The 72,089-nt window shown below is 37.5% G+C and overlaps 2 protein-coding genes across 2 annotated transcripts in view; one reads left to right on the top strand and one right to left on the bottom strand.

The window, feature by feature from the left end:
- Positions 1 to 32,491: 32,491 nt before the first annotated feature.
- Positions 32,492 to 56,110, bottom strand: MMUT (methylmalonyl-CoA mutase). Its single transcript, XM_065884612.1, has 12 exons — positions 55,693 to 56,110; positions 54,100 to 54,467; positions 50,500 to 50,657; positions 49,590 to 49,761; positions 48,094 to 48,342; positions 45,582 to 45,693; positions 44,064 to 44,179; positions 42,103 to 42,218; positions 40,384 to 40,515; positions 39,088 to 39,235; positions 36,533 to 36,700; positions 32,492 to 32,748 (listed from the first exon to the last, which is right to left on the bottom strand). The coding sequence occupies exons 1-12, from the start codon at positions 56,075 to 56,077 to the stop codon at positions 32,620 to 32,622; spliced, it is 2,253 nt and encodes a 750-aa protein (XP_065740684.1). The 5' UTR covers positions 56,078 to 56,110; the 3' UTR covers positions 32,492 to 32,619.
- Positions 56,111 to 63,974: 7,864 nt separating this feature from the next.
- Positions 63,975 to 72,089, top strand: part of CENPQ (centromere protein Q) — a 10,066-nt gene continuing 1,951 nt past the window's right edge. Inside the window, exons 1-5 of the mRNA XM_065886340.1 lie at positions 63,975 to 64,076; positions 64,836 to 64,890; positions 66,172 to 66,292; positions 66,878 to 66,946; positions 67,497 to 67,626. Coding sequence (XP_065742412.1) covers positions 63,975 to 64,076; positions 64,836 to 64,890; positions 66,172 to 66,292; positions 66,878 to 66,946; positions 67,497 to 67,626 — 477 coding nt within the window. The remainder of the gene's footprint in view (positions 64,077 to 64,835; positions 64,891 to 66,171; positions 66,293 to 66,877; positions 66,947 to 67,496; positions 67,627 to 72,089) is intronic.

Below are 72,089 nucleotides of genomic sequence, written 5' to 3' on the forward strand. Positions count from 1 at the left end.
ATTTTTGTAGATGGGGAAAACAATTTACTCATTATCAGTGAGTGAGTAACTTTCTGATTATTCATTATCAGTAAGTGAGTTTAATTTTCTTTTCTCTTATGTTCTGGCTTTGAATACAGGAAAATTATTCAGTCTGCTAGGTTAGGCACATGTTTCCTAAAGGACTCCAAACATAAACAATGTGTATTTCTGTTTACATAAGTTGAGGGGAGCCAGGCAACCATTCACAGGATGAGCAAGAAGCAGAAAAGGCATGTTAACAGAAGTCAACATCTACTCATGAGAAAAGACTCTCAGCAAGCTAGGAGTGCAATGCTGTAAGACTGAATGCCTTCTTCCTAAGTTGGGGAGCAAGACAAGGATGTCTGTCTTCAACCCGCCTAGTCATCATCATACTAAAAGTCCTGACCAGTGCATAAAGGTAAGAAAAACAAATAAAAGACATGCATGTTGGAGAGGAAGGTAAATCTGTCTCCTTTGCCTGACTTGATTGTCTACGTAGAAAATCCAAAGGAAAATTTTTAAAAAGTCTTCTGAAACTAATGAGTGTATTCATCAAAATCCCAGGATGTAAGATCAATATACAAACAAAACAAAATAAAACCAAAAAAAAGTTGTTTTTCTATCATCTAACAATGAACAACCAGAAATCAAAAACACACAAAAATTAAATAGGTAATGAGCTAACAATATATTCAAGGGTTCTCTATGCTGAAAAGTACAAATCATTAAAGAAGATCTAAATAAATAAAGATATTTATAACGTTCACAGATTGGAAATCTCAATATTGTTGTCAAGTATTCCCAAATTAATCTATATAGAGTCAATGCAATCTCAATCAATATCCTAGCAGAATTCCTTGTAGATATCTACAAATTGATTCTAAAATATCAAACTATCAATGGCATTTTTCACAGAACTAGAACAAAAATTTCAGTTTGTATGGAAACACAAAAGACCGAATAGCCAAAGCAACCTTGAGAAAGAAAAACAGAGCTGGAGGAATCAAGCTCCCTGACTTCAGACTATACTACAAAGCTAAGGTAATCAATACAGTATGGTACTGACACAAAAACAGAAATATAGATCAACGGAACAGGATAGAAAGCCCAGAGATAAACCCAAACACATATGGTCACCTTATCTTTGATAAAGGAGGCAAGAATATACAATGGAGAAAAAGCCTCTTCAAAAAGTGGTGCTGGGAAAACTGGACAGCTACATGTAAAAGAATGAAATTAGAACACTCCCTAACACCATACACAAAAATTAACTCAAAATGGATTAAAGACCTAAATGTAAGGCCAGACACTATAAAACTCTTAGAGGAAAATACAGGCAGAACACTCTATGACATAAATCACAGCAAGATCCTTTTTGACCCACCTCCTAGAGAAATGGAAATAGAAACAAAAATAAACAAATGGGACCTAATGAAACTTAAAAGTTTTGCACAGCAAAGGAAACCATAAACAAGATGAAAAGACAACCCTCAGAATGGGAGAAAATCTTTGCAAACAAAGCAGCTGACAAAAGATTAATCTCCAAAACATACAAGTAGCTCATGCAGCTCAATATCAAAAAAAACAAACAACCCAATCCAAAAATGGGCAGAAGACCTAAATAGACATTTCTCCAAAGAAGATATACAGATTGCCAACAAACACATGAAAGAATGTTCAACATCACTAATCATTAGAGAAATGCAAATCAAAACTACAATGAGGTATCACCTCACACTGGTCAGAATGGCCATCATCAAAAAACCTACAAACAAGAAATGCTGGAGAGGGTGTGGAGAAAAGGGAACCCTCTTGCACTGTTGGTGGGAATGTAAATTGATACGCCCACTACGTAGAACACTATGGAGGTTCCTTAAAAAACTAAAAATAGAACTACCATATGACCCAGCAATCCCACTACTGGGCATATACCCTGAGAAAACCGTAATCTGAAAAGAGTCATGTACCACAATGTTCACTGCAGCCCTACTTACAATAGCCAGGACATGGAAGCAACCTAAGTGTCCAACGACAGATGAATGGATAAAGAAGATGTGGCACATATATACAATGGAATATTACTCAGCCATAAAAAGAAACGAAATTGAGTTATTTGTAGTGCGGTGGATGGACCTAGAGTCTGTCATACAGAGTGAAATAATTCAGAAAGAGAAAAACAAATACCGTATGCTAACACATATATATGGAATCTAAAAAAAAAAAAGGTTCTGATGAACCTAGGGGCAGGACAGGAATAAAGAGGCAGATGTAGAGAATGGACTTGAGGACACAGGGAGGGGGAAGGGTAAGCTCGGACGAAGTGAGAGAGTAGCACTGACATATATACACTACTAAATGTAAAATAGACAGCTAGTGGGAAGCAGCTGCATAGCACAGGGAGATCAGCTCGGTGCTTTTTGACCATCTAGAGGGGTGGGATAGGGAGGGTGGGAGGGAGATGCAAGATGGAAGGGATATGGGGATATATGTATACATATAGCTGATTCACTTTGTTATACAGCAGAAACTAACACAACATTGTAAAGCAATTATACTCCAATAAAGATGTTTAAAAAATAAATAAATAAATACCGCTTTACTTAACAAGAACAATTCTAATGCCTTTCTTTAAGAAAAACTCTCAACACTGTAATCTTCTACTGCTAAAATTTCCCTCAGGACCCATCCAAATCTTTACCTCTTAATAATGATAAACCAATTAAAAAATTGTATTATTTTAGTTGCAACATTTTGCCCCTAGATTTTTTCCTTTGTTAATTAAGAAATCAAAACACTCTTATCTTTGAATCTGAAAACGCCATGAGCTTCTGTTTGACTTTTTTTTACAATCCATCTGTGACAGGCTGAACTGGTGATGGCAGTAAACAGATACTGAACTTCTTTTCAAGTGTCTCCTTACCAGAGGACTCTTTTAGCAATCTGGGAAGTTTGTCGTTTGAAGCTTTCCTGCTTTGGAAGAGCATACCAGTGAAATTCAGCACGGAATTAAGTCATTTAAAACTAAGCAAGTCATTCTATTGCCAATGAAGCCAGAGATATCATTTTTGTGCCTGAACCACAGGAAAATTAAAACTGTCCTTACCAACCTGAGGATTATCAGGTGCAAGAAAAAATACGTTTCATCCATTTTTAATAATAGACATATAACCATATAGGGTAAAGATGATTTTTCTGGTCCAAGGAAAAATTTCATTTACGTGGCATTGATCGAAAGGTGAGTTTTCAAAGTTAGTTAATCAGGAATCAGGCTTAATACAATAATTTTCTTAGTAGTGAAATATTATTACACATTTGGCGGTACTATTTAGAGGATAATTTGGCAACCTCTTAACTAAAAATGGCTCCTCTCATAAAAATGAGTACCCAGAGAGAGTTTATGCATACTCGAATGCCATTTCATATGCAAAGAATTACTCTAGAGAAATATATCACTAACTTTTTAGTGTCAGAGTAGATAACAGTGTAAGTCAACAAAATCTAGCAATGGCAGGCAGAGTTTAGGGAAGGAAGGTAAAATACAGTCGAAATCCATTTTGTTAGAACCACTGCTTGCCTACCTAGTATCCATTCTCCCCTTCCTTCTTACTCACAGCTTTTGTACCTACAGGCTATCTGCCAACCAAAATCAACCTTTTTTAGCTTCCCTTGCAGCAATGATGGCTATGTGACACATTTCTGGACGAGATACAAGCCATATTCTACCAGGGGTTCTACAAATGCTCTGTATTACTGAGATAAGCAATTCTCCTACTCTTTCTTTTTCCTTCCTTTCTTATGCTTGGAATGTGGTCTGGAGCTAAAGCGGCCATCATGAAACCAAACGTATGAGAACCACATGCCCAAGGTGATGGGACAGAAAGCTATAGGAAGATTGAAATATGGGTGGTCTCAAAGGGCTGCTACCTCAGACCTGGACCACGAGCCTCAATAATTCTTATACAAAAAATAAATTTTTCTTGGCTTAAGCCACTGTAGTCAGGTTTCTGTTACATCATGCCAAATGCAATCCCTAATTGATAACAATCTTGAGTGCAACTACCAACAAATATAATAATCTCCTTGAATGAGGACAACTATTTATATGAGCATTTATGATAAATTCATGGGTCTTAAGTCATATTGGTGGAAGAAAACTTTACACATAAAATCATGAGCTTCTGACATGGTATTCTCCTATGATTTTTATGCAGAATGTTACAGAATCCATTAGGCAATAAATAAAGTAGGATAAGTTAATGTAAAATGAAAATATCACCCAGCAGGTGCCTAAAATACATTTGCTACAGAACTAAGTGAAAGAAGAGACATCCTGATGAAGCATCATGGTTTACATTCCTTCCATCCTTTTTCATAAAATCCTTCTTCAGTTAATTACCTTGCTCTTTCTCAATGTATATGTGACAACCATCTGGATCTCAGAAGCTCTGAGAGTCTGTCCTAACGTTAATAATACGTATGCTTCTCGGAAGTCCTAGGACTGCTGATCATAGGCGATGACGACTATAGAGAAAGTAGCTCACCTTCCCAAATAGACGGATTTGTTATGAGCTCTATTTCTCAGCCAGATTGGAATCGACAAGTCTTGCTGTATTCGCAACAACCTCTTTTAAGTCTGTTTTAAAACTTCCTTAATTTTGCCAACTGTGCAAAGTTGGTGCTTACAAACTGTTACAATTCATAAACAAAAACCTAACCATTTCTGGGTAGGCACATCTTTTCTGAACCATGAAGTCAGCCTTACCCAAATTCTGAGATGCATATATTCATATAATCAATCAAATTATCAAATATCCTGTTATTTGTTAACTTGACATGAAATAGTCAATATTAAAAAATAATGAATTTAGGAACTATTAGAGTCATTTTATCTGTGGGATCTTTGCGTTGATAATTCTAAAGAAAGAAACAGTACAGTTTAAACAGAGGTCTCAGCCAATTCTACAGGAAGCTCTGTATTTGGGGCCCTTCAAAGCTTTCCTAAGTTGAGGTAAAGGGTGAGGCTTTACCACTACATCTACTAGTAATTGGACGTGGACTGCTCCTGAAGAGGGGAACTACTCTTGAATGAGTCCATTGCCATCAACTAGGGTAATTCTGGCAGAAAGAAACAGCCAACACTTGCCGTAGTTGGGGGAATATCTTGACTTGAAGGTGAGTCTGGACAGTGCACCTCTAAGACCCTCTCATCAATTGAAGACGTCTGAGAAACATTTATATGAGATATACATCTCATCACACTCTGTGCTCATACTACAAACCCCTCACCCAAACACCTTTGTTATCAATTTTCCAACCTATTCTTTCCATGTCCTTGACCATTTGACCAACCTATTAGTCTCTGCCCTTGAATCACTGTAGTTCTGTACCTCAAGTCCCCTTCCAACTTGAAGTAAATGACCAAAGGCACAACCCGAAGTGTTACCCATTTAAAGGACTTCTTTTACTATGTTCAGGACCAACGCTGCTAACTGGCTAGGCAGATAACATATAAAAACTAGTCCTTACTCTTCCACAGCTATAGGTGGAGGGGAAAGCAACAGCACAGTAGGAAATAGTACAATGTGAGTCTGAAGCACCTGTTTTTACTTCTTTACCTTCTGGATTTGCTCAGATCAAATCACATTACATCATTTCCATTTTATACTGAATACTGCTGTGCACATTGAGCTGTATGGGGCTGTCAAACAGATAATTTTCAGTTCAATTTGGACATAATCACTTTACTATGTATCAAGCCAAGAGGTGCCCTTTAACTGGTTTCAGAGGATGGGAAAGAAAGAGAGGTTGAGAGTTATACAAAACTTGTAGTAGGAAGTAGTAATGATGATTGATATTGTAAAAATTAATAAACAGAAACCTCAATTAAAATAGTCAGGACAGCTACATGTAAAAACAATGAGATTAGAATATTTCTTCGCACCATATACAAAAATAAACTCAAAGTAGTGTAAGACCAGAAACCATAAAACTCCTAGAAGAAAACAGACACAAATTGTAGCAATATATTTTTGCATCTGTCTCATGAGGCAATGGAAACAAGAGTAAAAACAAACAAATGGGGGCCTAATTAAAGTTAAAAGGTTTTTCACAGCAAAGGTAACCATTGACAAAATGAAAAGACAACCGACTGAACAGGAGAAAATATTTGCGAATGCTATGACAAATAAGGGGCTAATATAAAAAATATATAAACAGCTCATACAACTCAATATCAAAAAAACAAAAAACCCAATTAAAAAATGGGCAGAAGACCTGGGATGCTCAACATCCTTAATCATCAGAGAAATGTAAATCAAAACCACCATGAGATATCACCTCACACCTGTCAGAATGGCTATTTTCAAAAAGACAACAAATAACAAATGTTGGCAAGGATGTGAAGAAAAGGTAACCCTTGTAGACCATTGGTGGGAATGTAAGTTGGTGCAGCCACTATGGAAAACAGTATGGAGGTTCCTTGGAAAACTAAAAACAGAACTACCATATGATCCAGTAATTCCACTCCTGGGTATATACTCGAAGAAAACAAAAACACTAATTTGAAAATATATATGCACCCCAATAGTCATGCCAGCATTATTTAAAACTACTAAGATATGGAAGCAACCTAAGTGTCCATCAACAAACGAATGGATAAAGAAGATATGGTGTACTTATACAATGGAATACTACTCAGTCATAAAAAAGAATGAAATTTTGCCATTTGCAATAACATGGATGAACCTGGAGGGTATTACGCTTAGTACAATAAGTCAGAAAAAGACAAGTACTATATGATATCACTGATATGTGGAATCTAAAAAGTAAAACAAACTAGTGAAGGAAGGACAGTTTGGAGCAACAGCTTGTCAGTTACTTCATCAGCTCTGGAGAATAATTGGGAAGATAAAAGATGAGAAAATAAACCATTCAAATTTAATGTCTGAAATATCCCTGTTAGTCAAAGCCAGGAAGGGGGACCATCATCCCTTGTCAGTAAATCCCACCTTCCCTTCCTTTACTCTCTTTCCTTTCTTCCTTTCTTCCTTTCTTCCTTTCTTCCTTCCTTCCTTCTCTTTCCTTCCTTTCTTCCTTCTCTTTCCTTCCTTCCTTCCTTTCCTACCTTCCCCTACCTTCTCTTCCCTTTTCTCTCTCTCTCCCTCCCTCTCTCAACTGTGGTAAGAACACTTAACATGAGATCTGCCCACTTAGGATATACAGTATTGTTAACGCTAATTACTATGTTTTACAGCGGATCTCTAGAATTTATTCATCTTGCATGTTCAGCAGAAGTTAAGCTGAATAACAAGAATGAAAGGAAGAACCCTAATCCTTTGCCCCGACTGACTTGCTCTGCTCTGTGCTGCGAGAGAAGCATTGTCTGAGGCATCTGGGAAAGCAGCATTGGAAACATACAACTCTACCAAAGACCTAGACATCTAGTTGCACAGACCTAGACACCCTTTTCTCCAGCCCACTCTGAGAATCAGAGTGAATTTCTTGAAAGCAGACACAGGTGGTGGGAAGTTGAAGTGTCCAAAATATTTGTATATAAATGATGTTTGTAACTAAATAATGTGCCCAGAAGCTATAAAAATAATTTTCTTTTCAAGAATCTATTACTTTCTGGACATGTTTATGTTATTAATTTTCTCTGTAAAAACCTTTTTTGCATAGACTATGAAAAAGAAACTTCAGCCCTGTTTCTGTCTGAATTAGTTTGGAATATAAGCTAGTGGAGTCAGTTAAGATTTTACAAAACTGTAGAGGTTACATGTTCTTTTCTCTGTGTTCTGAGTGCTGCAGTGGGGTGGGAGGAAAAGCAACCTGGTCCTATATTTAATCTTTTCTGGCAAAAGGGTCCGGCCACACAGCAGAGCTTAAACGTGACATTTAGAGTTCTGGGAACCAAACTTGACAGTGCACTGCCACCGCAATCTGTCACAACCAAGCCCTGGCAGGAATTACCTTCGTAGAGAGAACACTGAATTCCCTCTGTGAGACCTTGAAAAAGGAAACAGAAACAGCGAACTAGAGGACGAAAGTATCCAAAATACAGCATTTTGGCCCAAAATAAAGGGTGTTTAAAATGTGGCTCTGGAAAGTAAGTCCACTGTTGAGGGGAAAAGTAAGTTCACAAAATGCAGTATTTGATGTGTACCCTTTTATTTATAAACGTATAATATCTAGATATAGGTAAATATAGAACACAGAAGAAAAGTTTGAAAATGAATAAAAGATCTCAGCAGTGCTCAGAGTGGAGTATGGTTCTTTTTTCCTCTTTTTGATTATCTTTAATTTCTAAGATTTATGATATATAAATATAGATATAACTTTTGAAAATTTAGTTATTTAGAAATTTTAGTTACTTAGAAATTAAGTTATTTGTCAAAGTTATGGATAGGCTGATGAACCAGGACATGTACATATAGGCTTGCACCATGTATAGCTCTAGTAACACACGGCATTATACCAATCAATGCTTATCATCTCTTCTCTTCGGTAAACTCTGAGCAACTTGAGGTCAGGGATAGGATCTGATACTCTGGATACCCCAACTCCAAATAAATAAAAGAGAGGAGTGTATGTCTTTAGTAACATGTACGTAGTTAACAAACTTAATTCTTAAAACAACTCTGTAATCATCATCATCATCCCCAATTTTACAGATGAGAAACTGAAGCTTGGAGATATTAAGTAACACAGCTCAGGTCCTTCAGTTAAGAAGTGAGTGAGATTTGGGTGCACACCTGTCTGATCCCAAACTAATGTCGGTGGTAAAATTTCAAATCTGTTAAATGGAAGACAGGAAGGGAGAGGGGCAAGCCATGTGGACCTGGACGAAGTTTAAAGTTATTAATGTAAAGCAAATGAATAGAATATAAAATAAAATTTACAATAAGCAATTGTTTAAAATATGTATAGAAAATATGCATCTCGTGAGGAAGAATGTGCTCCCTGGCTGATATATCCAGATGGGAACTGAATTACTAGCACTCGAGAAAGTTGTAGTAGAGATTGCTGTCCTGAGGGCAGATGCTTTTAGGTAACATCCGGGCTTGTTCATCTTGGTTCTCCTGTATTTTATTAGGGTCAGTCTCTCATTTTTTGTTTTGTTTTGGTTTGTTTTTGGCTGTGCCACGTGGCATGTGGGATCTTAGTTCCCCAACCAGGGATCCAATCTGTGCCCCCCTGCAGTGGAAGTGCTGAGTCTTAACCACTGGACTGCCAGGGAAGTCCCTCTCATTTTTAATGAAGGTCCCAGGTGATTTTTAAGGACAGAAACTTGTTCCTTTCCTCTGACATCCTCTTTCATTTGGCAGCAATGCATCCCGGTGGTACTTGAAAGAAACAGCAATCAGAGGAGATTCATGATGATTCTAATGAATCACAAGAGACAGGCCCTTTGCTTCAACGCATTAACAAAAATCATGGATGTAAATGCAGTCCCACAGGTTTTGCGGAGTTTTTTAATAATTAAAAGTTATTCCATTAGTGCTATCTCTGGAGCATTATGCTTGACTTTATGATAGCTCTAATCAAAGAAGATATACCCATAGGTAAATGCTGGGACATACTCAGAAAGTAGGACAGGTTCAGTTTATCCAAAAGTGTAGAGGAAGTAATTGATTTCCTCTTTGGGACTTAGAATAAATTAGATAAAACCAGTTACCATATAACTCAAGAATGTAGATATTAATTAAAGATCCCTAACAAATATTGCAATTTAGAGCTACCTATTGTCTAAGTAGTTGGGAGTCCCAAGTTTGCCCTGACTTCGAAGTAAGTCCTAAGGTACGAAGGTTGGGATGAAAAATGGGAGAACTCAGGTTGTTCGTTCCCTGAATATTTTTCAGGCACATGGGTAAAGAAAAGTGTTCCATTCAAAGAATGGAACTTGATATTTTTGCCTACACCATGAACCACATGGATACTAATATTCTAAGTACTACCTACAGTATTTAACAAACAGAAATGGCACCACGTTATGACAGTTAGTTTTGGCATTCCAAAGGAAAACAAGTATCTTGGATTCTCATGATATGTATCCATAGAAAATAGTACATCTTTCACCTATCTTATTTTTTACTTAATCTCTCATTCCCTATTTGTAGCCTCAAAGCCTTTAATCTTTACGAGCAGCGCAAAATAAATGTATCTGACAGAAATTAACAGTTTCAAGTTCAAAAAGTTCTGCCAAAATGAGACAGAGGTGATTTCTCCTAAGAAGTCTTTTTTGGGAGACAAATAAAGGATGAACTAAACTGATATTCCAAGCATTCTGCTGAGATCAGGGTATAGAAAGATGAATAAATAGCTTCTTCTCACAAGGAACCTATTGTCTATGAGGAATACAGACCATCACAGAAAAATATAAAATTTTGAGGTAGGTATGCTGATGGAGTTGTGGACATGCATTGAATGTTCACTAGGATGTGACCGCTAACTCAGGCCATTGGGTACAGGAAGGGCTTCCTGAGTAGCTACTGGAGCTGAGATCAAGGTGTGTAGGTGGTTAACCAGGCAGAAGGGTGGAGTGGAGAGAAGAGTAGGGAAGGTCATGCCAGGTAGAAGGGGTAATATGAACGAAAACACAGCGGGGAACTATGAATAGCTCTAAAATGACAGATTGTAAATTATGAAGCAGAGAAAGAAGAGATATGGGGGGATGCAGTTAGGCAGTGGACAGATCATAGATGAGGATATTTGCACACATGAAAGAGTTTATCCTTGTGGAGTTACTGAAAGATGTAAAGCAACCAAGTGGTATTACCAAACCCGAATTTCTTTTATTTATTTTTATTGAAATATAGTTAATGTATAATATTATGTTAGTTTCAGGTGTAATAATTATGATTTGACATTTGCTCTCATCCTCTAGTTTTTTAAGAAATAATGATTACATCCCTAGCACTGTTCCATCCCTCCAGACACCTCACACTTTCATTCAGTTACAAGATAAGGATAGCACAAGGACACTACAATGGATACACAGAATACAGATGGAGCTAACTCATATATGTTGAAATGATGAAATGCACCATTTCTATATTTAAGCATTCTTTCCAAAGATGTCCCAACCTCTCACTGCTCAGCCTGGAGTCTAGTGCTGTGAATACTGTTACCTCCTTCTTATGAAGACAACCTGATTAAGTCTTACTTCACAATGGCACTTGGTTCATCCTTAGGGATACACTGGGGAGGCTGAAGATTATTGGATTTTGGACTGTTCACTTGTAAGAAGTCTCATAATAAGAAACGTTCCCATATATTTTTTCCTACCCCAAAATCATAACTTCAAGGGTATGTGTAGACTCATTTGAGATCTTTTTTTATTCTGTGCTCCAGGCACTGTTCTAAGTTACTGCATTCAACCCTCACAACATCTCTGTGATATGTATTTTTTTAACATCTTTATTGGAGTATAATTGCTTTACAATGGTGTGTTAGTTTCTGCTTTACCACAAAGTGAATCAGCTATACATATACATATATGCCCATATCACCTCCCTCTTGTGTCTCCCACCCACCCTCCCTATCCCACCCCTCTAAGTGGACACAAAGCACCAAGCTGATCTCCCTGTGCTATGCGGCTGCTTCCCACTAGCTATCTATTTTACGTTTGGTAGTGTATATATGTCCATGTCACTCTCTCACTTTGTCCCAACTTACCCTTCCCCCTCCCCGTATCCTCAAGTCCATTCTCTAGTGGGTCTGTGTTTTTATTCCCATCTTGCCCCTAGGTTCTTCATGACCTCTTTTTTTTTTTTTAGATTCCATATATATGTGTTAGCATACGGTATTTGTTTTTCTCTTTCTGATTTACTTCACTCTGTATGACAGATTCTAGGTCCACCCACCTCACTACAAGTAACTCAATTTCGTTTCTTTTTATGGCTGAGTAATATTCCATTGTATATACGTGCCACATCTTCTTTATCCATTCATCTGTTAATGGACACTTAGGTTGCTTCCATGTCCTGGCTATTGTAAATAGAGCTGCAATGAACATTTTGGTACATGACTCTTTATGAATTATGGTTTTCTCAGGGTATATGTCCAGTAGTGGGATTGCTGGGTTGTATGGTAGTTCTATTTTTAGTTTTTTAAGGAACCTCCATACTGTTCTCCATAGTGGCTGTAACAATTTACATTCCCACCAACAGTGCAAGAGGGTTCCCTTTTCTCCACACCCTCTCCAGCATTTATTGTTTGTAGATTTTTTGATGATGGCCATTCTGACTGGTGTGAGATGATATCTCATTGTAGTTTTGATTTGCATTTCTCTAATGATTAATGATGTTGAGCATTCTTTCATGTGTTTGTTGGCAATCTGTATATCTTCTTTGGAGAAATGTCTATTTAGGTCTTCTGCCCATTTTTGGATTGGGTTGTTTGTTTTTTTGATATTGAGCTACATGAGCTGCTTGTAAATTTTGGAGATTAATCCTTTGTCAGTTGCTTCATTTGCAAATATTTTCTCCCATTCTGAGGTCTGTCTTTTGGTCTTGTTTATGGTTTCATTTGCTGTGCAAAAGCTTTTAAGTTTCATTAGGTCCCATTTATTTTTGTTTTTATTTCCATTTCTCTAGGAGGTGGGTCAGAAAGGATCTTGCTGTTGTGATATATTATTTATTACACTTTGCATAAAAATAAACCAAGGAGGTTTAAAAATTTATCCAAGTATCTAGAGTTAGTGACAAAGGAGGACCCAGGGAGCCCAGATGACCAGCTAATTAAAGGCAGAACACAACATAAAACTCAAGTTCCTGAGTTGGCAACAACAGTGGGCTCAAATAAATATCCAATCCCTTGATAGACTTACAAATTTAACATCTCCAAAGAGCATTCCTGACATTGATTGAAAATGACATTTCAACACTGAGGATGCACTGTCTTTCTTCTCTGGAGACTGAATGCTCTGAAGCATGAAAATGATGAAACACCGAGTGTATCTGGGGAACCTGCCATGATTATGCCCCAGACTGCACTGTCCCAGGCTCTCTCAGGGAAAAATGCCAATGCCTACCCTGCTAACAAACATATATTCTTTCCCTTTTTAGGGTTTTTATTCCCAAAATATCTGCAGCCACCTCAGCGATGCTTATATATGTAACCTGGAGAACACTTCTGCTCCAGTAGCTTTGTAACATATGGTAACTCGTGGGTGTATTTTTTTCTTATGGAATCCGAGCAGCAGTCCCTCTGCACCAATACCTGGTATTGGAGCTTCTTGAGCTCTTACTGAATTGGTTTCATCAATCTTCTTTTCTTCCCCCATGGGTGAGGGGACATGACGTGCAAAGCACATACAGGTGTTAGAGTGTTCTAGCCTTGTCTCAGCAGTTTCCACAGCAGAATGTGTTGCACATGCCAGGCATTCATTTCAGTTATGGTGACCTTCATGGTGATTTTTTTTTCTCCTTTTCCCCATAATTCATCCTTCTGTTATGGACAAATTTGGGGCCTGTATCATTTAGGAATCTTTCAGGTACGAATGAATGAATGTGACAGCCTTTAAACAAACAAACAAAAAGGGCGGTTCACTTGCCCAAGTCTGATATCTGACTTCAGGCACCAGCTTGATCTAGAATTCAAAAGACATCTCGAGAATCCACCACTTTGTTCTCTTTGTTCAGATTTGGCTCCATTCTAGGGGGTCTACTTTATACAGCCCCCCAAAAAACTCCAGGCTCCCACTTCTGTTTACCTCTCTGTCTCTAGGTGACCAACAACATCTGATGCCCCCTAAGCCATCTGGCTATACCTCTTTTCTCCAGAAAGAAAAATGAGAACAAGGGAGTGAAGGAAATGGGAAGGGAGAAAGAAAGAGAGCTGAGATTTGTTGAGCAGCTACTATGCACTGAGACACTTGGTAGGTACTTGACCCTCTTTAATTAATTAAGCCCTCATGAAAGTCTCTTAGGAACATCATCTCCATTTTTAAGCTCATGCTTTTACTGCACTGTCATTAAGGGCTGGGTTCCTCCTGTCGATCACTTTCCACGACATTCTATTATATCTTGCTCACCCCATCAGTACTTGCCCTATCCTGTGTTTCATCTTACTTTCATCTCTCCTACACTCCACCAGCCAACTTTCCAGTTTCAAGTTTCCAAGGTGCCACGGGAGTTCTGTTTGTCTCTTTTTGTTTTCTCCTCCACTCTGAGCTTTAGGAAGTCCTGCTGCCTCCGCTCTTCTCCTGATCCTTGGCCAGCTAACTCCTCCTCAATTTCGGATCTTCACTTACATGTCACTTTGACAAGGAGGCCTTTCCCAACATCCCAAATTAAATAAGACCACCTTAGTACCTACCCCTATTTGTTGCAGTCTGTTTTATTTGGCTAGAGTTGACACACGAAGTGTAACTATGTGTGCAGTGATGGGCTTATGTCTCTAAATTCTGTCCCCTAGCTGAACTTTAAGCTCCATGAAGAAAAAGACTGTCCTTATTTTTTTCACATGTGCCTAGCATAGTGCCTGGCACAGAGTATGGCTCAAGACACATCGACTGGATAAAACTTTAAGATTAGTAAATAGATAAAAGAATTAAGGAAATTTTCTCCTTTCTGAAATCCACCTTTACTTTGTTCAAGGTATATGTCACTGTGTGTGTTATATTATTTATTCACATGCGTTATTTTTTTAACCAGGCTGTAAGCTCTAAAGAGGAAAAATTCTATAATTTCTCTATGTATCCCCCCCACCCGCCTTCTCTCTCTCTCTCACACACACACACACACACACACGCGTGCACACACACCCCAAGAAAATCCTATGCAGTAGATACCAAATAATAGTGTCTTAAATAAATGAGGGGCGGGGGGGAAAGTAAGTGTCTAAAAATAAGTGGACAAAAGCCAACTATGGTTTCACATGTTTCCTTTCCCAGGAATATTTCAACTGAAAAGAGCATCACTGAAGAGTTATGCCTGATAAGCTAATGGGGTTTCATGGAGTTCAGAGACCATTTTTCTCTTTTTTCAAATCCCATTCCATAAATAGGCTTCTCCTATTGGCCTGAACATGAACTTGGCTCTGTTTGTAAAAAAAAAAAAAAAAACTGTAAATAACCTTAGGAGGCTTCCCCCCACCCACAGTCTCCCACTTCCTTGTTCTTCACTTCAGAAATGTGATGGTGCCCATAAATGCAGCATTTATGCTCAGAGGGTGTCTTGATCAGCATCACCCAGCTCTCACTAGCAGCTTCCTGGTTCAGCTCAGGATCCCCCTGTTCCATCTTAATAATGCAATCCTCATTTAATGCCCCTCCAGCAAGATTCAGAAGCATTTCCTCTCTCAAATAAACACGTATCCAACCATTTTAAATTTCCAAGAAAAAAAAGGCAGGGTTTGATTTAAAACGTGAGAGGACGATTATCCTGCATTCCTCTGGAATCACAGAACGAGCTCATTCATTCTGAACAGCACACTGGGAGACAGCCTGGATGTTAAGTAGTATCATCCTGTCACCAAAAGACCAATGTGTCCAATTATCAGCAGCACCTTGCCCTCAGTAGAGTATAACCTGAAAGGTAACAGAGGAGAGCTCCTCAGCCCTGGGGCCAGGGTTTCGCGACCTAAACTCAAAAGCGAATTCTGATCAGCACGATATGAGATGTCCAGCTCTCTCCCTAGTGTTCTGGGAAGGCTTCACTGGGCTAAATCATGGAGCTTAAGGTAATCCATCCACAAGCATGCACTGAATACCTCGATTGCTGATTTCTCCCTGTGCTAGAAGAGCTCAGATTTGTACCTCCCTCTGACTCACCTTCCAAATCCCACCCTGGGGCTGGGGAGGGTCTCCACACTCGCTTTCCCAGTCCACATGGGTATGTGTGTTGAGAGTGGAAGGGTGCTTCTAAAGAGGAAGAATTAATACAGAAGTCTAGAACTCAGTGAGGATAAAAGGGGACCTCCAACTTTTCTGAGATGGACTGTTACTATCCTCAACCAGCAGCAGGCAATGGCTTTGAAAAGTAGAAAGAGAAACTCTGTAGCACTTGAAATACATTCATATTCATGCCACCAAAAGTCGCCCTCAGCACTAACACTGGTGTCCTGTACTTTAGGTAGTAAACCTCTCCTCTGCCTACATTGTTACCCCAGAGGCACCAAAGAGGCTGCACATCAAAGTGAAAATGCAAAACAGGGTGATTCAGTTCACCTTATGAGATCAAAAAAACTTGCCCCTTTCACGGTATAATTCTGTATATGCTTATAAATATGAATATGAATACACAACACAAAATAATGACTTCCAAAATGTGGCTGTTTGTATGGAACGTTAAAATGAATATTTGTCATTTTGGGATGTCTAGTATGCAAACATTTTTTTCTGTTTGAGGGAGTAGAGGTGGGGTTCCATCTCTTACTACCTAAAAAGAAAAGGAAAAAAAGCGTCTTTCCCAGCACTCTGGCAGTTGGGGCATGGCTGTCAGACATAACATTAGCCAGCAGACGTCCCAACTGCATTTTTGAACCTTGAGAAAATAATACAAAAAATTTCAGAGAAAATTAAGACCTCAATAAAACACTAGCAAACAGAATCTATAATATATAAGAATTGTACGACATGACCATTCAGTCTAACGTCTGAAAATCAACCAATGTAATACACCATATCAGTAGAATAAAGGACAAAAGCCACATGATCATCCCAACAGGTGCAAAATAAAAGCACTGCACAAAATCCAATACCACTTCATGACAAAAAAACAAAAACGAAAATACTCAACAAACTAGGAATAGAAGGAAACTTTCTCAAGCTGATAAATGGCACCATGGAAAACTGACCTAATATCATACTTAATAGTGAAAGACTTAATGCTTTTCCCCTAAGGATCGGGAACAAGATGAGGATATGCACTCTTGCCACTTCTATTCAACATCGTACTGAGGTTCTAGCCATGGTGATTAGGCAAGAAAATGAAATAAAAGGCAACTAGATTGGAAAGAAACAAGTAAAACGATTCCATTTTCAGATAACATGATATTGCATATAGAAAATCCTAAAGAATCCACTAAAAAGCTAACTGAATAAAATGCATTCAGCAAATTTGCAAGGTACAAGATCAACATACAAAAACCAACTGGGTTTCTATACGTTACCAGTGAGCTATCTGAAAATGAAATTTTGAAAAATTCATTTAAAATAGCATCCTAAAGATCAAATTCGTAATAAATTTAACAGAAGAGGGATAGAACATACACTATAAAAACTACAGAAATGTTGAAAGCAATTAAAGAAGGAATGTGTTAAAACCTAACATTTATGATACCACACATCCTGTTTTACTCTAGATAAAATCCTTACAAAGTTTTTCCGGTGGAAACCGGTGAACTCTTTTGACAGCTTTGGGAATTTTTTTGTATGATAATTTTTAAAATTGAAATGTGTACTCTTCAAATGAATTAAGGCTTGAGGTTTTCCAGGAGTCACCTTTTAAAAGTCTTTGTACACATTTTAACACTTTGATATTTTCTAATTTGGTTTTGTATATTTTTATGTGTACACAGTGTCAGACTTTTATTCTTGTAAATAAAACATGTTTTCATTTGTCTAAAAAAATGTTTAAAAAGAATCTGTTTACTCAGAGCAGCTGTGGTGAAATTAAGAGTTAAGCACTAGCAGAGCATCTAAGGATGAAGACGCTTCTGACAACAGGGACTGACTTCCTGGAGGCCAGTCCAGTGATAATGTAGAAAGGGATGCTCCTATTTCCAGGATGAAATTTGGGTTGTGACATGACTTCAAATTTTGGTCAGCTTTCCTAGTCTATTTCTTTGGCCCTCCCTTAAATTCAGAGATCTGTGTATTACCCTTTCAATAAATTCCGTTTAGCCAGAATTGGTTTCTATTTTGTTGTAACCAAGAACCCTGACTGGTATGGGTATTACTGCTGCTTAGTTTTCCTCCTCTCCTAAAGATTTTGCTTAGAAAGGAAAAGCCCTTATAATTCCTAAAATATATACATATTTTTAGCCCTAAGTGCCATTGTTTTCCCAATGTTTGACTCATTTTCACAAAAACATTCTAACTTAATAACCTCATAAAGCATATATGATTAATCCTATTTTTATAGGTGATAAAGCTAAAGTTAAAAGAGGTTACATGATTGTCTAACAGAGGGTAGACCTCAGATGGAAATCTAGATCTGCTGAGTCTAAATCCCGAGTAATTTCTACTATAATAAGCTGCTTCCTTAATTTTCTGTCCTCAAAGCACAAAAAGCATGTTAGCTGGCCTCTCCCTAAGGAGGATGGCATTGAGCTTAAGTAGACCCCCACACTAAACAACATTAAAAACTCAGCAATAAAGAAAGTTACATGAATTACTTATATGCAGTCAATGGAATAGGAAACAGTCATTAACAGTTATGCTTTCAAAAGTATTTAATGACATGACGATATTAGTTGCAAATTTTAGGATAAACACTCAGAAACAAATCCAATTTGCAGACATACGTGTGTTTATCTGTCTTATATATGTGTGTACATGTATTAGACAGACATAAGTATTATAAAAAGTGCTAAGCATTAATAACAGAAAGATAAGGAAAGAAAAGAGTATATTGTGTATTTGAGGAGAAATAGCAGGAGATAAGCAATTATAAAGACAATAAATAGCTCTAGTCTTGGGCCTTGAAAAGACTGGGCCCGTGCAATCCTACCATGCTATACTCACCAAAAACCTATTGCGTGCTCAAGTCCCTGAGAAAGCCACACCTTTCCTTTCTGTGTCAGAGGTTCCCATCACTTTTGGATTGCTTGTGGCTCTCACAGCTTCCCCAAACAGCCAAGTCCTCCCATAGCTTCCTGAATGCTGACCTCTCCTGGCCATTTCTGATATTGCACTTCTTCCAACTGAGACACATTTAACATTGAGGCAGCTCAACCTGTTCTCTTCACCCGTTGCAGATGAGCTAAAATGACCACAGGTGCCTAAGAGGCTAACGCTGCTGGAGACCCATTGACAATAATCCTCCTTTGTGTCAGTCTTGCCATTATCCAAATCCAAGTTCACCCTGGGTGGGCATTCTTAAGAGCTCTCTCACCACCTAGCCCTGGGCACTGGAGACTTCTCTGTTGCGGACACTTTTAGACTCAGGGAGTTTTTCCAGACAGGGTTTCCATCACTGATTTGAATTTTCTCACTCTCATCTGTGTTCCCTGGTTTTATGCCTTTCTGCTCACATCTGTGTCCTCTTTCTGCCTCATTGAACAGTACGACTGGCTTTGATCATTAAGAGTCTTCACAGCAGCCGATAAAACTGCTGAATTTGGCAGCAATATCAGTTATGAGAGAAGGAAGACTGGGCCCTTGGATGACTGAAACTCCATCTGTCACTCTGGGGAACTCTCAATGTTAGGAGCTGTGTCCTCACATCTAAAAGGAGGCTCCACAGGTCTCCAGCTGTGGTGGGAAACAGAGCCTCATTGTGGTCAGTCGTTAGGGTCACCATGCCACCACCAAGCAAACTAATGGGTCATAAAACTGTTGTAGCCACTAATGACCAGTGGGCTCTCAACACAAGCAGCCCAACACAATCACCTGATGAGGGCATTTCTGTCTTTCAAGCAATATTTTCTCTTCATGCCGAGAGTTAATGGCTGGCTAGGATCAAATTAGAAAGCAAAGCTTTAACAATGAAGACTATCCAACTGGTAAAATGCGTCCAATACCATCTATATTATGGTCATAGCCTGACAAACAATGTTAGATGGATTATTTTAGATGATACAGATTTTCAATGATAGCCTTGGGATTTTCTAAGGGCCGTTCCCTTAGAAAGCATGCACACGATTTTGAGTTTCTGAGCATATCTGTGACCAGTCTTTCTGAATTTAAACTGTTACAGGGCCCACTAAATCACACAAATTTCACCCCAGGGATGAGAAAGAGGAGTAGAAAGAAGTGGAGAAGAAACAGCACTCACCACAATGAAGCAAGTGTGGGGCTGTTTAAGTAAGAGGCTGTGAAGCTCTGCATTTCCAGTCTGCAGAGTCAGCTGGAAACACCGTCCTCAATCATGGTCTCCATTTCCCAGTGAATCTTTGTATCGTGCCTACAGCATGTCTGTTTTCAATTTAAGTCAAGTTTATTTCAGGCCTTGGGCCTGTGGAGTCCTGCTAAGGACAAGGTCGTATAATCTGAACAATCTGTCTTTGTTTTCCTAGGGTGCAATTTCTTTGCCTTTGCAAGGAGTCTGGGACCATGAGTACCCATTTTACACAAACATGTGATGAAGAGAAATATAATCAAACAGGGAGTATTTAGGAACCTAAACTTACACGGATATAGAGGACAAACTAGTGGTTACCGGGGGGAGCTGGAAGGGCAGGATAGGGATAGAGGATTCAGAGGTACAAACTACTGTGTATAAAATAAGCCACCAAGGATATATTATACAGCACAGGGAATACAGCCAATATTTTATAATAGCTATAAATGGAGTATAACCTTTAAAAACTGTGAATCACTATGTTGTACACCTGAAATTTATATAACATTGTATACCAATTACACCTCAATAAAAAAATTGTTTTGAAAAAAGAACACAAACTTGGTCTTGACGTTGGGAAGGATATATTAGAAATATATATTAGCTAGAATGCGTTCAGTGCAAGCAACTGAATACACAGCTAAAACTGGTTTAATTGGTGAGAACAGTTATTTTCCCCCATAACAAAAATTCTGGAGGCCAGGCAGTTCCAGGGTCTGTGCAGTGCTGACTTAAAAAAATGTACGCACAATGTGAGAGTTGCGAGTTAAGTTTTATCTGGGACTAAATGAGGACTGCAGCCCGAGACACAGCATTTCAGATAACTCTGAGAAACTGCTCCTTTGAGGAGGGGAGGGGAAGAGCCAGGTTACATAGGAGGTTTTTCAACAAAGGGCAGGTAATTGGGAAGTCAAAAGATTACTGTTAAATAAAGAAAACCAGACATTTCAAGTTAAGGAATTTAGAGCTTTTCTATGTATGGAAAGATGCAAGAGTCTGGGCTCACTGAAATCACTCCTGTGATATGCACCTCAGCTATCTGGGGCCAGGAGCCTGTGTTTTCACATCCTGAGTTTCCTCGGGGCTCACCAGCCCATGTTGGAGGGCTGCAATCATTGGTGACTGTGACATCCTTTGTTTATTCATATGGCAGGAAATATTCCATTTATAAATATTCCATTTATATATTTATATATTCCATTCAGTAGTCACTCCATAGAATCAGAGGCCCATGTTCCATACAGCTTTCCACTCTGCCACTCTTAAATTACTGACTCTGCCTTTTGGCTCTTCTCCTTGGAGTGGCATGATCGCCATCAGAGTTCTAGACAACCACAGAGAGGCAGAAGACAGGATATTTTATTTTCATGCATTTTTCAAATAAGAGAGTTAAATATTTCCCAGAAACCACAGAGCTGATTTTCATTTAGGTCTTATTGGCTAGAATTGGGTCCCCTGCCCAAGTCTTAGCTGCTGGAGAATGCAGCCAAGAGAGTATTATTTAGGCATCTTCAGCCTCTACGGCAGAAGGAGGATTCTGCCAGCAAGGAAACACAAAGGGGCTTGTAGGATGCTTCAGCAGTCAACACAACCCGCCACGGTACAAGGTACACTTTACTCTCAAAGAGCTTACAATTAATAATAACATCATTTTGTATGGTGATTGACAGTTCACAAAGTCCTTTTGAATAAATTATCTCACTTAATTTTCACATTGCCCTGAAAAATAGATTAAATTACCCTTTCCATATTTTTAAGGAGGAAATTGAATCTCTGTATGGAAAAAGACTAGTAATATAGTACAAATTAAGCTTCCTCAACCTTGTAAGTCTACTAGTAAACAAACTTAGAAATCACAGGGATCAACTGGAATTGGAACTAGGTAGGCAGATCGCCACCACAAATCAGCCAATAGTCTAGGAGAAGAGGAAATGAGCAGACAAGAAAAAATGAATACCCAGTGAATAGGTAAATCTAAGACAGGGGTCATGAATGCAAGCCCTACTGAGAAGTTTAATTCTACAGTATTTATTGGGCACTTACTGTTTGTGCAAAGTTTAGACTGTGGAGAAAATCAATGTGAATTAGACTTAGTCTGTGCTCTAACAGCAGAGTCTAATGTAGCCCCAATTAGTAAATGCTCTGACAGAAACATGGAACTCAGTATCTCATGAATAGTTGAGGGAAGAAAAAAGAATGTAGGCAGATTTTAGAGAGTAGGACACCACAGTCTTTTATTCAGCTCTCTTCTCCCTCCACATGTGATGTTCATTGTTAATGAGAGTTTATTTTCTTCCTACGCAACTATTTTTGGTTCCCAGATCATTTGACATGAACACCAACCAGCCAGGATGGATGTTGGCCAGGGTGCCATATTCTTTTTCTTTTTCTTTTTTTTTTTTTTTTGCGGTATGCAGGCCTCTCACTGTTGTGCCCTCTCCCACTGCAGGACACAGGCTCCGGACGCACAGGCTCAGCGGCCATGGCTCACGGGCCCAGCCGCTCCGTGGCATGTGGGATCCTCCCGGACTGGGGCACGAACTCGTGTCCCCTGCAGTGGCGCAGTGATTGAGAGTCCGCCTGCCGATGCAGGGGACACGGGTTAGTGCCCCGGTCCGGGAAGATCCCGGGCCCGTGAGCCATGGCTGCTGAGCCTGCACGTCTGGAGCCTGTGCTCCGCAATGGAAGAGGCCACAACAGTGAGGGCCCGCGTACCGCAAAAAAAAAAAAAAAAAAAAAAAAAAAACCTAGGTTCCATCCAAAATTTCGCCTAAAACACAGTTATTTAGCCCTACCTTTTCTACATCTTTCTAGGTTTTTTTTTTTCTTAAATCTGTACCAGTAGGGAACTTTGAATGAATTTGCTCTATGCAGATCCTTATGAAAACGATGCAATTAGAAACAGGGAGAGGTGCTGGAAAGCAGCAGGAAGCTCAGAAAGTAGACAAAAATTTTCTGTACGCTAATGTAAAGTGGAGTTAAACATTTTCCCTACCCTCAGTATTCTTTAAAAAACTAAGTTGACCTGGCCTTACAAAGGAACTTCTAGTCTTGAGCTGATGGGATGTGCTCAGTTGAATAGTCTCAAATAATAATTAATTTTTTCCACTTTAAAATTTTTCAGAGATTACTCCATTCAATGGAACTCTCATAAGAGAGGTAGAAAGCAGAAATTATTAAAAGTACAAAAAACAAGCAAAAAGTATTCACTGGCATTGTCTGTTGGGAGAGGTCATTAAGAGGACATGACCACCAGCTGACCCAAGAGCTGAACCCAGGCAATCGGAGGTGCCTCACCCCCTTCCCTTTCCTTGGAATGTACGTCCCACCCACTTTTCCCATAGCCGAAGACATTTCAAGGACAATTCTTGAGAGAGCACTGTTTTGTTGAGAACATCTGGACTGAATACGTGACTGAAACCAGTCGAGGCCTCTACATAAACTTTTAGGATTCTGATGGATGGGTGTGGAGATCTACTCAGCTCACACTCATCCAAGACAAGCCTCAGGTGTAAGCTCCCTTGCCTATTAAAACTTGCCAATCACACCAATCTGGAGTGATCTACCTATTTCCTCTTTCTCTCTTTGCCCTCCACGTATGGAGGCCAATTTCAGATTTCACCCACCGAGCTCCCAAGGTTGCAAACCAACACTGTCTGACCTTCAAGTAAATAGAACAAATTCAGATTTGTGGTCATGTGAACTCTGTCTGCACATGGCCTTTCAAAAAATATTTCAGGGACCAGTCCTCCAAGAGTCATTTAGTATCTCATGCAACAGTGATAGCTTATTGCATATAAAGGTGAGAATTGTTGCTGCGATGTGTACAGTTGATGGAGAATAATAGCAGCCTTCTCAGCAGCTAATAAAAGGCCATCTGGAGACACCCTTCAACACTGATGTTACATTTCATTTTTTTAATGTACTAGAGATTGCATGGAAAATTAAGTTTTGTGAAAGCCAGCAAAGTGGCATGCTGTTGCCTTTCCTTAGGACTTTGTCACTTGTATTCATAATATTGTTTCTAAGCTGACAAGGTGACGCAAATCAAATCCATTTTTAGAACTTACTTTGGCTTTGCTGTTGTAGATTTCTATAAATCACAAATCCACACCTTGGAAACAGACTAAATAAATAACATATCCTATGTACTAGCGTCCTCTGATATCTTTAGTAGTCAAAGTAAAGTAGAAAATCTGATTTTTTTTTTCCCTTCCAGTCTTAAAAGAGTGAAAGATTGTGTCATTGTCTTCTTGGATAACCCACACATTTTTCTCCCTCCCTGAGGGAAGTAAAACTAACATTCTTCAGTGTTTACTCTGTCTGAGACATATATTCATATACAAAACATTCAAGGAGGGTGACAGAAAACTGAGGCCCAGCAGGACAAGCAGATGAAGTTGCCCACAATCCAACATCTGGAAAAAGGCTGAACTAGAACTTGAGTCAATCTAATGCCCAAGTCCATGCTCTTTCCACAACTGGACATGATTCACTGAGGCTGAGCTGATACACAACCAAAAAAACCTAGAGAGGAGAGATATATATGTATATGCAATGGAATATTACTCAGCCATAAAAAGGAATGAAATAATGCCATTTGCAGCAAGATGGATGAACCCAGAGATCATACTAAGTGAAGTCAGACAAATATCTAATGATATCACTTATATGTGGAATCTAAAAAAAATCATACAAATGAACTTATTTACAAAACAGAAATAGACTCAAAGACGTAGAAAACAAACTTATGGTTACCAAAGGGAATGGGGGGGTGGATAAATTAGGAGTTTGGGATTAACATACACACAGTACTCCATACCGATATAAAGCAAATAAACAAGGACCTACTATATAATGCAGATATTCAGTATCTTGTAATAACCTATAACAGAAAAAAATCTTAAAAAGAATATATATATACACACTGTACACCAGCTGTACACATTGTACACTGTATATCAACTATACTTCAAAATAAATAAATTTAAAAAACACATGCCTAGAGAAGCCACTTGATCAACAGAATGAAAAGAAGAAAAAGGAAATGTATTTTCATATTGCAATCAGAATCTTAGAACTAGAGGCCCCCAGACAGTGACCTCAACACACTGGCACCGCTCCCTCCCCAGCCCTAGTCCCCAGGGTGGGGTTGAGGGTTTCCTTCCCAGGCTCTGCTGGAGTCCACTGACTGCATCTGAGACAGGAAGACAAGAGCACAGCCATTTTGGAAAGGGACCAGGGAACGCCTTGGGCAAAACAGGCCTTGGAAGCAAAAGAACAAAGGCCCTGCGGGCCTGAGTCCCAGAAGGGGTAAAAAAATAGGCTTAAAAGATTAACTTTATCTCTGTTACACTGACGAGTATACCTAGCTGCCATAACACAAAAAGCTCAACTATACATTTGCACCTTATCCGTTCCTGTGCTTTCTTGCAGGAAATTCTCCTGCATTTCTTTCCTCTCAGAGAAGCACTCCCCATTCCTGACAGCCAACCTGGAGCCCCCTACTGCTGATTAAAGAAATTATCAGTGATTATGAGACACACCTTGTCTTTTGTTATAAAAGCAACTTGCCCTGGGGAGCTGGCCCTTCCCCCCCCTGCTTTCTCCGTTGTGCACATTCTATCTCTTCTAATAAAAAGCTTTGCTTGTCTAAGAGTCTTGAGGAAGCAATATTCATTTCTACGGTATTGCTGTCCAAGAATCTGGAAAGGGCCGTGCACCAGCTCATGAAGGTATGCTCCAGGTTAGAGGGAAAAGCTAAAGGGATTCGCTACCAGATCCCCGGCGCCCGGCCAGGCTGTGGAGGGGTCTCCGTGTGCCCTGGGGGCGCCCTGACGAGGGGGACGGTCACTGGTTAGGAGGATGTGTCCAGGGGGAGCGCCGAGGGTTCCAAAAGGTAGCAGGAGTCGAGGATGGAGAAGAGGGGAGGCCTCGCGGGTGGAATCTTGAACAAACATGGCCTCGGAGCCAAAAGGGTGGAAGGCGCAGGGATGGAGGGTGCTTTGGAGCTACTGGCCTGGACCGAAACGCGGCTCACTCACCTCAGTCGGTCTTCTGAGCTGCGAGGACCCCGGAGACGGCGCTAGGCAAGCGGGTCCGACCTTTTTAGGACCCCCGGTCCGCAGGTGGAGTTCCCGGAAGCAGCGGGACGCCTCGGCAATGTTGGGTCTGTTTCCGCCTGGAGGGCGTGGCACATCGATTCTCGCGTTTTTTCCGGGACCAATTGGTGAGCCCTATTGTGTGCCCTGCACCCACCTCGGGGCCCAGCGGGGACCCAGACAGCCCCGACCTACCCTCCCAGGGCACACAGGCCAAGGGGACTTAGATTCTCGTCTCTTATTACTTTCCGTTTCCCCGGGACCCTGGAAAGGCTGCGGGCATACCCAAGCTGCCCAATAAATGTGTATTGAATAAAAAGAAAAAATCTTAGAAATAGAAAGCATTATACCCACCAATACCCACAATAGTTTGCTTCCACATCACCCACATATCTTCAGTACCAGTAAGTGGACCCTCAGCAAAAATATGAAGTAAAAAATGTTTTCGTGTGCATGCATACGCACACACACGCATGCATGCACACAAATACACACATACACACCTGTTAAAAATACTCAAATTGGGCTTCCCTGGTGGCGCAGTGGTTGAAAGCCCGCCTGCCGATGCAGGGGACACGTGTTCGTGCCCCGGTCTGGGAAGATCCCACATGCCGCGGAGCGGCTGGGCCCGTGAGCCATGGCCGCTGAGCCTGCGCGTCTGGAGCCTGTGCTCCGCAACGGGAGGAGCCACAACAGTGAGAGGCCCGTGTACCGCAAAAAAAAAAAAAACACAACCAAAAGAAACTTTGTTGCCAATTTCCCATTGTTCAGGAAAACCCATTGTAAGAATGTGCCTCAATTTTCCCTTCTTCTCTGCCCCTGCCCCCATTCTATTACTCACACAAATACCCTTTTTATTCTCTTAGCTCCTTTATACTCTCTCCCAGATCAAAATGTATGTGCGTAAGAAGATCTAATATGAATTGTCAACACTTCTCCCAGAGTTAGAGTTTACTCTCAGTCCTAACTAGAATTAAAGATGTGGTCTGCTGTTAAAGGAATTTCCAGCACAACTAAGCATGTGAGAAAGTATATTTGGGGGTGGCATCTTTGAAATCATCCTAGTTGATTATTTCTTCTCTTGGTCAAATTTATTGTCCAACTGAGCAATGACTTTGATGAGAGTCAGAAATTTTGTGTTCTCACAGCATCATGTGGAGACTTCCTTCACATCATGTAGTCACAATCTTCCTGTGAGTGCATCTCCTGCAAACTGGCTACCATCTCCTTGAGAGGAACCATGTCGTATGTACACATTATTTTTATTTCCAAGGGCTAGAAGTGAGGCTAGCATAAAGTGTAACAATTACTATAGAAAATGTTGATTGGTCTTTCTCTGCAGGCTGCACAGTTCAAAGTGGGTTCCATGCACTATCTCATTTAATCCTTAAGACAAACATTTGACATGGGCTCTGCCGTTATGCCCCCTTCAAGGCGGAAAACAGCAGCACAAAGTATGCAGGGCTGTGACAGTGCAAGACTACAAAGTAAATGGCTCTCCCTGGAGGTGGGCAGTGCACAACCGTGCAGAATTAGCAACAGCCCTCTCAGTCAATGCTTTTAGAATCTAATTTAAATTTTCAATTGAATAGTAGGCTTTTATCAGATATATCTGCAATTCTGAAGAATAATTTTAGAGGTCTTGATACCTTAAACCAAAGAACATGTTAGAGGTAAAGACAGCCATCTGCCTAGTGTCCTTCACAACTTATTGTCCAGATAACCATTTATTCTGACAGAAAATTGTCACTAACATTGCTCTGATGACCATATGGTCTAACAAGAATGAGAAAACTAAAGGAGAGAATAGGACAGATTGTTTGAAGTAAAGATAGTCCAGAAAATCTGAGAATATCATCAATGTTACTCTACTACAAGTTTTAGGCTATTTTGGTAATAATTTAACATAAAAATGTCTCTTTTCTATAGACATATGTAATGCGTACTGGCCACGTGGAGCTCTGCTAAAACATAATAAAATCTTGTATGTCTTTATTTTCTAAAAGTAATAGCGTATGAGGGCTTCCCTGGTGGCGCAGTGGTTAAGAATCCGGCTGCCAATGCAGGGGACAGGGGTTCGAGCCCTGGTCCAGGAAGATCCCACATGCCGCGGAGCAACCAAGCCCGTGTGCCACAACTACTGAGCCTGCACTCTAGAGTCTGCAAGTCACAACGACTGAAGCCTGCGCGCCTAGAGACCATGCTCCACAACAAGAGAAGCCAGCGCAATGAGAAGCCTGCACACCACGAAGAGTAACCCCTATGTGCCGAAACTAGAGAAAGCCTGCGCGCGGCAACAAAGACCCAACACAGCCAAAAATTAAAAAAATAAAGAGTAACAGCATATTAGAATTTAACAACTGAGAGTCAACCAATAGAAGTACACATTACATGAATTCATGGCACTTATCTGAATTGATATTTTGTCCACTGTCTCAGAATCAAAAGGATATTCGAGTAATCCTGAAAGAAGTTATTAAATTCTGCATTTCTCTTTGTTAAAGGACTTTAACGGAATCTGTATATTGCGTTGTGTATAAATATTCCTAATATCATTCTCTGATCTCATGGTAAATGGAAAGAGAAGGTCAGTATAACAATAAGAGGTTCAAGTGCAGAGGGAGGAAACATGCCATGAAGAATTAGTAACTTAAAATGAGTTAGTGTGAATTAGGGATGGATTTACTGAATGGAATTCAATAACAATCTCATATCCAAGGTCATAGTCTAGCTTCACTGCTAATGAATTGCTCATTTTAGCACAAACGCAGTACAGTTCATGAACAATTATCAACATTTAGTTTTATCAACCATAGATCACAATCACAAAGGATGACATTAGGTGCATCTAAGTAGATTATTAAAGAAATTTTGTTTATAGCACCTATGGGTTGCCAGAATGGGCATCATTTCGAATATTTTCAGGGAAATAGAATAATCCTGAACTTAGGGAGCCACCTACAGGTAGAGTAGAAAAATCAAATAACATAAAAGGAGGATCTGAGAACCAGAAAACAATAATATTGTTTAATCAGGAAAACCAAAATAATTTTCTTTGAAAATAGTTTTGAATGCTGAGAGCATTTTTCATAATGATAAGCACAAATTATATAAGAATATCTTAGTAGAAAATATATATATTTTAATTTTATGTCTCAACTTTAAGGTACTTATAAAAATCAAACTTCGTCAAATGGTCTAAAGCATGGTCCATAATTGTTGGAAATGGGTCAGGATTTATCTATTGGTAGAAATAACATTAGTTGCTATCACCATTACTATTATCATCATCATCAATTTTTACTGAGTGTCTACCAAATAGCAACAAGTATATTTAGATATTCATCACTTTGGTAAGGTTTTTTTCCTCATTTAAAATAAAAATACTCCTGGTTGGACTTCCCTGCTGGCATAGTGGTTAAGAATCCGCCTGCCAATGCAGGGGACACAGATTCAAGCCCTGGTCTGGGAAGATCCCACACGCCGCGGAGCAACTAAGCCCGTGCGCCACAGCTACTGAGCCTGCGCTCTAGAGCCCATGAGCCACAACTACTGAAGCCCACACGCCTAAAGCCTGTGCTCTGCAACAAGAGAAGCCACCGCAATGAGAAGCCCAGACACCGCAACAGAGTAGCCCCCGCTCGCCGCAACAGAGAAATCCCGCGCGCAGCAATGAAGACCCAATGCAGCCAAAAATAATAAAATAAATTAATTTAAAAAAATAAAAATACTCCTGAGAAAACAAACATGGTCAGTGCCGGCAGACATTTATGCCTTAATGTAAATGATTTTATTAGGTTCTTTCTTAAAAAGAATTTTGAGTAGTATGAAGTGGATAGGAATATACAGATACTACTGTCTGTGAATATAGACCTAGAGCTGTTTAACAGCCCCCCATCCCCACCCCATTAAATGAATCCCCACTCCCTGAAATGGAAATCAGAAGAATTCATCCGGTTTTCTTTTGTTGCTTATCCCTCCTACTTCTATGCAAGTTTTGCTCAGAAAGGCTGCATCTTCGAAGCTCTCCTCCACTGCCTATATTACTATTATAATATTCATATTTATATAACTTATATTTCCATTAAAGGAAAGGATTTGACATCTTCAGATGCCTAGAGACATCATTCTAGTATACTTCCAAAGCCGGAAAAGCTTCTAAAGCTCTGGTATTGACCAAAAAATCATTAGAAAACAAATCCTGTAATTCTGACTTTTCCTAATGTTGACATGCCAGTGTATCCAGTCGTGAAATCACTGCACATCAAAAAAGGTCCACAAAAGAACAACTAAAATGGGTGAGAGGAGAGCAGATTCCACACAGCAAATACCTAAGGATCAAGAGCCTTTTTTTTTTTTTTGAGACAAAAGTCAGATTCTGTCGATTCAATCTTCCAAAAATAAGATCATAGTCTCTCCATCTTTGCCATCTCTGAGCAGCACCTAAGCAGCAGATAAGCTTACTTAGAATTTCTGTATTATATTATTGTAACAGTCTCTCAATTCTTATCTCCAGTCTCGACTCCATTAAAAGGCATCTTCCACACAGCTGTTATGCTGAAACAAATCTCATCAGATTATTTCCCTGGTTAAAACCCTTCTATGAATCTCTTTATCTTCAGGATAAAGTCCAAATCCCTGAACTGTACAAGCCTCTGTACAAAATCGGTCAGCGCCTACCTTCCCAGTTTCATGACTTAACATTCATTCTTGTTTAATAATAACAACTAACATTTATAAAACATGTACCATATGTACCACATGCCAGGGCTGTCCTAAATACTTTTTTGTTGTGGTAGAACATACAAAACATAAAATTTACGATGTTAACCATTTTTAAGTGTAAAGTTCTGTGGCTTTAAGTACATTTACATTGTTGTGCAACCATCACCACCTGAAACTCTATAGCCATTAAATATTAATCCCCCGTCCCCTGCGCTCCCCAGGCCCTGGCAAGCACCATTCTACTTTCTGACTCTTCTAGGTACCTCATATAAGTGGAATCATTCAATATTTGTCCTTTTGTAACTGGCGTATTTCACTCAGCATAACGTCTTCAAGATTCATCCATTATTACGTGTGTCAGAATTTCCTTCCTTTTTAGAAGTAAGCTGAATAGCGTTCTGTTGTATGTATATACCACATTTTGTTTATCCATTCATCTGTCAGTGGACACCTGGGTTGCTTCTACGTTTTGGCTATTGTAAATGATGCTGCCATTAACATTAATATACATAGGTTAATGTACAAATATCTGTGTAACTCCCTGCTTTCAATTCTTGTGCATGTATACCCAGAAGTGGAATTGCTGGGCCATATGGTAACTGTTTAATTTTTTTGAGGAATAATATCACCTTCCACAGCAGCTGTATAATTGTACGTTCCCATTAGCAATGTCAAAGGGCTCTGTGACAGTTAATTTTATATGTTGACCTGACTGGCCATGGGGTACCCAGATTAAACATTATTTCTAGGTGTGTCTGTGAAGGTGTTTCTGGCTGAGATTAGCATTTGAATCAGTGGACTTGGCAAAGCAGACTGCCCTCCCCAATGTGAGTGGGCAACATCCAGTCTGTTGAGGGCCTGGAGGAGGAAGGAGATTGGAGTAAGAAGGAATTCACCACTTTTTTCCGTCTCACTAACTGAGCTGGGACATCTCATCTCTCTGGCCCTTGGACTGGGATTTACACCACAGGCTCCCCTGGTTCTCAGGCCTTCAGACTCAGACTGAATCACACCACTGCCTTTTCAGATACAAACACCCCTGGTTCACATTATCATTCTGGAGGAAGCCATGTTAACAGCCTGAGCACTTTCATTTTAGGGACTATTCATAAAGATCCACTCTCCTGAGTCTTAAGCCAAGCCTAGCAATAACAGGCTCACGTGTTCACGTTCAGGAAGAAAGTAAAGTCAGACTTGAAGGAATATTCTGCCATTCCCCCCCGCCCCGCCTCCCCATTCCAACTTTGGGTCTGATTTAATACACTTACGAAGTAATTCTGGTAGAATTTGGCTGAGGACTACAATCACAATATAGTCCCTACATAAACACTCCCATTATTTTTTCCAAGATAGGTATAATTATTTTATATATATGGATTACATCTTCTGGTGTTCAAGTCAATGTAAAACTAAATTAAAGAATGGGACTAGTCAGATTTTTTTTTAGGCATTGTTTAATTCTTAAAATAGAAAGTAAATAGGTTTATAAGAAATCTTTCAAATAAATATCACAATTAAAAAAAATAATACCTTTGTCTAGAGTTTCTGACAAAGTATTGAGCATATGTTATAGAGAGTTTTTAAGGATTTTTTTTAATTTTTAAAATTAAAATTAAAGTGAAACTATACATACACACTTATAGCATAACAACATTCTTATAAGTCAGGTGCTTGAATGTAAAGCTTTCAGGAAAGCACATATTAGGTGTTGAATAATTTGAAGACGTGGCTTCTTTGATCATTAGTGAAAGAATAGTTTAGAAAGCTGAAACAAAAACAGGATGTTACATAGATTGTTGCTTCTTTTCCAAACACTTCTCAATATCATCAAGCACTTGAACGGCAGCCTTTGGAATTCGAGTCCCAGGACCAAATACGTTGGAAACACCAACTTTAAACAGAAATTCATAATCCTGTTGAAAGAATTTAATTAGTAGAACAGACAATATTTCTAATTTCAAGAAAATGAAACAAAAGGACAATGAATGCTGTCCTTTCTTCTTTATCCCCAATGCCCCAAACTTTCTCATCCGGTACACTCTTGGCATTTGGGGCTGAAAACTTCTTCCTTGATTGGAACTGCCACTAGCACCACCGTTAGTACTCCAAAACATTAAAAGAACAAAAGACATCCTGCCCATTTTCCAAACACCCCAGCATGTTGTTTGTGGTGGGAAGCTGTATGGTCCACCAACTGAGAACTTCTGAGCCCTAAACCATAATTTTCTCTCACCTAAATTTTTACTACTTGCCATTATTTGTGTTAAATTTAGCAACACATTATAGCTTTAAATTTACAAGGCTATTTATTTCCTCCAAGGTAATTTTGTCTACAGCTAGTGAATGGTGTAGTACTTTGAATTCGGCTTCGTGATGGAACTAGGTTTTCTAGAAATGAAAATTAACTCATTTAAAAAAATTCTCTGTTGTTGCTGCTGCTATTTGTTAGTTTTACACAAAGTTTGAGTGAAAAGATTCCCAGGGCACAAATACTGCTCCAGGCTTTGGGTTGTTTTAATATCAGAATATTTGTATTAGGACGTGCTTTAAAGCCCTGATCCTCACCCACTAGGATGATCATACATCCAGGACATTCTGGTTTGTGCTTATTGCTGCAACAGCTTTTTTGGTTTTTTTCCCATAAGTCTTTTTTTTTAATTATTGAGGTATAATTGACACATAATATTAGTTTCAGGTATACAACTTAATGATTCAATATGTGTATATACTGCAAGATGATCACCACAGTAGGTCTAGTTAACATGTCACCCTAGTTACACAATTTTTTGTGTGTGCACTTGTGAGTTTTGTGTGTGCACTTGTGAGTGCAACTTGTGAGTTGTGAGTTTAAGATTTATACTTAAAACTCTGTAACACACTGAGCTCTTGGTAACTCTCTTAGTTACTTAGTACTATGTCCTTAGTCCTTAGTCTCTAAGGTACTACTTACTTACTTACTTACATACTACTCTCTTAGTAACTTTCAAATATGCAGTACGGTACTATTAACTATGGTCACCATGCTGTACACATATTCCTAGGACTTATTTATTTTATAATTGACAGTTTGTACCTTTTGCCCCCTTCACCCATTTCACCCACCCTCTACCACTGCCTCTGGCAAACCATCAATCTGTTCTTCTCCATATAAGTAAGATCATGTGGTATTTGTTGTTTCTCTGTCTGACTTATTTCACTTAGCATAATGCCCTCATGATCCACCCATGTGGTCGTATATGGCAAGATTTCATTTTTTTTTATGGCTGAATAATATTCCTCTGCGTGTGTGTGTGTGTGTGTGTGTGTGTGTGTGTATCACATTTTCTTTATCCATTCATCCACTGATGGATGCTTAGGTTATTTCCATGTCTTGGTTATTGTAAATAATGCTGCTATGAACATGGGGGTGCATATATCTTTCAAGTCACTGTTTTTGTTTTCTTCAGATAAATATCCAGTATTGGAATTGCTGGATCATATGTACTCCTATTCTTAACTTTTTGAAAAGTCTCTATATTGTTTTCCATACTGGCTGCACCAATTTACATTCCTACCAACAGAGCACAAGGATTCCCTTTTCTACACATCCTTGACCACGCTTGTTATTTCTTATCTTCTTGATGATAGCCATTCTAATAGATATGAGGTGATATCGCATGGTTTTGATTTGCACTTCCTTGATAATTAATGATGTTGAGCATCTTTTCATGTACCTGTCGACATCTGTTTATTTAGATCCTCTGTCCATTTTTTAATTGGATTATTTTTGCAGCATCCTTTTTAGTAGTACTCATTTTCATTCTTAAAAGTGATCACACTGGATGATTAATTACATGGTCATGCTAATTATCCCCCAGCTACTTCTTTTCTATCTCTATTATTTCCTTATAATATTCTTGTAATACCGTAATTCTGCAATGGCACTTAACATGTGTTATCGCTATAAGCTCCACGATGGCAATGGCTCAATCATTTTGATTAACCGCCATATATTAGTGCTTTCTAATCTAAAATCTAAGAGACTTTCAGTTGAATAATAGCAACATTTTATATATTTACTGGAAACAAATAATGAGAAAAATGCATGGGTGTTAACTGATACATAATTATATTATAAAGGATACCCATGTTAACACACAAGTGTGTCATTATAGAATATGATCCTTAGTCTTTAAACTCATGGGGAAAAAAGTATGGCAAACACCTACAGATATTCTAGGTAATTTAAATATCCAGAGACTTATACAAAATATATTTCTTGAAAATGTCAGCTCACTTATATAACAGGCCTGCATTTCTTCTCAATTCATATGTCAATGCCAGTATTTTGTGCTGCCTAATTATTTTGGTTCTTAAATTTTAATGTCATGCCCAAGAGCTCAGGGATTATAGACTCTAAAACTGCAATACAGATAGAAGTGTTCCACAGACAGACAGCAGTAAAGACTAAAAGCCCTTTATATTCCCAAGTAGTAAACTATATTTATGAAGATAAGAGCAAATGTGCTAACAAAAGCAGTTTTGTGTTGACTGTAACACATTAAGTATTGTGTTGTTAGAGAGAATAAGTAATACATAGCTTGGTCACCAGCCCCACATTGTCACCAATCTCACAACCTCATACATATGTGTATTTTCTCATTTCCTAAGTAGTGTATTCATTATTTTATATTCTGAGTTGTAATGGAGGGAAAACAATTGTAGACATGGGCACAAGGTCACATGTCATTGACAGATTCCTGCTATATAGTGGTGAGGCCTTTATAGTATGTATGAACCATTTACTTAGGAACATTTTCATGTAAAGTTCTTGTAACTCAATACTTTTTCCATTCTTAGTAAAAGAAGAAAATTTGATATAATTAAAAATTAAATTGGAAATAGACCCAATTTATATCTTAACTATTTTAACTTATCAGGAAGGTGTCCCTGCCCCCTTAATAAATTGACATTATTGTTACCTAGCATCCATTTCTCCTTTCCTAAGAGGATCTACCTTTTTGTTCAAGAATCCACCTCTGCCCCATTCAGCCAATAATTTTTAGGACAGGCTGACTCCATTTATGTCTGAATTAGTTATTTTTGGCTCTAAGAAAACTATTCCCCAATCAAATTAGCTTCATGAAAAAGGGCCTCTTACAGGACCAAGTAATTTATACAGTGCTGAGTGAAGGCAACATTTAGGGATGGGAACAGACAGGAAATGGACAAGGCAGTGACTCTAAAACAACAGAAGTGCTACCGACTGACTGACTAAAGGACTGGCTCCACTGCTAGGACAAGGGGTGCTCACTCTATCTCTAGGGAGGGGCTGATATAGTCACTGTGTGCTCACCATTTTTTGCTACTCCAGTTGTGAGATTTTATTACTTTTATCCTGTTCCTTCTCCGTCATTGCTTATTGAATATAAAGAAGATAGATCTCTATCTAGGTGACTAGTTTGTAGGGAGGCAACTCTCTCATACAAGCATTATATATTATTAAATCAAATTATGCATATTGAATTATAATATATTCTGAATAGAAAACAACATGGACCACTTTTATAGAATTTACTTAGTAAATGACCTAGGAAATAATCTGGCTCTAAATCTGCAACAAATTTTTAGAGAAAGTATATAGAAAATTAAAGGACTATGAATAAGCTACTCAGGTTTCCCATCATGGTACTAGAAAATGTAGGAGATGAACGATACCTGTGGTGGTATCACCCCCCCACACATGACGAGAATATCTGGCCGTCCAAGGGCGTTGAGCTCCTTGATGAGCTCAGGAACTAGGGTCTTATGCCCAGCAGCGAGTGTGCTCACACCCACAGCATGAACATCTGCATCCACAGCCTGCTGGGCCACTTCCCGGGGAGTCTGAACAATTCAAAAGTAAAGAGACAAATCATTATTTATTCCGAAAAGTGTTTCTAAAGTGTTATACTACTTCAATCAACATTCCAAGATTTTCCTCATTAAAAATCTTGAAGTGAATATAACTTCATATTTCATCATCAAATACCAACTCATCCAATTATTATAATAAACACCAGGGCTATATCTGCTTCTAGCACTACAAACTATCAATTAGATTTAAGTTACACCAAAATATAATTCCCCCCAAAATGTTCAAGATAAAGTAGGAATATAGGCAAAGTATATATTATCTCTTCATTATAATTTTTAAAAAATACATCTGTTGTCTTCACTATCAACATTTACTGAGAGGCAACATGGCATAGGATTTATAAAGAAGTAAAAGACTGAACATAAAATGCAACATGAAAAAGTGAGCCTTAGGTTTTAAAATAGAATGGGAAAGAACAAGATGGTGAACTAGGAAGCTCCAGGACCTCATTCTTCCATGGAAACACAGAATTAACAGTAATATATGGAGCAAAATAAGGTGAGAACTATAGAAACTAGTTAAGGGGCTACAGCACCCAGGAAAGTGCATAAACAAGAGAAAGGATGGTGCCAAGGAGGGCATGCCTCTCATTTATTAACTGATTTAACCATTGGGATATAGAAGCATAAAGGATGTTTTCAAACATTCTATTATGAATTGAATTACCAAAGATCATATCTGCTCTGTAATGAGTCCGTGACATTGCTTTGATACTGTACACATATATTTAAATCATTTCATATAAAAAGTACCTACAAGTTTCTTATTGTAAATGTAATGTAAATTAAGACAACTGGGAAGGATAAGGCCACCTGAGAAATCACTGCACAATTATAAGCACTAAAAATACTATCAAAATCTGTGAATTTTCTGAGTTGGCACGATTTTAAGGCTCATAATTTTAGTGCAGAATCAAAAGATTTTATACTCAGTAATGGATCTACATTCAAGAAGATCTCTAGGTAAGTCATACAACATATTGGTAAAACCTTGAATCTGTGAAAAATATTAACACACGAAATTAAAACCTTTAAAAGTGTGCATATTCCTGCTATTGATTTCTTAGAGGTAAGACAATTAATTTAAGCATGATTTGTTATTCATATCATCCATGCTACCAAAATTGATTAGATTAAAATTCCATTTAGGGACTTCCCTGGTGGCACAGTGGTTAAGAATCTGCCTGCCAATGGAGGGGACACGGGTTCGAGCCCTGATCCGGGAAGATCTCACATGCCAAGGAACAGCTAAGCCCGTACGCCACAACTACTGAGCTTGAGCTCTACAGCCCAAGATCCACAACTACTGAGCCCGCATGCCACAGCTACTGAAGCCCGCGCGCCTAGAGCCCGTGCTCTGCAACAAGAGAAGCCACTGCACTGAGAAGCTTGTGCACCGCAACGAAGAGTAGCCCCCGCTTGCTGCAACTAGAGAAAGCCTGCGTGCAGCAACGAAGACCCAAAGTAGCCATAAATAAATAAATAAATAAGTAAATATATATTTAAAAATTCCATTTAAACAATTCAGTTCCATGCCTTATGTTTATATAAATTAAACTGTATTTTAAATGATAAAATGTTGCAATTTTAAAAACATCAAATCTAATTTTAATTAAATCAGTCATCATAGAACTGTATGATTGTACCTTCAGCCACAGATAAGTTTTTTTTTTAATGATGTAGAATTATGGTTAACAAAGTTGGTGGTATTAAAAGACAAATTATATTTTTGCAGATGGTATATAATGGGGAAATGAACTTTTGGTTATTTGAGAAATTCCTTTAGATGCCAATGTTCCTTTAGACAACAATTTTTTAGAATTCTTTTATTTTATGAAAAATTATTTCCCAAAAGCTAACCACTAAATATTGAAAATGCATTATATTTGATCACTATTTAAAACAAACAAACTAAAGCAAAAGGACAGCAAAATGTAAGTAAAAAAGTAGAATGGGAAAGTATTCAACTTAGAGGAAGACTGAAAGCAATCTAAATACAGTGTATATACTATTTGTTTAATCTGAAACATATTTGAGATTCTTAACAAAACCCACCTTAAATGCCTAAGACTCTAAACACATTTACATATTTATCTACCAACACAGTTCAGGACATATCTCCAGAAGTCTGTGCTAACTCTTTATAGTAACAATTTCTTCTAGCCTCTCTAGAGTAATATTTTAAAATCCCAAATGGGAAAACTCTTATGGGAGACTATAAAGGCTGGGCCTCTTCAGGAAGATTTACTTCTTTCCTGGTGAAAATGCAATGAATACTCTTTTAGTCTTCATTCCAGTTGACCTATCCACAGTATGTAGCAATAGTACTTGAAATTCCTCCCAACAGTTTTCAATACCTGAAAAAGAGGACCAATATCCACATCAAAACCAAGATCAGCAAATCCTGTAGCAATAACTTTTGCTCCTCTGTCATGTCCATCTTGTCCCATTTTTGCCACAAGAAGACGAGGTCTACGACCTTCACATTCCATGAATTTCTGAACCCTAAGGAACATTTAAAAATACAACAGTTATATATTAATTGCCCAAAGGTAAGATATAAGACTCTAATTTATTTGCAGTAAATCTTTCAAGTTTATTTAAAACATCTAATCTGTTTACTCATATTTTGTTAATATCTCTGTTTCACATTAAGAACTCCATTAAAGCCTGAGTATGTTTACCATCTCCCCCCTTGGAAAAAAATTTGAAAGATGGCACAGACTGTAAGCCTGTAACACTGAGAACATCACAGTGAAGCAAGATAAGGAAATAACTTTACAACTTAAGACAGTCCCCAGAGTACAATATGCAGAAATAGTTAAATATAAACTAAAAAATGCCTTCAGAAGTATTTGTACATATACGTGACTCACTAGCTGTTTTGAACTGTCCATACCTCACTTACCCTTCACAAGTGTGAACTCCCCCAAGGTGACCTCAATGTGGTATCTTAATGTATAATCAAAATACTTGCTTGCTTAAATCAATAAATTTACACCTCAGATGAAAAAGCATGAAGAAACAAAGTTTTGTTAAAAGAAAAAAAAATGTTCCATTTCGATGACTTTCACCTTGGCTGTTTTGATATTTATTTCATATATGAGCAGTGACATAATATTTTTCATGGAAAATTTATTACAGTGGTTGAGAAAACTAATCATCAGGAAGCTACTACTCACACTTCAGAAGCATGATCAATTTATATTAATTCATATTTCCAAATCATGTTTGACAGTTATTTACTGTCAGCCCAGTGATGAGTGATTTTAATTTTTGCATAGATGGCAACCAAATATTTACTTTCAAATAGGAAAAGTAAGATTTTATAATTATTTGAGCAATTAAACAATGTAAATAAAACTTAAGAAAATATGAAAATGTACCATCATAAGGAGATTGAAATCTAAGTACCTGGAGGATATGAAGCAATATCAATGTTAGTTAAACAAACATTTGCTTGAAATGAGAAACTCCTAAAGGGGACTGTGGTGAAAGTTCAAGATATTATTTTAGTAAAGCTACAGATTAAGAGGAAAGTACAAGTCAAATATTTTCCAGCGGTATATGAAAAAATTAAGCCCACCGTAGATTCATGAGGATTGTGTTAACAGAAAAGATGACATTCTGGTTTAAGAAATCTCACATATTACCTCTTGATAGCATATGATATCTCTTTACTTTCTCCAAATTCCTGGCGATAGGCTCCACTCACCATACGATCACTAGCTTTATGCTCACCAAATACCTTTTTCATGGCATCTGTGATTTCTCCAACTGTACATCTAAAATATTAAATGGAAGTTCTGTTAACATCATTTGGGATAAAAATATTTAACTTAACATTCAATATAGTTAGACATATTTTCTTACCTAAGTCAAAAACAGGCTGTCAAAAATCTAAATCTGAATGCTTTCTACTGCATTCATGATAGGATCTTTCCTCAGAATACTTATGAAAAAAAATGATTCTGAATGCCTTTACTGAAAAATGACCGAATGACCTAAAAACTACTAATAGACAAACATCTAAAGGTTACTGAATAATTCACTGCTTAACAATACAAATGGGCAAAGACCAAAATTCCTACTGATATTTTTTGATAAAAAGTAAATCTTTTAGCATATTCCATTTGGTTTTTAATTCATTCAACACGTCTCGAGTGCCTAATATGGGCCAAGCACTCCTAAGTGCTAGAGATACAGTGATAAATAAGACCAAAAAAAAAGTACCCGCTCTTGCAGAATTTATCATCTAGTCAGGGAATACAGATAATGCACTAACAAACAAATTAATAAGATAATTTCATATGGTAATAAATACTATAAAGACACTAAAATAGGCAAAATGGAATGAGGTGTTTGGGAAAAATGTTTTAGGGATATTGAAGATATGAAGATACAGCTTCTGAACCAAGACCTAAATGATGAGAAAGAGACACGCAAGGGAACTTAAGAGGGAGAAGTGTTTGAAAAGGAAATGCTAAATGCAGAGGCTCTGAGAAGTAGGAAAACATGTTTTATGTTCTAAAAATAGAAAGAAGGACATTGGTACACAGCATAACAAAGGAAGTAGGATAAGACAAGGTCAGAGAGGTAGGCAAGGATCATATCCAGCAGTCTTGCAGGCCATGGTTAAGATTACGTTTTAATTTAAAAGGACTGGGAGACCACTGAAGGATTTTAAGCAGAGAAGTCATCTTATTTCTTTTAAGAAATTAAAACAAAAACAACAAAAAAAAGGAAATTAAAACTGAAAAACAAACAAAAAAACAACCGATATACTATTCACTCCATCCCTTAAGCACTTGAAACAACTTAAAAGTCCATTATATTAAGCAATAAACAAGAAAAGCAAAAATAATTTACTTTTTGACATTATTGTATATTGGGAGAAAAGTTTTTGTGTCACTTGCTTTTATGCATGTTCTGTAAGGCAAAGCACTGACTGCCTTTATGCTGGACTATCTTTTCAGAGATGTCTACATAGTACACAGCCTTGGAAGACAGAGATACCGTCCAGCTTGGACAAAGGGCAGGTGTGCTTACTGTCCAACTTAATAATATCTCCCTATCCTTGAAAGTACATCAAACTTCAACCTGCAAATCAGTGACACAGGTTTATTATAATAGCTCCGAATGTCCTGAGCCACAGGGAAATACATGAATATTAATACACTTCATTCAAAATGTATTAATGTTTTAAATGCACAGATGTTGAAGAAAAACAAGATTTTATTTTTTTTGGGTTTCCAATATTTTCTTTTAGGCTCACATGGTTTATAGAATCAGCCTTTTATTTAAGTACACCCTGAAAAACTAAACTGGTCAACTTTTAGGATTTGGAAATCTCCAAACTTACATATCCTTACCTTGCACGAGCTGCATCTACTGCAAGAGCGAGAATATTCCCATCTCCACTGGCAGCACATGCAGTCAGGGCAGTGAGACACTGCTCAGCCAAAGCTTGATCCCTGCTGGATTTGACCTTACAGAAAAGGGTAAGGAAAGGGACCATATATGTGATTAGAGAATAAAACAGAGATCAGATTATACTCTTATTTATATCATATGGAAATTGTTCCATAATCCTAACTCTAAAAACAAAAGAAAAAAATAGAAGAGAATAATGTTTCCTAGCATTGATATTCATTACATTTATTCACTCCCTCAACATTTAAGGACTTCCTAAAATAATACTAAATTCTGCATAACACTGATAATTCAGAAACAAGCAGGGCAATAATAAATAATAGTGCTGACCCTCCCAAGTAGTACATGCTACTTAATAGATTACAACTTACGGAATATTTCAGTTATATTTTAAGTTTCCCTTAGCTAATTAATAGTCTATTGGTAATAATATGTATGTATATTGCTATTCTACTTAAAAATAATCCCGAGAGAAAAAGAGAGACAGAGACAATGAGAAATACTGCAAAAGAGAGAGAAAGACAATGAAAAGTGTAGTCAAAAACATTCTCCCTTGGGTCTTAGCTCTACTCTGCTCTGCCAACAACCTGCCTAAACAAAGTTACCTAAAATCCAATTTTTTATAAGTTTTCACCACCTGTAAAAAAGTCTAAAATATGATACTGCCTAAGATGCCACTAAAATTATATCATATCTATTAGCAGAGGTGGGTTAGAAAATTTATATTAAAGGCAAGGAGGAACCCAAATCCATTATCATTATTGAATTTCTCACTCTTACCCCAAATAAGGTAGATCATCATTTATGGTAAGTGGATGCCCTCAAGCTGTGCGTTTAAGAGAGTTTAAGTACAAGAGAGGAAAAAAGCAGTTTTCCAAATATAATAAATATTGAGACTTTTGTGACCACTGGAAATATAATGGTACATCCTAAATAGGACCCTTTAAAAAATGACAAAAATGTGGGAGAGGAGTCATTATCTCCTGAATGAGGGTAAAAAAGGAAATAATATCATTAAACATCTGTCATTAACTCTAATAGAAAAAACAAATGGAAGTTGAAAGTTATACATACAGTCTAACTGGACAAAGTCTACTGGATTCTTAAAGAACATGTGAACTGAGGGGAAAAAGGTCCTATCTTAAACAATCATAGGGAAAGTTAACAGAGAAAACCATTAAGGAATTTCAACTTTCCTGCCTTAGAAATAGCAGTAATTACTAAAGCCAGAGATTAAGAGACCAAAGTAGCTTCATACAATAGAAATATATAGGTTACAGCAGTAAGAATTAATATGTTTTATCTACTTTAGTATTTTATATACTTTGGTTCATCTCAGTGAGAAACTGGAAATTAAAACAGTTCTCTAGTTTCAATCTAAATATCTTTCATTCTAAACTGTATCTTACTAAAGCACTATTCAAATATATTTGAATTTTTTTTTAATTGAAAGCAAATGATTCTTTCATAGTAGTATCAGGAACATGGAAATTAATTACCGTGAGAAGACCTGGGTTCAAATATGGACTCTGAACTTAATTTTGTTTTTAGCTTTGAGTGAGTTATATAATCATCTAAGCCTTACTTCAAATGTGTAAATTATAGAAGGCATTATTATTATGGTGTGGTTTTTAATAAGAATACATAAGTTTCACAGAGGCAGATATCATGATTAAAAACATGAGTGTTTGGTGTCAACAGACTTAGAGATTTGAGTCTTGGATGCTTAATTATTTATCCTGGGCAAGTTTCTCCATCTCCCTTTAGTTTCCTTACCTTTAAAATGCTGGGAAATAATACACACTTCATATGGTGGTTCTAACAATGCAGCAGGACAGCATGAGGGCTTGGACAGTGCCCAGCACACAGAAAACGCTCAAAATATGATAGCTGTTATTACCTTCTTAAGTTTTTCAATCTGCTTGTTACGCACTGAAGTATTATCAATTGCCAGAACATCCACAGATTCTTCTTTTTCCAACTGGTACTTATTTACTCCAACAATTACTTCAGAACCTGTTAATCTCCCAGAGGAAAATAATATGTAGATTCTATTCACAAATAACTGTCTAACAGTAATGCTCTAATCAGCACACATATTTTCCTTATAAGTTTGATATTTTTAAGTAGCATTCTTACTCTTAATGAAATTTCAATATAGATCAGTGAATACCAATATGGAATGGGGATAGGAGGGGAAAAGACAGGTATATATCAGAATCTCTGTAAGGGAGGGCTTTGATTATTCACCCAAACTATATGCTTTCCCAGAGTTTCTGATAAACTCTCTTCTAACACTACAAAATTAAAACTCTAGTAGCAGCTACCAACTAAGATTTATAAGGTAGAAGACAAACATGCAATGGCTTTTCTAATATTTTCTTGAATCCTCTTACAGCCAATCACTTTTAAACAAAAAATACCTTTAAAATCTATAAGTGATAAACCAGAATTACAAATTATACTTCCTTAACACTATAAATATATCTTGCCTCAAACTACCAGATTATTACTCTAGCTAAAGACATCCCGCCAAGAAAAGACGTATATCCTACCTCAGGATATACGTCTTTTCTTATTTTCTTCATAAAACTTACCATAATCCGTAATTATTTTGTCTATTTATTTGTTTACTTGTTCATTTTCTCTCTCTCTCTTACCAAAATGTAAGCTCTATGGGTGTAGAGACCATGTCTGTCTCATTCACAGTTGTATGCCCAGACATAGCAGTGTCTCAAATACTAAAGACTAAAAAAGTATTGGCTGACTGAATGAATAAATAAATGAATAGTCCAATGCAGAGCACAATGACCAATAATAATGTCATCTTCAAAATGGTGGAGATATCTACCCACATATATACACATAATAAGTGGGCAAACCTCCACACATACTTTGTACATATGTTTGCTTATGTGCATCCAGGCATGCAAAAATACAAACACAGAGATAGATACATATAGATTCATGAGAAACATTTTATCCAAGTTTCATTTTTCTATAATTTTTGTTTTACTAACTTTATACGTTATCTTCAAACAGAAATTAATATTTCTTTTCTTTTTTAATAGAATTTACATCATTTTATTTATTTATTTTTGGCTGTGTTGGGTCTTCGTTTCTGCGCGAGGGCTTTCTCTAGTTGCGGCAAGCGGGGGCCACTCCTTATCGCGGTGTGTGGGCCTCTCACTGTTGCAGCCTCTCCCGCCACGGAGCACAAGCTCCAGATGCACAGGCTCAGCAGCTGTGGCTCACAGGCCCAGTTGCTCCGCGGCATGTGGGATCCTCCCAGACCAGGGTTCAAACCCGCGTCCCCTGCACTGGCAGGCAGACTCTCAATCACTGCACCACCAGGGAAGCCCCAATATTTCTTTTTAAATACTGGATTTCACATATAAACTCTTCTACTTTATCTTACCAGAATCTATTCTAGCTTGCCTTCGGGCAGCACATTCTTCGATTCGAAGTTTAGGTATTCCCTCTGCTACAGCTTTGGCCATTCCACCCATCTCTTCAATTTCATTAATGAGCTAACAAGGAAAAACAGATTAATAAAACTAGAAGAGAAGATGAAAATATTTTAATAAACAATACAAATGTGTTATGTTATATAATTACTAATGTTAATAAAATTATAAACTATTTTAGTGGTAAATTTAATGTTTCATAAGAAAAGAATTAACAATAGAGCATTAATTAGAAATTCTGCAGAGTTAATAATGCTGTATTATATATTTGAAAGTTGCTAAGAGATAGATCTTAAAAGTTCTCATCACAAGAAAAAATATCTGTAACTGTGTGTAGTAATGGATGTTAACTAAACTTATTCTGATAATCCTTTCACAATATATACATATATTAAATCCTTACATTGTACACAAACTAATACAATGTTAATATGCCAATTATATCAATAAGAAAAAAAGACATTCTGTGCTTAAAATTATTTAAAAAGACAACAGATAAACTAACAAGTATATTTTGGAAAACACAAAAATCTCTCGCTCAAGTCTTAGAAGCCAACTAAAGATAACACTAATTCTGTAATTTTTAATTACATAAATAAAGTTTTCATGGTTACATAAATACTCTAAAAAGTATATTTCAAAATGTCATTTTATTTTTTGATTTGAGCAGCAGAGTAATGATATAACTCTAGCATTACTGACATCAAGAAATACCTAAATCTTCAATCACAGCCTCATATATAGATAAGACAGTGGAAAATGGATGGTGGAATGGAAAAACGATTTCGTAGATAGGAGCAAGGTCAAATTGGCTTTCTGCTGATGGATTCAAGAAAGAAGAACCTGTACTGGATTCAACAGAAGCCAAGAATCTTCTAGGAAGCTAAAAAAGAAGGGGACTACTTGAGAATTTGCAACTACCTCTCTCCCTTTCTGTCAGGAAAACCAAAATTTACTGAACTAGAGAAGCAATGGACTATGAAACATCAAGTACAGGGAGAGGCAAGGATAAGACGTCTTACTGAAACAAAAACCTACATTCTGAATGATAAGATTGCAAACAAAAAGGCACACAGAGGAAACAGTGACAATACAGGATATAAAAGAAAACTTCAAAAAATATAATGATCCTCAGAAAAAGAAGAAGAGATTCTGTAATAATGAAACAACTAGTATGAATGCAAGAGGAAAAATTAGAAAACAAAAATGAGCTCTCAGAAATTAAAAATACGATATATAAATTTTAAAGTATTTAAGTAGAAAGATAAAGGTGATGACTCTCCAAAAAACCAGAACAAAAACTCAAAGATGCATTATAGAACAGATAAAAATGTCAGAAATCATTTAAGGAGGTCCTTACCTGATAACCATAAGTTCTAAAAAGAGAAACCAAAGGAAAATGAGTGGAGAGAAATTATCAAAGAAATAATACATGACAAATTTCCCAGAGCTATGAGAACATGAAAAAGGGGCCAGGTGAAAAATGTCCACCAAAGGGGACAGTGCAGGAAAAAATACACACACCAAGGTACATCGACACAAAAATAAAGAAGAGATCCTGAAACTTTCAGAAAGAGACATCGTGAGTGAGAATAGCATCAGATTTCTGAACAGAAATATTGAAAGCTAGAATAAAAAGTAGGTGAATGCTTACAAATTTGCTTACAAACTCCCAAATGAAAAATTTCAAAACCAGACTATCAATTAAATATGAAAGTAGAATAAAGATATTTTCAAACATCCAAAGTTTCAACTAATTCATCTCCCATGTACCATTTTTAGGAGGTGCCCATAAGACGTGCTTCAAAATAACAAGGGATAATCAACAAAGAGACAGGATTCAGGACACAGATTCAACATAGCAGAGGTGAAAAGGATTCTGACAATAATGACAAAGGGAAGGTCAAGAACAACAACGGTCTAGAGAGAAACCAGTCTAATCAAATGAGAATATAGAGGACTTCAGGAAGGATTTACACTGAGATATAATTATATTGGTAATATGGGACAAAGGAAAGAAGGGACAAGATCCAGCTAAAATACAAAGCTACCATACTAGCAAAGCAGTAGATAAGGTCTAAAATTGATTGAATTAGAACAAACAGTATATACATGTAATTTTAAAACATGAAGATAAAAACAAACAAAAAGACGTAGCTGACTCAAGGAAGCAGGAAAACAAGCAAGTGGAGGAGAAAGAACTGCTTTTTTGTTATAGTCTTTTAACATTAGTTGTCTTTTTAACTCTTTGAAATAAAATACTTTAATATAAATACAAATGTATTTTTAAATTAAGTTTCAGTTTTAAATACTATAAAGTCAAATCTAAAATTCCCTTTTCTCTGAAACACTTTATAAATCTTGATATAAATCTATAAATGATTTGATTTATAAATCAAAAATCTATAAATCTTTATAAATATGTAAATCTTATAAACAAAGTTTCAAAGAGGAGAAACTGACCTTCAAGGCAGCATCATAAACATCATTTGTGAGAGATTCCATCATATATGAACCTCCCCAAGGATCAGCCACTTTAGGAATCCCAGATTCTTCTTGAATAATGATTTGCGTGTTCCTGGCAATTCGAGCACTTTTCACAGTTGGCAAACCCAGGGCTTCATCAAAAGAATTTGTGTGCAAAGATTGAGTCCCTCCAAACACTGCTGCCATTGCTTCTACTGTGGTACGAATGATGTTATTGTAAGGATCCTAAAACATTTAGCAAAAGGCAAAAAATCAAAACAAAACAAGGCAACAACTGATATATACTGCAGCCATAAAAGATGACAATGATTAAGCAGTGGCTGATGCATACTTTCTTTGCCAAAGTCTGTATTAGTCTTCAGAATATCTAATAAATTTAGACAAATAAGTAAACAAACCAGATTTAGGATTAAGAGCCAAAGGATCTAGTCTGCTTAGGCACTAAAACATTGCCTCTGAAATATAAGTATTTGTTGTGCTTATTTTTGTATTGCCTAAATAGTCTTCTATAAGTGCTTCATGAATGTATACTTTGTCTACTTAGATTATTAACATACTTCATTTCATAGTTCACTATCTCCTAATTATTGTATACCTTGAAGTATCTACCTTAATGAGGTGCACAAAACTGACAATGATTTATTAATAAATGATTAATAAAACAGATGAACAATGGACTATAAGACAAGAAATATGACTTCTAGTTCATTCTGTTCCTAACTGTGATTTGGACAAGTCATTGGACCTTTCTGAACTTTAGCTTCCTTAGCTGTAAAAATGAGGAGGCTAAGTGAAAAACAATTACTAAAGTTCTTTCCAACTCTGAAATCTATTTTTCTCCATTTATAAGTACCTGAAATCATATTTAATATGGAGACTACTAGTTTTTGTTTTAAATTTATAAAAGCAATGTAACTTTAAAGTTATAAATTATTTTAATGTATCAAAATAATTTAATATGTAAAGAAAATGCATGTTAAAAAAGATCACCACCGCATAAATTTAAATAGATTACTCAAGTGATAATAGTTTTTAAATTGTTTGTTTGCATGCATGCTTATTTAAACACAACTATAATAAAAAAATTTGTATGTATAAAATCAAATTTTAATGAGGAAATTTTGTGTTAAGAATTTTAACCATTAAAATTATTTAAGACAATATTACTTAAATTATAATTTGTACTTCTTCCTCATCATCACATTTTTTTACTTTTAAAAAAGTAAAATACACAGCCCTGCATGTAAGCTAAGATTTAAATGATCTTATATTGTTAACCAATAGAGGGGGCCAATTTTATTTATTTATTATAATTTGTGTAAAAACAAATATAAGTATGCACTACGCTTCAGAATAATTATGATTTTCAAATATTAGCAGATAAGTTCTTAAATCTGTTTCTTGACTATGCCAAGCTGCTTAGAAGAAAATATATGACTACTAAAATTCTACACTTTAAATGTTATACATACTTGCTCAGTAAGTGACCATCCTGAGGTCTGACAATGTGCTCTTAGAAGAAGAGATTTAGAGTTTTTAGGCTTAAACATTTTCTCTATTAAGTGAGCCCAGAGTCTTCTCCCAGCTCTCATTTTTGCTATTTCCATATAAAAGTTCATCCCAATTCCCCAGAAGAAAGACAACCTAAAATAGTAAAGTCCAGAATTTGATTATGAAATGGAAATTAATTGTATCACATACACACAAAAAGCTCAGATTTTAATTTCAAGCTACTTAGTTTGAATTAAAATCAAAGCATATGTACTTCAGTAACCTTAAACCTGTAATAACAGATGACTTCTGTATTTTAAAATGGAAATATTAAAAGAACAAAAGCAAATCTGTCTTGAAAACCATATTTACATTTTAATATTATTTGTCAAATGTGCCGATTAATTGTGTTCTCTGAACAGCAGAGGCCAAAATTCCTCTAATTTACCAAGAAGTACAGTAAAATTTAATTCTGAATTTTAATTATAAACAGTATTGGCTTATTCCCTCTTTATCACTCAGATAAAACATAAAAAAAATCTGGTATGTTTATATATACAAATTCATTTTTATCAAAATATTTTGCAGGCTTCCCTGGTGGCGCAGTGGTTCAGAGTCCGCCTGTCAATGCAGGGGACACGGGTTCATGCCCCGTTTTGGGAAGATCCCACATGCTGTGGAGCGGCTAGGCCCGTGAGCCATGGCCACTGTCCAGAGCCTGTGCTCCGCAACGGGAGAGGCCACAACAGTGAGAGGCCCGCGTACCGCAAAAAAAAAAAAAAAATATATATATATATATATATTTTTTTTTTTTTTTTTTGCTATACACTCATAAAATGGTCCTGTGAACTTTCTTAATGTTGAGGCAATATTTGAGTTTAATTTACTCACCTTGGTGCAAATTCATCAATTGTCAGGCCAGCTTGGAGTCCAGTTCTACAGTACTCCAACCCATCTGCTACAGTATAGGCCAGTTCCAGAATGGCATCAGCTCCTGCTTCCTGCATATGGTATCCACTAATTGAAATTGAATTAAATTTTGGCATGTGCTATATAAAATAAAAAAATACAACTGTAAATAAAAATATAAGAAAGGTTCTATTAAATCTATCTTCTAAAAGACAATATTATTTTAAAATGATATTCGATTCAGATATACTAATTAGTTCATAATATTAACTGAAAGTATGTAATGTTTAGTTACATTCAATTCACTTTCCAATTAAAATGGCTGATCCAATGAACTACTGTAAGGACTGTACCTGTTTATTTTTCTAGTGAAAAAGAATCACCAACCATCATTTAGCACCGAAAGTTAAACTCTGAAATTAGCTGGCTGAGGTTAGGAATGTAACCTTTGGCCCAAGAACTGAATGATGACATCTTTAATTCCAAACTCATGACTTCGACCTCATAAGAGGTCCTAAGACCTCAAACCTTTGGGAGAATCTGCTGAAGATGTATAAATTTAATTATTATTAACTAGTTATTAATTATCTTATTTGAATGAACTCATTGAATATGAATAAGTACACAGTGGGTAAAAAAAGAAAATGGTTCAGTGCTAGTACTATATATCAAAACAGGAAAAAATGCATGGCTTAAAAATCAAAGATTTCAGTTTGATTTACTGTGACATTTAATGCTAAGGATAATTCAGACAGGTTCCTTCTACCACAACCACTAATCCACTATCCCCCTAAAATGTCACATTAGGTGGGGTACATATCACACAGAACCTGCAGAACCAAAAAACCATTATCCTTCCAAGAATTAACCAAAGATAAAATAATAAAAACTAAATCAGACACTCATTACAGTTGGTTCAGAACATGGACTCAAGTCAGAGTGCTCAAATTCTAGTCATGTCACTTAACTAGCCAGAAGACTATAGGCAAGTTTCTCACCTTGTTATCTCTTGGTTTCCTAACCTATAAAATAGAGATAATAACTCTACCTTCCTCATGGAATTGTTGTAGGATTAAAAGAAACGATTCATCTAAACAACTTAGTACAGTATTATGCCCGTACACAGTAAGTAATCATAAAAAGTTAGCTGTTGCTAGTGTATGGTATAGATTATCTGTATTTTACATTTGCAAATATTTTATTTATAACTAACCAAGAGTTCTTGAAAAATGTTCATCACAAAAGCAATAAGGGGATTGAATTACATGGAATTGAGAGACTACTTGAATATATTTGGAGTTACAAATGAGAAGGAAACAAACATGTGCTTCTCTACTGAGAGGAGTTTAATAGTAGAATTTTTTTTAAGAATAGTAGAAACACTGGGAACATTGGAATATTATTCAGCCTTTAAAAGGAAGTAAATTCTGGGCCTCCCTGGTGGTGTAGTGGTTAAGAATCCGCCTGCCAATGCAGGGGACACAGGTTCAAGCCCTGGTCCGGGAAGATCCCACTTGCTGCGGAGCAACTAAAGCCCGTGAACCACAACTACCAAGCCTGCACTCTAGAGCCCACAAGCCACAACTACTGAAGCCTGTGTGCCTAGAGCCCGTGCTCAGCAACAAGAGAAGCCACTGCAATGAGAAGTCCGTGCACCCCAACAAAGAGTAGCCCCCGCTCACCGCAACTAGAGAAAGCCCGCGTACAGCAACGAAGACCCAACGCAGCCAAAAATAAATAAATTAAATAAATTTTTTTAAAAAAGGAAGTAAATTCTGAAACAGGCTATAATATGGATGAAACAAGGGCATTACGCTAAGTGAAATAAGCCAGACACAAAAAGACAAATACTGTATGATTCCACTTATATGAGGTACTTAGAGTAGTCATATTCATAGAATCACAAGGTAGAATGGTGGTTGCCAGAGGCTGAAGGAAGGGGAGAATGGAAAGTTATTATTTAATAGGTACAGAGTTTCAGTTTTGCAAGATGTAAAGAATTCCGGAGATGGATGGTGGCGATGGCTGCACAACAATGTGAATGTACTTAAAGCCACTGAACTGTACACTTGGAAATGATTAAGATGGTAATTTTTATGCTATGTGTATTTTGTCACAATTAAATATTTTTTAGAGGAACAACATAAAAGTTTAGTTACTTCAAATAACATACTTGATCAATATCTGAAACTGGCACTTTTATCACTTATATGAAAGATTATATAAAGCAATTTTGAACTTGCAGATGACATTAGTGTTTCACAAGGTTAAATGCCCAAGTACGTAACAGCAGACTGGTACTATCCACTCCAATAGCCATCCTCTACTCTCCTCTTGTACCTGAACCATACATTCAGTGCCAAAGTGTTCTACATTTCCAATCTTACCTCTTTCTGTCAACTGAGATATAAGTGGAAGTTTGTTCCTTCTGGAAGTTCACCTTTAATCAGAGGGGCTAGGTCCCTCTCCCCACACAAACACAGCCGGCCCACCTACTTCCTTAATCATGAGCTGGCACACAAACAATAGAGAAGCCAAATGAAAGGAGGCTGGAATCCTCACGACTGCGGTGTTTCCATACAACCAAGACCTTGAGTCTACCTTCCGACTTTTTTCAGTTGAAACAGAATTGACTCCTATTTAAAGCTACTGCTATTTGTGTATGTGTGTGTGTCATATACTGCTCAAATCAATCCTCCTGTGAATGTGTTCTTGAAATTGAAAAAGGTGATAGGCATGTATTCTATACAATTCATGTGAGCAGATGGAATCTATGAAAAGCAATAAAATTGAAAAGTATAAAGTTTATCAAATGAGGAGAGCAGGCAATGCTAGCAAGAGTTCGGAGATAACAGCAATTACAAGAGGTAAAGAGATTAAAAAAAAGCTTTGATGATGGAGGAGAGATGTGCCCTTTGCTATGAAATAATGGTCTAATTTTAAGGTAGGTAAGAAGAGAGCATTGCCAGCAAAAAGTAAAGTGGGAATGATGGGGGGAAATATAAATGAATTACTCACAGGAAATGAAGAAGCTTTATGTTTCCCTGTAGAAGGATTGCTGCTAATATAGGAATACTATAAGAACCTTATTTGCTCACCAATCTTGGGAAAATGAACCTAGTTCAGGGGTGAAATATTAGGGATCTCACTGTGGTTGCAGATATAAGTGTTATCTTCTAATCCAGTTTTTTGCAGAAATAAAGCTAATATTTTGATCCCCATCTGTCTGACACCAGTGTCTATTCACAACTGGATCTGAACTTTGGAGAGAAATAAAAGAAGTGTAAATTATGAGCCCTCCCTGATTCTAACAAATATCAGAGAATAAAAATTTTAATAAAGAAAATACAGTAAATATCTACTGCCCAGATTCCCACAGGTAATGACAGACCATAAAACTAGTACATTAAAGACCAAAAAATAAAAACAATACACACACATAAACACAAAACCCACACCCTGACTCTATACTACAACTATTACTCTGACTCAATTACCAAATTCAAATTAGGCTATGGCATTTTATAAAAATTCCTACATTCAAAGAACTACAGCAAAATCTATAATAACCACAAAGGATACCTTTGCTGTATATTGGAAGATGTCAGCAATAATTTTCATGGATGGTTCTGGAGGAAAAATGTAAGTATTTCTGACCATAAACTCCTTTAGTATATCATTTTGGATTGTACCAGTAAGTTTCTCTTTAGGTACACCTTGTTCTTCCCCAGTTACTATAAAAGTTGCAAGAACTGGAATAACTGCTCCATTCATGGTCATGGAAACTGACATTTTTTCTAAAGGAATTCCATTGAAAAGAATTTTGGTATCTTCCACAGTGTCAATAGCAACTCCAGCCATTCCAACATCACCACGAACTCGAGGGTTGTCTGAATCATAACCACGATGAGTTGCCAGATCAAAAGCAACTGATAATCCCTGCTGACCGGCTAAATATATAAAGAAAAATAATGTAGGATTAGAGTCTGACATCAAAGTAAACTGATTTTCCTTAACACTACTTAGTGTTGATTCATCTCATCACATTATACTTTTATAATAAACATTTTTTATGCTCAAAACAAATAAAATACTTTATTTCCTACTAAAAGTCTGCTGTTTCCCATGTGCTAAAATGCACAAAGTGAATTCCAGACTTCACTATAGTAAAGGATAGATGGAACCAAACGTGCCATATATCTCATGTCCATCTAAAGATTTTATTATCTTAACGATTTTTAAAAATTTTTTTATTTATTTCTGGCTGTGTTGGGTCTTCGTTGCTGCCTGTGGGCTTTCTCTAGTTGCCGCGAGCAGGGGCTACTCTTCGTTGTGGTGCGCGGGCTTTTAATTGCGGTGGCTTCTCTTGCTGTGGAGCACAGGCTCTAGGCATATGGGCTTCAGTAGTTGTGGCATGCAGGCTCAGCAGTTGTGGCTCGCGGGCTCTAGAGCGCAGGTTCACTAGCTGTGGTGCACAGGCCTAGCTGTGCTCCGCGTGGTATGTGGGATCTTCCCAGACCTCCGTGTGGTATGTGGGATCTTCCCAGACCAGGGCTTGAACCCATGTCCCCTGCAATGGCAGGTGGATGCTTAACCACTGTGCTACCAGTGAAGCCCTATCTTAACAATTTTTGATAGAAATATATTTAAGATTCATGAAAAGATATGGCTGTTTGTATATAGTTAACATAATTTAGTATTTGTATGCTCACTTATTTTTGTTCTTGTCTTGACCTTTCAAATATTATGGGAAATAGAATTATGAAAACCATGCAAAAAACTAAAATTTGTACATGATCATTTGTTTATTCCTTTCTTGGGTCATCACTTAAACCACTTTCCCCTCCAATTCCTATCCTGATGGTTTTAAGTAAAAGCTTCTCAAAGGCAAAGCCAAGGTCTCTTTTCTTCATATAGCTTCACTTCACCTAATTCCTTTTACACAATGTGCATGTAAGTATTGTTTACTCTCAAGAATTTAGTACTTTATTCTGGGTCATCTATCTTTTTGACCGTGGAAGTTGAAAAACATTCATTTTTTTCAGAGTATAGCCTTAACTACAAAGTTATAAAGTGACTATTACCTTTATAGAGATTAACCAGCCTCCCTTCAAAAAAACTAAGATGAGGAAGTGTATGTTTGACCATAAATATTACGTCTCACTAAAATCTCACCCTTAATATTGTCCTTATAGAACTTATTGCTCTCTTCCACAGTACTAAAACCAGCATACTGGCGGATGGTCCAGGGCCTAAAGGTGTACATGGTGGGATATGGCCCTCGTGTGAATGGCTTTACTCCTGGAAGTTCTTCAGGTAAGTCCTTGGTATCCCTGCTGGAATACAGAGGCTTTATGGAGATCCCCTCTGGAGTATGCCATATTAGTTCTTCCGGGTTTTTGCCTTTCAGCTGCTTTTTAGCCAGGGCAGCCCATTCTGGGTGAAGGGGTTGTTGCTGATGCAGAAGTCGCTGCCATATAAGCCTGGAGCCTGATGACTCTTTCAGCTGCTTTAGGTGATGAGGTGAAAGCAAAAAAAGCCGACTCTTAGCCGTCAGCATGATGGAGCATGGAAAACACCCAACAGGAACAAGAACTGACCTAGAAAAAGAAACACAGTGAATATGTATTTATAAGACAGCAGCAAAATAGGAGCTTTTGGTGAAAAGGGAAAAGAGAAAGAAAGGGTATATCAGTATGATTTCATCTCTTCTCCTCTGCTGCCCCCTCCACCTGATATTTTATAACTCTGGTCCCTCTTTTCCACAACTGCTATCATTGTTCTAGTTCTAGTCCTCTCCCTCAAGAGACTCTTGGTTTTACTGACCAGTCTTACCCCCTCTCATCCACTCCACACACTGACACCAATGAAAATATGATCATGTATCACAGTTCTCGTAAAATTTTTCAAAGGCTCTGCATCATGTAGAGGATCGAGCGTTGCCTCCTAACTAACTTTTTCATTCAAAAGGTTTTTATTTAACACCTACTTTATGACAGGCAGTGTTGGACGCTGAAGAAAAAAGTGGTGAACGAAACAGATATTCAAGGCCCCCATGACCTGATCCCTGCTTATCTCTCAGAATCACCTCTGCCTTTGACCTCTACACATTTTGCGTTCTAGAGATACTGGATTACCTACAGTTCCCTGCATACGTCAAAGTTCCGGGACATGCTCTTGCTCTTCCATCGACCTAGATACTCTTCTTTGGCTAAAGCATCACCTCCAGTACGCGGGCCTTTCTATGTGACAGGCACTCCTTAAGGACTTTATGTAGAGAAGCAATTTTAATCCTCGTAACACCACCAAGAAATAGGTACTAATATTATCCCCATTTTACAGATGAGGAAGCTGAGGCACGGAAGAGCTAGCATTTAAACCTAGGAAGCATTTAACTAATATACGCACAGCCTGTCCCTGAAACTACAAGCTCAACTAAATGGCCTCTTCAGTAATCCATACCACAGAGCTCTGTTTCCCTCTTTATACATCTATCATCTCCCACACTACAATATATTAGAATGTTGTTTTTTTTATGTTCATATAAACTATTTCTTTATATACGTTTTATGTTTATACAAAACACACATATACAAAATTTCATATACTGTATATATTCTCCTCTATTCTATGAAGTGATCCAATATCAGAGCTGTATATTCCTGATAATTAGCAGAGTCTTTTTCATCATTTCAGGTAACTAAGTCCGATTTCATCATTTTACAGATGTAGAAATTAAAGTCCAGAGAAATACAGAAATAAAGTGGCTTGATCAAAATTCCACACAGAAAAGCAGTAACTGTTCACCTGAGTTACTAAATCCTTGTCAGAGTCATATAGTCTCAATATGTAGAGCCTAGTATTTTAAAAGATTTTGAGTTGCAAATTTTATCAATATATTCATCATGCCATGTAGTAGATAAGGCAATAGCAAAGTGAGCCTAAAATTCTATTTTCCATACTATTTCTTACCTATCAATTTAGTGGAGCTTAAAAGAAAATAAGAATACCCAACATTTGTTAGGGAGTTGTGAAACAAAAAGACAATCCACCGGTGGGAGTATTAACTGATTTAACTATTTCCAAAAGCAAAGTGGCAATACGCACAAAAGGTCTCTGAAATGATTATGCCATTCCACTGAGGGCCATCAGTCCTGGGAAAGTTACTAGATAAAAATACATGTTCCCTATAGTTTTACTTGTAGTAAAGAAAACTTAGAAACATCATCAATGTCTAACAATGAAGAAATAAGTGAATTACAGTATAAACAAATTATAGAATTTTATATAGCTATTAAAATATGTTTAGGACTTCAGCAAAACTAATCTTTGACGTCAGAAGTCAGAAGAGTGGTTACGTATGGTGACTACGAGAGAAAGGGAGCAAGAAAGGAGCTTTGGGGTGATGGTCTTGATCTGAATTCCTATTATACAGATGTGTTCAGTTTGTGGAAATGCCTCAAATTTTACAATTATGATATGTGCACTTATCTGTAAGTATATTATACATAAGTTAAAATTTAAAATATGTTATGCACGGTTTCTTAAAAAAGGAGATAGGCTCAAAAAGTATTAAGTGAAAGATAAAAAACTGTAAATGCAATGTGTTCAACTAGTTAAAAAAGTGCATAGAACAAAGTCGAAACAGAAATACAACAAAAACAATTCCTATTTTCTTTTAACTACAATGATTTTTATTCTATTAAATCCATGGGGTCCTTATCATCCAAGTTCTTGTGAGCCATAAACTACAGGTACCAGCTTAAAAGGTGGGTGAGAAAAATAAGTAATTTATAACTGAACCATTAGGGTAGTAATGACATAAAAAGTAATCTGAAAACTGCCTGAGACTAGATTGCAGACAGATAATATCAAACTCATTTCACACAAAATACAGGTAGGGCTTTTCTAAACCTGGATAAATGATAGGAAAGAGCCTTATACTATATAAGCGACTTCCTAAAATTGCATGGCAAATTGGTAACGGTTGGAAATAGACATCACTTTTAGATAAGAACACAACTTCTGCTGACGGCAACAGGATTTCTGCATTCTTCTCATATCCATCAAGAGAGGCTTCAGCATCCAAAGAAGCAACATGCAAAGCAAATATAATAAGTTACTGATGGTTAGAATGTATTAAAGAGCAATGATGAAGCAAGCCTGACCCCACACCCTCAAAAAATATGGGTAAAACACCTACATACAGCTCTGAATCAAATAACTTTCAAGTTTGTTTACATGTGGTTCCGCACTAATACTTCAAGAAAAGCTAGCTTGGAGAGGACAACATATAGTATGTCAATTAAATGTACTACTAGCATAAATAAATCATTAACCATAAGAAAATATTGGGAGAAAATCATCAGATTATTCAGAGTTTCGAGCTTATGAAGGATTGCTCTTTCAAGATAAAAATGAGAACAAGTTAGTAATTTACACTTTCATGTCAACTTAGACCTGTCTTTCCCCCTCTCACCCTTACCTTCATCTGTACACAGAAAGACACTTCCACTCCCGCCACCTCTTACAAAAAACCCTCACAATCACCGCGGCCTAGACGGAAGGCAGCTGTGAAGCCAGCACATCCCTCTGAAATCTACAATCGCCCTCGGCCTAGAGAAACTTCGGGGTGCCTGGGGGGCCAAGGAAGATGGCGACATGGCCTCTGGGACATTAAAGGCACCTTCTATCCTGCAGTACCTCCGGACTCCCCCTCGCTGAAAGAGAGCGGTCAGTGGAGAATCTAAACCTAAGAAGCAAGTAGAGGAGAGTGGGATCCCTTCCCAGTCGTAAAGTAAAGAAGGAGGAAGTTAGGAGGTTGGGAGGAGGGAAAGGACCGAGGCTCAGAGGACAGGTACGGGGGGAGACAGGAGTCTGAAGAATGGAGGGATTTGAAAGGCTGACGTTCCTCAAGGTGCACGGTCTTACTCACGGGTCGGCCTATCTCGGACCGCGGATGCGGGAGAGAACGGCTGGACCTCGTCGCCCCCAGCCCTACAAGTAAAAGGTCCCCAAAGCTGGGCCTGCGACCAAGCAAACGCAAAAGCCAGCGAGACGGAACGGGGGCGTCGGCCGATATCACCCTCTTTCCAGCCAATCTCATTGAACTCTCGCGGGAGCGCTCCCGATGACGTTGGGGGCGTGGCTAGATGCCCTCCTCTCTTCACAAGCGTTTCCGGTTTCTACTGGTTCACTTCCGGGTCTCCGCGGCTGTGGAAGGTTTTGGCGCGAATTTCTCTGAACGCGGCACCTGGAAGGATTCAAGAGGCGTCTTTGGTGAGTAGTGAAAGCGCTTTCCCTGACGGTGGCTCCAGTTTGGGGATGAGTTTTGTGTCCGGCGCGTTGGTGGCAAACTCGGCGAGTCGTGTTTGAGGAGCTTGAGGTGGTTTTCAAAGAGCAGGGAGATCCGAACAGGTGTGCCCTTCGGAGCCAGCGATTGAAAAAGTGGTATTTGATTCTCAAGGAGGGAGTGAAGCCACTCATGGTTCCTCCCTCCTTTCCCCGAATCATTGTAATACTTGTTCTTCCTCCTTAACCTCTCCCGCAGTCAGTCGTGGGGCGAAGTGCAGCCTTAGTGATGAGTGCCTTTGAGCCTTAAGGAAGCTGCGTCGGCAGCGTTCGCTACCCCGAGGCCTCATTTGTCAAGAGGTAAACATTGTGTATTTGCAGTTGTGCCCATACAGAGGTCTAGCTTGGTGGCTTCCACGAGTTTCAGCACGCTGGCAGAGAAAACAAGACAACCTAGAATATTTCCCTGTTTCCTACAGAGTAAAAAATACATTCTTTACTGCAGTATATAGTCTGGCTGCAAACTACAGTTCCAGTCTTTTTTTCTGTCCATTCCTCCCGTACACGTCAAAGCCTCTCTGAATTTTTTCTGTCCCTGAACAGACCAGTTTCTTTTGAAGTGTCCTGCCAACGGGCTTTTTTTCTCTCAAATGCTTTACTTCCCTTCCTTCTGGCTAAATATTTCAAAATGTAATTCAAATATTACTTTTTTCTCTGAATTCTGTATGTGCCCCCCCAATACCCACACCAATTTGAGATATTCACTCATTTGTCTCGTAACATTTGTCGCATTGTGTATAATTGAATATACATAGGAATTGTTTTCATATGTCTCTAGCTACTACCACTAGCCTATGGTTTCCTGTGGATCCAAAACAGGCCAAACTTTACTCTTCCTTTTTGTATATGCTACAACTAGCCCAATGGTAACAGTAGATTATTTTATTTATTGAGTTCTTACTATGTCCCAAGTTCTAGGCACTTTATGTATTCTGTACAACCTTTTAGCTTTACAAAAGCCTTTGATATTGATACTTCTAGCTGTGGGGAAAGTGAGTAAATTTAGTTCCCCAAGGCTATACAGCTAGTTAAATGACAGCTGGGATTTGGAACCTGGGCAATTTGTCCTCATCCCCAGCTGGCTCTTGGCAGTGGTTCTCAACCTCGGGCAGTTTTGCACCAGCGGATATTTGATAACGTCTGGAGACAATTTTGGTTGTCACAAGTTGGAGGAGTGGGAGGGGCTCCTGGCATCTAGTGGGTAGAGATCAAGAATGTAGCTAAACATCCCACAGTGCCCAGGGCAGCCCCCATAGCAAAGAACTATCCCATGCAAAATGTTAATAGTGCCGAGGTGGAGGAACTTTCTGCAGTATGGCTAATTACCTCAAGTAGGTATCAGTGAAAACAGACCTTTTCAAACTGTCTGTGGTAAAGGATCAATTTTTTTTTAAAATTTTTAATCAGTCACAACTGATACTTTTGTAAAATACAATTTAAAAAAAACTGAATACTAGCCAAACCCATGAATGAGCCCTAATGTAAACCATAGACTTTGGGTGATAGGATGTGTCAGTGTCGGTTCAGGGACTGTGGCAAATGCACTGCTCTGGTATGGAATGTTGATAGTAGGGAAGCGGGGGGTATGCTCGAATTTTGTACTTCTTGCTGAATTTTTCTGTAAACGTAGAACTTCTCTAAAAATGAAAGTCTTTTTTTTATGAATTATTAGAAAAATTAAACAAAAAGAAAAAACAAAGCCAGTTATTTTTTGGCCAGATCTAACATACATAAAATTGTTGTCAAATTGCCATAAAAGTTTCTAAATGAATACTTTTAATGTCTGTACTTTAAAAGACTGTAACAAACAGTTTGTAAATCAAATTTGGAGTAGCACTGAATTACATGTTACTGAATAAAGAATATCAAGAAAAACGATGAACAAAACCAAGCTATAAATAAGTGCCAAATGAAAGAGACCGTAAGAGCCCACAGACTTTTAGAGAGCGTTGAGGTGGAGTAGTTAGGAAGGCTTTCAGGTGCAGGTGGCTCATGATCTGGGAGGAGGTTGGGCACAGACAGGAGAGAGCAGCTCGGGTAGAGTATGTGCACTGCTCAAAGTGTGTTCCGGAAATCCAGTCTATCTGGAGAGGGAGATGCAATTGAGGAGTAGTGGGAGAGAAGTATGGAAAGCTTGGCAGGTCTAGATTGTTAAGGACTATAAATGTTATGGTAAAGAGTTTGGATGTTATAAGGTAGGTATTACGGAAGGATTTTTCTTTTTTAATTAAAAAAAATTACCTATCTTGTTCCAAAATTTGGGATTGGAAACGACTTGGTAGGGTTGTTGCCACGCAGTGTCAACTGCAGTGTATTGGCTAGGTACATGCGCAAGGCTGGCAATCGTTGGTGTTAGCTATTGGTTGGGAGTTCAGCTGGGGCTTTTGCCTGGGTCTTTAGTTCCTCTCCGTGTTGGCCTTCCTCATAGAGTGCTAGCTGGATTTCAAGAGCAAATATTCCAAGCAAGGGGAAGTTGCAGCTGCTAGTCTCTTCATATTTGGGCCAGGAAACTGGTACAGAATCATTTCCACCATATTCTACTGCTCAAACCGCTGCACAGTCTGTAAGATTTAAGACAAGGGGACATATACTTCACCTCTCAATAACAAGAGTGAGAAGGAATTTGCACCATTTTTAGTCTCCTAAATGGAATGAGGACTAAATCTCAGCCTTCAATTGTTCTCTCACGTGGATGCTCTTCTTCAGTGAACAACTGTACTGTACATGGCAGTCCTTCCAGGAGAGGTCCACAAGCAAAACTCTCATATGGATTGCTTTTAAGTAGGGGAAGTATATGGCATGGATGTCAAGTTGAGAGAATTTGACATTTCAGGAATGCAACAGAGGAGACTGGGTGTAGAATAAGGTGCCACATTGTTCAAAAGCAGGGTAAAGTGTATTTTAGCTTCCTCTGCTTTTTGTAACTGATCTGACATGTAGTCTCCAAGTATGGTTTGTGATCTTTCAGTTAATTCTTTCTTTCCCACTATTTTTGTCTTATGGGAAAAAGAAAAGCTTGAACTTTTCCTTCTAAAATTTGAGAGAATAGATTTATCCAGAGTACCCACTTTATTGTCTGTCTCTAAATCTGCATGTATATTTAAATTGTAGTTACGTGATAAACTCTGAATTTTTAGAAAAGGAATGGTGACTGGTTTCTCTATATATCTAACTCTATATGTCTAGAAAAATATGTATATATAATGTACACACCACACATACTTGTGTGTGTGTGTATGTGGGTTTGTGTTCACATGTACTATACCAAACGTGTACATAATTTCTTAGCTATCTGCTCTTTATGATCTAATGCAGCAATATATATTTTATCCCTCTGTTTCTTTTAGCAGAAATGAGTTTAGTGATAAAGAACTATTAAATGGGGAAAGGGAATTTTTCTAAATTTTGTCGTTGACATTCTCATCCCCACTCCAGTGCCTGTTCTGTAATGTGTGAGAAGACAGAGTAATCAGTATACTTCTGTGCTTTTGTTAAAATGCACATAACCCAGTAAAAGTTAAAGCTTAACTTTTTAATTCTTAATTCCTTATGAGTGAATTTACCACATGGATTTCTACAACATAGATTCATGGTATAATCCTAAAAATTATCGTCTCCCATCTTTGACGTTAAGTTGAATGATAAATCCATTAAGCCTAAAATAAGAAGGCCTGAATGTTATGCTTTGAGTTGACACTATCTGTGACCAGAGTAAAATAACTTAGCACTATATATTTCCATTTTCTTGGATTTAAATATAGAGATAACATTATTGTATGGGGGAGTATAAAGTAAGAGGTGTAAAAGTGTTTTTATATAAGATTTTTTATTGCCATACAAATGGAAGAAATTTTTAGGAATGAAATTGAATTAGATATCTTTACTCTAATGAGAACCAATGTTATTTGTTTTAAAATATATTTAAATGTTTTAAAAACACACAATACTATCCCAAAACTTTCTTTATGATTTTTTTTACAGGCAAATTTGGAACATTTATAGGTAGTCTTTTTAACAAAATGTTTTTAATAAAACAAGTCTTTAGTGTTCTTTTCATCTTTACAGACATTTTGAAGCACTGTTATAGTTGTTCTGTTTACATCAAGATGTCTAGCAAAGCAAATCCTTCTAAGAAAAGGTCTCAACATTTAAAAAGAAATCCAAAAAGAAAAATTGATAATGAAGAAGCGGAGTTATCAGAGAAAGAGGTAATGAAATATCAAGTTTATCATTCAGGACTCTGATTAGAAGTATCTGTTCTATGTAAAGGAGTATGTGAAGACTAAAGGTCAGCTTTACTACAAATTATAGTAATTCATATTCCACATATATTGTTATATGGGAGCTGTTGCAACATGGGTTGTAAAAGTTCTCACATAAAAATTGTTTACCTCAATTTCTAAAGATATTGATCAGAGAATTCTTTAGGGAAGAAGTGCGATGGGGCATTGCTAAGGTGTTTAAATAGGAAGACTGGGAATATAGTATACAGATTCTATGGCATTCATATGTTAAAAGACAAGAGAATCTGTCAATTGATGGAGGAGATTTTTATTAACATAGAGAAAAATTAGTTTCGGAGGAATTAGCTTCTTCCTACCATAAAAGAAATAATCAACATTTTTTCTCTATTTACCCTGTATTAGACAATGCCTATATTTGTTTTTCAGGAAAAGTATATAACACTATTTCACAGGCAAGATGAGTATGATTTCTTTAAAACATTCTTTGACACCATATGAAATTCTATTATACTTTATCACCATTGTTCAGGAATTGCTTTAGTATATCCTCTGCTTGTGATAAATACACATCCTTTTTCGTTAGAAGTAGCAATATACTTTTTTTCTGTCTTGCCAGAAGGTATATGAATTCTCTCCAACGTACATGACAAATCTATTGCAATAGCAGTATCTTTTCGTCTAATGTTTAATTCTTTGTGCATGCACATGTGTTTTTCCCTCTAGGTTAGAAACACAGCGAAAAAAAATAAAAGTCATCCAAAACACCTGTCTTCTGAAGGTATTCCTTTTCTATGTCTTGTTTAACCTATCTTTCCCAAGCTATCTATATTTATGAAAAAATGCTCAGCATCTTGTTTATGAGTTCTGCATAAGCAAAAGACAGTAAAAAACAGTTACATTCTTATTTTTGCAAGAATAAGTAGTACTGGTTGGTCAGTTCTTTTGGTCAACTGAAATTTTACTTACCACCTGTAGCAAAATACTGTGTAGGGCTCTAAGTTGAAAGGAGCAAGAGAAATTCAAAGTGTACCCCAGTCTGAATTATTACTGATCTGTGATATACAGACACACCTACTGACTTCTCTTTGAGACAAATATGCTTCTGTTTTGCCACCACTATTTAGATTAGATTGGAACCACTAAGTTTGTCTGGAGTAAATTAGTTTGGAATAGTCATCTTTACTTAAACATCACTTCGGCATGGAAGAATTTTCTACCTCTCGTCACCCTAGACCAAGTTAGGTCCTCTGGTTTTATACTTCCATAGTGCACTGGACTTTTTCTTTTGTAATGCTTTGCATACCTGAAATGTAATTATTTAATCTCCCTTCTCTCCAAAACTAATCTTCATGTGAGCCAATAGTGTACCTCCTTTGTTTATTTTTAAAAATTTTTTTTGCGGTACGCGGGCCTCTCACTGTTGTGGCCTCTCCTGTTGCGGTGCACAGGCTTTGGACACGCAGGCTCAGCGGCCATGGCTCACGGGCCTAGCCGCTCCGCGGCATGTGGGATCTTCCCGGACCAGGGCACAAACCCTTGTCTCCTGCATCGGCAGGTGGACTCTCAACCACTGCGCTACCAGGGAAGCCCCTTTGTTTATTTTTTATAAGTAGAATAATATCAACAACCTAGTAGACACTGATTATCTGTTTGTGGTTTGGTTAATCTCCTTTGTTTCAGTTGCCATCCAACATTTGGCAGAAATCATTTTCTAGTCTTCTCAATGAAGCCCTTTAATTCAGGTCATTTCTGAGAATCGGACTTTTGTGTTGAATCCTAATAGTTGTAGCTTGGTTCTTTATTTAAGATTGTCTTGAGTTTGTATCCGCAACATCACTTAATAGTATTTTAGTTAACATAACAATAGCATATTCATATTCAACACCTGGCCTGTTATGGCTATGCAATAGAAAGGAAATTAAATAGTTTATACAGCTTCATAATATTGGTTCTGATAATTCCATTAGCTCTTTTAGATAAATTTATATTTGAATCACTTTTTAAGTAAAAACATACAAAGTTCTAGAAAAACCAGAGTCTCTTCTTTCACCGGTGACAGGACAAGCAAAGCATGCTAATTTAAAACAGGTAAAGATCGCAACCCACAAGAGAAAAACCTGGCAACCTCTTTCGAAGAGTAGCAGAGAACATTTGCAAACTATGATGGAATCAGTAATAATGTGAGTATGAATTTTTTTTCCATTTCACTCTCTTTATTTCTGCTTATATGTTTCCTATAGACAGTATCCTTTTAAATGTTATTATCTACTTTATGGTGATAGAGTGTTTTTCTCTTTTGCAAGAAGATTTATTTAATGTCTTTTGATGGCCTTAGCATTCAGCAAAAATGTCTTTATTAATTTCAGAAACTTGGAATTTCATCAGTGGGGTAAAATTGAAATCTTTGCTTGATCTGCAATCTACAACTTTTTCTGGTGAGGGATACTTTAGGAAGAAGTTAGCTCAAATTAACACTTTATGTGGAAGCTAACATGCCAAAAGGAATACAGAGACAGGATTCTGCCATCAGGGAGCTGAAATCTATCAGAAGAGTCAGGCCTATAAATTAATTACAACAATATAATGTGATAAAAAGAACTTAGATTATTCCTCTGCTTTAAAAGAAAACATAAAAGAAAAAGTGATTGATTCTTCCTGGCTAGTAAAAAGGGGTACTTGAAAGATATCAGAGAGAAAAAGTAAACAGATAATACTAGTTATGTTTCAAACTAATATTTATTCAATCCCTATTTTTTCTCTTCTAGAGCAATTTTGAGTAACAGTATTAGAGAAAATGAAAAAATTCAATATCATCTGAACTTCCTAAAGAAAAGGTAATACAGTTATGCAATTAAAAAATGATTGAAATATAATTGAAAGGTTAAATGATGATTTGTCAGGGATTTGCGGGGGTGACTTATTGCTAAGATTAGCCACTGTTAATAAAAGAACATTACAGGGCTTCCCTGGTGGCGCAGTGGTTAAGAATCCGCCTGCCAATGCAGGGGACACGGGTTTGAGCCCTGGTCTGGGAAGATCCCACATGCTGCGGAGCAAGTAAGCCCGTGCGCCACAACTACTGAGCCTGTGCTCTAGAGCCCACGTGCCACAACTACTGAAGCCCGCGTGCCTAGAGCCAGTGCTCCACAACAAAGGAAGCCCCTGCTCACCACAACTAGAGGAAGCTGGCGTGCAGCAATGAAGACCCAACGCAGCCAAAAATAAATAAATAAAATAAATAAATTTATTTAAAAAAAAAAAGAACATTACAGCCCTTGGGAGTATGAGGGAAGAAAAAAGAGGATGATACTATTTCAAACAAAAAAACAAAAATGATACTAATGGTACTCAAAAATAAAGTTATGTTTTTATTCTATCCGTAAGATTGCTGCAACTGTGTGAAACCCTGAAAGTCCCTCCCAAAAAGCAGCAAGATTTAACTCATGTGTCAAGTCTACTGAAAATGGAAAGGGCACAGCACAGAGCTAATGAAGAGGGTCTGGCATTATTGCAGGTATGAAGTTTGAACAGGGAGTTCTTTAGAGGGGAAGGGGGAAAAGACCAAAAAGTTTTAAAAATTGTCATGATATTCTTCAAATAAGAAATACTAGATCTTGGACCAGGTTTTTCATTAACTTTTATTTTTAACAAAGCAAAAACTTTGCCTGAACTTTGGGCCTCTAAAATTAAGACTATTTCTAATATATTTGTAATTAAGTAGCAGTCTTATTTTTTTCATCAGACTTTATCAGATTATAGGAATTCATCACTAAATGCTGTAGCATTTCAAAACACATATATTAGTTTTTCTGTCCTGTATATGCTACTTTATTGGCAAGAAGAACACAATCATCATCATTACTGTTTTTTTAATCATTATAGATAACATGTAATGAGGACCTTCTGGACCTTCTATGTTCTAGTCACTGTTCAAAGCACTTTACAGTTATAGCCCTTAATGACTTAAAGAGACCTGTGCTATATTTCACATTTTACAAGTGTGCAAAAGAGACATATTGGCATTTCTAGCTGAACCTTAGAGTGCTCACAGTTATGATGCAAACCTATTAGTCCGATTTCAGGGCAAGTGATTCTTAATCATTATTCTGTAGAAGATAGTGGGAGATAATATTAGCTGTCATGATAAACTGCAGGCTTTTAATTAGTGGATACTTGAACAATTAAGAAAAGCAGCCAAAAAAAAAAAAAAAAAGAAAATAGCCTCGGGAGCTTATTAAATAATTATTAAAACTAAAACAGATTGGACCATATATCCGTTTGCCATTTTAAAGTAGTTTGTAGATATGGTCTTTGTTAGCAACTCAACTTTGTAAAGCAATAAGTTTGTTAACCTTTGTTAGTAAATACGAGGTGGTGGTAGTTTAAGCAAGGAATGCATCCTTAACAATTTCTAATAACTCACCATTCACAAATAGGTCATTCCAGATTTTCCATATGATTGAGAATAACAATGAAAGGATTTATTTGTGAGCAACAGCTCTACATATATTCTAAATTTATAGAGTGGTATTTTTTAGTGGTTGCGTCACTTTCTTCATTGTATGCGATTGAATTTAACTTTCATCCCAATGTTACTACTTTGCAAGAGTATATTTTCAGTACTGACCCTAGCTCCCCCAGTTAATGAACAGTTAGATAACATTAATATAGGTTATTTTTTAAATTTCAGCTTTGTCTAAGATATAATTGACAAAATTGTAAGATATTTAAAGTGTACATCATCGTTATTTAATAAAACTATGCATTGTGAAAGGATTTCCCCCATCTAGTTAATTTCCCTTGTCATCTCACTTTTTTTTTTGGTAAGACAATTTAAGTTCTACTCTCTTTCAATTATATAATACAGATTTCAGTTATGTAATATCAGTTATAGTCACCATGTTTTACATTAGATCCGCAAACCTTATTCATTTTAGCTGCAAGTTTGTATCCTTTACTAACTTCTCCCTATTTCTCCCACCCGCCCCCAGCACCTGGCAACCACTTCTGTACTCTCTGATTCTATGAGTTTGACTTTTTTTAAAGGTTATTTTAAAAGGTTTTAAAGTATAATAATGGTAAATGTTATTTTAACATTTAATATTTGCATAAAGTACTAAATCAGAGATAGTAAATAGTCTTTAATCAGAGACAGTAAATGATAGTGTGATTTTTGTAACGCTGGGAGGCATCTCTCTTTTACACCTAAAACTGGATCTCCATGTGCCAAAAGCATAGACTTAAATGGAAAAAACTGTTTTTCTATACTCGCAACACTTCTGACACCAAATTTGTGGGGTTTTCATACCAAGCAATTCTCCACTTCTCTGTGGAAACCAACTGGGTGTCCTAAAATTCAATTCTAACACTAACTACCTGGAGTTAGCACAGACCTCACAGGTTAAGGGCTCAGTCCCACAGAACTGCCCCCACTTCAGATGCCAGTGCAAGGCCAAGCCTCCTGTACTTCTGACCAACCAAGTATAAATCGGGGCTTCCCATGACCTCCTCCTCCGGTTTGATAATTTGCTAGAACAGCTCACAGAACTCAGGAAAGCACTTTATTTACTATTCCAGGTTTATTATCAAGGATACAACTCAGGAACAGCCAGAGGGAAGAGATGCATAGGGCAAGGTATATGGGAAGGGGCACGGAACTCCCGTGCCTGTTCAAGCACCTCCATGTGTTCACCAACCTAGAAGCTGTCTGAATCCAGTAATTTAGAGTTTTTATGGAAGCCTCAGCATGTAGGCATATCTATTATTAACTAAATCTCCAGGCCCTCTCCCCTTCTCAGAGATCAAGGATCCAGGCTGAAAGTTCCAACCCTCTGATCACAGGATTTTGGTTGCTCAGGCAACCAGCCTCCATCCTCTATGAGTTATTCATTAGCATAAATTCAGGTATGGTTGAAAGGGGCTTATTATGAATCACCAAAAGTGCTCCTCCCACTTCAGTCATTCAGAAAATGCCAAGGATTTGGAAGCTCTGTGCCAGGAATCAGGGATGAAAATCAAAGGTATATTTCTTATAACATCACAACAGTCTAATGTTTGCTTGACAGTCAGTTACTCAGTTGAAGCACTGTTGGCATTTGGGGCATAAGAGTTCTTCATTGGCATAAGAGTCTTTGAACTAGGAGTTTGTAGGTTTTATCTGTCCAATGTGCCTTACTTAGAATGGCTTTTTCGCACTGCAGCCTAGAGTTACTGCTGGTGATGACCTTCCAAAACCTGTATCAGTTACCAGTAAGAGAAGTTGTGTTCATGCAACAAGGACACATTCATTGAACTCTCACTGCTGGTTCTAGGGAAAGGCAGTGGTGAACAAAGTCTTTTAGAGATACCGAGAAGATGGTATAGGACCTGCTGGGGCATAGTTCTTTTTGTTTGTTTTTTAATTCATTTAATTAATTAATTTTTTACTTTTGGCTGCATTGGGTCTTCGTTGCTGTGCGCCGGCTCTCTCTAGTTGCAGTGAGCGGGGGCTACTCTTCATTGCGGTGCGCGGGCTTCTCATTGTGGTGGCTTCTTTTGTTGCAGAGCATGGACTCTAGGTGTGCGGGCTTCAGTAGTTGTGGCACGCGGGCTCAGTAGTTGTGGCTCACAGGCTCTAGAGCACAGGCTCAGTAGTTGTGGCACACGGGCTTAGTTGCTCCGCGGCATGTGGGATCTTCCCAGACCAGGGCTGGAACCTGTGTCCCCTGCATTGGCAGGCAGATTCTTAACCACTGCACCACCAGGGAAGCCCTGGGGCATAGTTTTTAATCTCTCTGGATCTCACAACCAGAGTTAACATAAGAAAATATTAGAAGAAGGACAAAAAGTAACATTTCTACAGACAACAAAAGCATGCCAAAAATACGTGTTCACAAAACAGATGAATGCTAACCTAATTTCCCAAGTGAGCTGAAAGAAATTTAGAAAAAGAATAGAAGGTATGAAAAAAGTCATAAATATTAGAAATAATAAAAAATGAAGCCATGGGATTCAGGAAAGAGAGCTAAAGGAAAAAAAAACTTTTAGTAATGCAGACTAAATTAGAAGGAGCAATAAGCAAATGAACAGAACAAATAATACTTAAATAAAAGGTAAAGTAAGGAGAAAATTTTAAGACTCAAAAAGAAAGAATGACTTTTTTTTAAGGTATTGAGAAAAAGTGACAAATATAAAGGTTTGGCAAAAAAGACACAGCATGGGTATGGTATGAATACCCAAAGAAGATAACCAGAGCAATGGAACAAAATTAATTTTTTAATTATACTGAAAAATTTTAGTTCTTATTACATTAACCCTTTCCTTCATTCAGTGCTATTATTCATTCCCTTCTGTAGTGTGTTGAATGGTGGCCCACCAAAAGATATGTCTAAGTCCTAATGCCTGGAACCCATGAATGTGACCTTATTTGGTTTAATAAGTGTAGCTCACAGACCCAAAGTCTTGGGTACTCAGGGATTAGCACACTATTCCTATAAGGGCCAGGTGATAAACATTTTACTCTTTGTGAGCCATGTATGGTCTTTGTTGCATAGTCTTGTTTTGTTTTTTAACCATACTTTAGAAATGTAAAAACCATTCATAGCTCTTGGACTGATCAAAAACAGCCTATGGGCAGTTGCAGACCTCTGCAGGTACCTTTTTTAATGGTTACTAGAAGCCATAATATATTTGTTGAGGAAAATTACTGTAGTTGACGGTAAAAATTCGGCTTCCAGTATTTGGAGAATGTTGTAGATGTAAGTATCAGCCATATCGCTCCGCAGGATTTAAGAGTTATTATTATCTGTATGACTTCTGTGTGACTTCTTTACTTGTTCCCTGATCCCCAGGGGCAGTGCTATCCTTGGCTGTTGCTAGGACTAGATTTGAAAGCAGTGCAGTACTTAATACCATTTAGAAACCTGGAAGCTGGCTAACTCTATGTGTGGCCTGCAGTCTGTACACCCCTGATATCATTATACTCATTTCATTCATTTC

Source organism: Phocoena phocoena, chromosome 10 (assembly GCF_963924675.1).
Source record: "Phocoena phocoena chromosome 10, mPhoPho1.1, whole genome shotgun sequence".
Taxonomy (NCBI): domain Eukaryota; kingdom Metazoa; phylum Chordata; class Mammalia; order Artiodactyla; family Phocoenidae; genus Phocoena; species Phocoena phocoena.

Bases quoted from the DNA above. Each gene is read 5' to 3' on its own strand.
- MMUT (XM_065884612.1), bottom strand. From the start codon at position 56,077: ATGCTGACGGCTAAGAGTCGGCTTTTTTTGCTTTCACCTCATCACCTA. The intron at 54,468-55,692 runs GTGAGATTTTAG...TTATATATTTAG, and splicing joins CTATAAGGACAATATTAAGG to CCGGTCAGCAGGGATTATCA. The intron at 48,343-49,589 runs GTATGTATAACA...TAAATGTTTTAG, and splicing joins GATGGTCACTTACTGAGCAA to GATCCTTACAATAACATCAT.